At 33.2% G+C, this 70990-nt stretch overlaps 7 protein-coding genes across 11 annotated transcripts in view; 6 read left to right on the forward strand and 1 right to left on the reverse strand.

Annotated features, from left to right (window-relative positions):
* The first annotated feature begins 8937 nt into the window (after positions 1-8937).
* On the forward strand, positions 8938-13656 carry LOC142626675 (protein NDL2-like). The gene is made up of 11 exons (XM_075800385.1): positions 8938-9129; positions 9369-9468; positions 9865-9962; positions 10074-10162; positions 10965-11025; positions 11113-11199; positions 11750-11827; positions 11909-11965; positions 12058-12113; positions 12554-12689; positions 13023-13656. Exons 1-11 carry the CDS (start codon positions 9070-9072, stop codon positions 13260-13262), a joined length of 1062 nt encoding a protein of 353 aa, XP_075656500.1. The 5' UTR covers positions 8938-9069; the 3' UTR covers positions 13263-13656.
* A 1525-nt stretch (positions 13657-15181) lies between these two features.
* Positions 15182-19597, reverse strand: LOC142628105 (large ribosomal subunit protein uL30z). The gene is made up of 5 exons (XM_075802095.1): positions 19321-19597; positions 17983-18080; positions 17755-17892; positions 15639-15741; positions 15182-15533 (listed from the first exon to the last, which is right to left on the reverse strand). The coding sequence occupies exons 1-5, from the start codon at positions 19504-19506 to the stop codon at positions 15318-15320; spliced, it is 741 nt and encodes a 246-aa protein (XP_075658210.1). The 5' UTR covers positions 19507-19597; the 3' UTR covers positions 15182-15317.
* A 2158-nt stretch (positions 19598-21755) lies between these two features.
* LOC142627163 (protein tesmin/TSO1-like CXC 2) lies at positions 21756-28981 on the forward strand. Its single transcript, XM_075800964.1, has 11 exons — positions 21756-21883; positions 22766-22929; positions 23020-23794; positions 25016-25497; positions 25595-25669; positions 26606-26786; positions 27348-27443; positions 27524-27590; positions 27858-27996; positions 28089-28205; positions 28291-28981. The coding sequence occupies exons 1-11, from the start codon at positions 21836-21838 to the stop codon at positions 28628-28630; spliced, it is 2484 nt and encodes an 827-aa protein (XP_075657079.1). The 5' UTR covers positions 21756-21835; the 3' UTR covers positions 28631-28981.
* Positions 28982-32813: 3832 nt separating this feature from the next.
* Positions 32814-35434, forward strand: LOC142628558 (TMV resistance protein N-like). Its single transcript, XM_075802630.1, has 5 exons — positions 32814-33292; positions 33837-33892; positions 34547-34698; positions 34945-35218; positions 35339-35434. Exons 1-5 carry the CDS (start codon positions 32814-32816, stop codon positions 35374-35376), a joined length of 999 nt encoding a protein of 332 aa, XP_075658745.1. The 3' UTR covers positions 35377-35434.
* A 5528-nt stretch (positions 35435-40962) lies between these two features.
* On the forward strand, positions 40963-43037 carry LOC142628559 (disease resistance protein RPV1-like). Its single transcript, XM_075802631.1, has 2 exons — positions 40963-41447; positions 41921-43037. Exons 1-2 carry the CDS (start codon positions 40963-40965, stop codon positions 43035-43037), a joined length of 1602 nt encoding a protein of 533 aa, XP_075658746.1.
* Positions 43038-43226: 189 nt separating this feature from the next.
* Positions 43227-53267, forward strand: LOC142629629 (disease resistance-like protein CSA1). Of its 5 annotated transcripts, XM_075803648.1 has the most exons (11): positions 43227-43463; positions 44031-44693; positions 44798-45645; positions 45737-45899; positions 45986-46200; positions 46509-46669; positions 49081-49135; positions 50778-50884; positions 51990-52132; positions 52246-52389; positions 52621-53267. In XM_075803648.1, the coding sequence occupies exons 1-4, from the start codon at positions 43254-43256 to the stop codon at positions 45849-45851; spliced, it is 1836 nt and encodes a 611-aa protein (XP_075659763.1). In that variant the 5' UTR covers positions 43227-43253; the 3' UTR covers positions 45852-45899; positions 45986-46200; positions 46509-46669; positions 49081-49135; positions 50778-50884; positions 51990-52132; positions 52246-52389; positions 52621-53267. The 5 variants fall into 5 exon arrangements, with proteins under 5 accessions (XP_075659763.1, XP_075659760.1, XP_075659761.1 ...); XM_075803645.1 differs by lacking the exon at positions 49081-49135 and having other exon boundaries at positions 51990-52389; XM_075803646.1 differs by lacking the exon at positions 49081-49135 and having other exon boundaries at positions 50782-50884; positions 51990-52389.
* A 14913-nt stretch (positions 53268-68180) lies between these two features.
* Positions 68181-70990, forward strand: part of LOC142628560 (GDSL esterase/lipase At4g10955-like) — a 6839-nt gene continuing 4029 nt past the window's right edge. Inside the window, exons 1-2 of the mRNA XM_075802632.1 lie at positions 68181-68324; positions 69292-69401. Of these exons, the coding sequence (XP_075658747.1) occupies positions 68181-68324; positions 69292-69401 (254 nt within the window). The remainder of the gene's footprint in view (positions 68325-69291; positions 69402-70990) is intronic.

A 70990-nucleotide genomic window follows, 5' to 3' on the forward strand; every position in this document is an offset into this window, starting at 1 on the left:
ACAAATTTTCGCCTGCAGAAAAGGTTATTGGGTTATAGCTGGGAAAAAGATTTTCATACCACAAGTTGCTGTAAGATAGTGAAGTTCTGGTAATGCGAAGGATTATTTATTGACGTTCTTAGCTTGCGGCTAGCTAGTATGTTACTTCATTTAGGTAGTAAGTGGAGACATAAATACGTAATAAGTTGAGTGTTCTAAACTAGCATTCTGATTTTACTGTCTCCTTCAAGGAGCTTTTAACAGCATTATGTGAAGGCCAATGTACGTGAAGAACATAAATATTTGTACATTATATCTGCATGCTTCTTAGTGCCACCTTTTATTATTTTATCTACTTCTAAAAGATCCTGCTATTGATATTATTGCCCGAAAGCATAGAACTGTTTCTTCACCAATTGGGTTGTTAGAATTTTAATTTTGACACTGATTTTTTTGATAATTTGATACTTATAATAGGGTGGAGGATTTGAACCATAAATGTCTCCATTGAAAACACTAAAAAATGTCAGTTGAGCTACAAGCTATTGACATTGTCCAGTTTAATGTTTATAACAGTTCAGCTTTTTGGATTAAGCTTCACAATGATCTATGATTAGGGCGATAAAATGAGCCAAGCTACTTGAACTTGGTTTGAGAACATTAGTAAAATGCTACTTGACTTAAAAAAGAATTAATGAAGCTTGAATGGTCTACTACTTGAGTTAATTCCATATTTTATCCTCAAATACCGAGCTATTGGAGTTAACTGAAGAGAAAATCAGGAAGTGCCAGTTTAAAATCATTCTTAAAATCAATTATCAAACTTACACAGCCTGTCATTAACTTGGAGTTGATTATCAGGTTGAATCGAAGTACAAGTACAACACACCTGTAATGGACCCAGAAGTTAAATAGGACTGTTATTCAGGCCTAACCAGGGTTAGGTTTTCATGGCTAGAATGGGCCTGCAGATAAACCATAATACTAGATCCAAACACACCATCTTAGCTGGCCTTGAGAGTGAAAGTACACAACCCACTTGTAAAATTTGGATAATATAATTCAATATGTGAATCAATTCACTTGTAGCTTAAATACAATAATGTCAATGTCAAATTTTACATAGTACCTAACTAATATAGTATGTAAAAATGAGAACATTATAATATGCAAATGAACAAAAAAACAAGGGTTTATGATTATAGCAATTATACATAACTCTTTTGGCATTTCTTTATGTATGTAAAGTCATTACAATAACACAAGCAAAGTCTAATCATTCTCCACCTGAAAAAAAGGGGATGAGATCCAAGAAAAACAATTTATTATTTTTGTTTGGATTCTATATAGATGAGGTCAAAATGCACAGCATTTATCTTGTGAAGGCTATGAATGATAGATAAAACATATCCCCTAAAATATAAAAAATAAAATAAAAAACAAAAAGCTAAGAAAAGATGCAGTTTTGGTGGGAATGCAAAATTGTGGTAAAAGGAATTATCCAAACTCCAAAGGCATGGAAGCATGTGCAGGAATAGGACCACCCGTGTCACCAAGGTGCATGACAAAGTCGCGTGACATCAACTTCCTCTGAACGCGCGCGCGTGTGTGTTTTGTTTTTCATGGGGTAATTGGGTGAACAATAGTTTAAGGTACATTCTTCTGTCGGTTCTGTCACTGACATTGCCGTTTATCACTCCCGTGAACTTTTAGATGCTTTTTTTTTTACCTAGCACTAGCAGCAGCATTCTTGTTTTATTTTACGAGTAATTATTATTTTAATTAGAATGCTAATGTTGTTAACTTATTAACTTACTATTATAAATTTTATCATTTAAATTCTCTAATTCCTTTTCATTTTTAGTTAGATCTTTTGATACGTGTTATTTATTTGATTTTGCTTAGGTCATGAAGATTTTAAGGTGCCAAGACCTATTGAGGTGTAGATGCCTAACAAGTGTTTGGCATGTATTTGCATCCCAATAAGTCCTATGCACAAGTGCATTGAACTCAAGTCGGTTTCGATTTTAAGACTATTGAATTTTTTAAATGCGACTATAGATAGAAGGGAATATGAATATAATTAGAATAAAGTTTCCTCCAACCCAATTTGGAGATGTTACAAGGTGACTACTAAAAACATCAACATGTATTATTTAAACTAGTCATTAACCCATACGATGCACCGAATAGTTAACAATTATTAAAAAGATGTCTTTGTTATGTTCAATGCTACAATTAGTATAAAATGAATGAAAATTAATATTTATAATACAAAACAAAAAAATAACCATATTTTATCTTTTTTATTAGATGAAATAAAGACACACTGCTTATATTTCTAGCATATTTAAACTTTTATGAAAGCTAGAACAAAAAAATATAACAACTTAACAACAAAAGAAAATTTTCTTAATTCTACGTTCCTCTTGGGGGGGGGGGGGGAAGTAAATAGAGTGATACAAAAATAATATTCTATGACACAACATTCATTCAAGAAAACTAAGTTGCATGAGAATAAAAAAAACAAATCAGGATACTTTGGTGCCATCCATTACCTCTAGCTTTCTTTTAGCATTTACTCCGGCTATAAAAAAAAATCTAGAATCAAACGTGGTGTCTAAAAGTAGGGATGGCAATGGGATGGGGCGATGTCGAAAGATGGAGTCTTTGTCCCGGCCCCGCATGGTTTTGTTTTGCCCAATCCCCACCCCGCTCTGCATGAAGGGAAAAACTTTCTTACTCCATCCCCATCCCTTGGGGCCCCGTGAAGCCCCATCCCACCTTGTAAAACTCTACTTTTTGTTAATTTGCCCTACAACTAGTACAATTTTTTTTATGAAACATATTTCATTAATAAAAATATACTCGAAATTACAACTAAACATATCTTATCAAATCAAATCAATTTTTAGAAAAAATTGAATAATATATCCAAGTGTTTAACGATCATACAAATTAAAAAAAAAAAAAAAACTCATAGCATAACACATAACAAAATAAAGGCAAAGAACCACATTGAGTAAAATAAAATAAGCTAATTTGATATATTTGTTTAAATAGTAGAGTTTTAAGGTATAAAAATTTACAATTATATCTCTTAGCAACGTGGGGCGGGGTGGGGACGGGAAGGGGCGGGGTAGGGTGGATCTAAAAAGTCTAAACCCATCCACGCTCCTCCTGGTGGTGTGGGGCTAAACTCTTGCCCCATCCTCGCCTCACTATCTTTGTGAGACGGGGGAAAACCCACGTGCGGTAAAGTAAGGAGGGGTGGGTTAAGCGAGACAAGGAAAAATTGTCATCCCTATCTAAAAGTTTGGTTTTTAAGCACAAACACACGGGCAATAGTAATTATGAAGAGAAAAGATACACAAACACAGAATATTAAAGGAAAAAAACAAGAAAAACAAAAGTAATTAAGAAGAAAAATTCATGTAGAAGATACTTTCAGGCTTGTAGACAAAGAGTTTGTAGAAATAAAAGAGAAAAAACAGTAGATAATGGATAAACCACATAGAGGGTTTTGGTGTGGTGCTCTGTATATATGGGAGTAAGTCGGTTTTGTTTAAAACTCTCCATATTGCTAAGTAGTAATTAATTTAAAACTTTTTAATTTGCTGAGTAGTAGTTGGTTTAAAATTATCATTTTGACATAATAAATAAATTAAGAAAAAAATTATGTGTAAAATTGTGGGACTACCAAAACTTAAGCGGCAAAATATTAGAATGTCAACTAATGGTCAAAGTACTTCGGCTTGGTTTAAAACTCTTCATGTTGCTGAAAAGTAGTTGGTTTAAAACTTTTCAGTTTGCTAAGTAATAGTCGGTTTAAAAATCTCATTTTAATATAATAAAAAAATGAAGTGTAAAATGGTAGAATTACCAAAGCTTAGGTGACAAAACATTTTAAGATCAACTAATAATCAAATGTCTTTGACTGTTATATATTATATATATATAGAAAAGTCACATGACTTATTAAATAGGCCATGTTGATAAAATACACGTATATGACGTTATCAATCACCACATAGTAGTTTGGTGGAATTTTTTTTCAAACATTTGAAATTAAATGTTTTCCATGTTACTTTTTTTTTTTGACAAATGTTTTTCATAAAACAGATGTCCTTCAAAAGAGCCAAAATCCAAATTATTTCACGTGTCCATTGCGACTGCTTGATATTCAGCTTCTAATGCTGATGTTGAGATTGTCCAAGAAACTAGTGATTAAAAGCTACTACAAATCGGTACTCATTTTCAACTAGCGGACCTACTAACTAAGGTTGTTACTTTTCATCAATTTACAGGTCGCATATAAGTATATAACGGATTGTAGCTTGAGTTTGTGCTCTTTATCCATGTCACAACTCACAATTAAGCATGTGATCCATTAATACACGTATATTAGTTTTTTCTTGTAACAAGTTTTTTTTTTCATTAGTTTGTGTTCTTTATCCATGTCACAAGCATGTAATCCATTAATTAAGTGTTTTAGTTAGTTTTTTTTTTTTTCCTTGTAACAAGTATTTTAAGGGAATTTAGGGTTACTGTACAAATCAACAAATTAAAAAAATAAAAAGAAGAAGGAAATTATTTATAGAATTATTTACTTTTTGCAATTGAACTAACTAGATCATTCTATTTAATTTATATAATTAATTAACTTTTGATAAAATTACAAAAATATTGACATGATTCTTATCATATCTTTTACATCTAAAAAGATGTCTCTCTATATTAATTAAGAGTTAATTAAGAGAGAATAAATCAACATGAACAAAAGGGAATACTGAATAGCACAATCTGAAAAATTAACAATTAACTTAACCAAACAATATGCTACTTGGTTAGCCTTTATGGGCAGGATAGTTCAAAAAAATTATCTCTGATATCTACTTGATGGAAGAAGTTACAAATTTCATACAATAGAAAAAGCTTGATTATTGTAGATTTGTGGCGCATATGCATTTTAAAATATTTAATGGCATTTATGTCACTAATTTGTTAGTAGTTTCCTCCAATATTTCAATAATTTTCTTACATAAGCTTGTAATATTTCATGTTCTATTTTATAGACAAAATAGAAAGATGATAAGACTAGTGTAATAATTTGATCATACCATATGTGATTGTGCAAATTTAAAAATTGCACGATATAATGATTGATATACATGCCTACTCAAGAATGCAAATATCGTTTTGTTAAAATAAAATTGCAAATATCCTTCAATTTTTTTTTTTTTTTACATTCATGGTTGTGTGTTATTAATTTTTCCCCCTTTTGTCAGTCTTTGTTTTAATTGTTGCAAAAGCAACTAAATTTGAGCAAGAATATCATACTTTAAATAAATTGTTTCTCATATAAATTTTTTTAAAATGACATCAAAATTTCATTACACATACATAATTAATGCACAACTTAAAATAATTAATATAACAAAATAAATGTGTGTGTGTGTGTGTGTGTATATATATATATATATCATTGGAAGAAGTTAGAAAATCTAAATGGTTAAGATTAAGATTCTCAACAAAAAAAAAAAAAGGCTAAGATTAAGTTTAGTGAATTTACAAATATTTAAATTTTTTATTGCTTTTATGTCAATTTTTGTCAATGTAGCTAAACATGAGGGAAAATGTCATATTCTAAATTTATTACTATTATTATTATTATTCCAAATAAAAAAAATTTATATAAAAATTATAAAATAATCATATATATTCCTTTAATATTAATAATTAATGCACAACTATAAATAATTAATATATGTAAATAATTCGTTGGCTAATTCAGTAAACAAATATTTTTATATAAATGCGAGCTTTGTTGAGGTGAAATTAAATAAGTCACTTAATAACATTTTCTATTTTTCTTTTTAAAATGGAAGACAATGGTAACTTACTTTTACAAAAATTAATAAATAAAAAGGTGAAATTGGTGTTTGTATCAAATTGAGATATATAAAAATAAATAAATAAAAACCTCCAAAAAGAAAAGGTTTAATTTCATTATTAGCTATAAGTATATTCTCATAAAATTGAAAAACAACCCACCAAATGAGATACTAGTTTTTTTTTTTGGGTAAACAAAGAGATATGAGTTATGACTGATGTTATATAGTTTTGGAGTCCAAAGTCCAAAGTCTTGGTTTGCTGCAGTCTAAGTTGTAGCATCCAATGAACTGGTACATAGATTTCCATTTCCTACTATAATTAAAAATGAACAAATATTATAATATGCTTTTATTATTAGACAAATGAGTGGGTAGAGTTAGCTCAATTAATAAAAAATTTATCAGTAAACAAGAGATCCAAGCGCTGAATCCATCTAAACCAAAGAACCATTGATATCTTAACTTGACAATTATCATAAAGCGAGTGTAATATGTTAAAATTTTATTATATTTATAATTTGTTTAAAGTATTAGACAAATGAAACTATTATTATTTAAATAAATATATAAAAACCAACACCAACAGGAACAAGTACTGCAACTTGATCAAACACACAGTAAGATGCTCATCATGGGCACCCTTTCCATTTATGAGGTCTCTCTTTATGCACCCTATATTTCAACATTTTAATCAAAAGACATAATTACAACATCATGAAGGAGACCTCTCAACGATTATTCAACAGGCATATAATATGTCCAAAAGATTCTCAATATTTGGTCATAGACTTGAAGGCATATGAATCAATTATAGTAAGGGAAGCAATAGCCAAAAGGGTCAACAAGAAAAAAAAAAAAACTTTTGTAGTAGGCCATCTTTTTATGGAGTTGTAATAAGTTTGTTCATCATAATTACTACCACAACCGGTCAAAACACAAGGCACGATGGGCCAAATTCAGCAAATTAATTAGAGCAAAATATTCTGCTTCATTATAACTATTATATATATATATATATATTTTTTAGAAAGTTTTAATCTATGACATCTGCTTATGATGATTACACCATTTATTACTAGAATAAAATACTAATTAGTTTTAGTATAGGCAACTGAATCTCAAATTTTTTATTTAACTATCAAAGACTTTACTAATTAAATTAATTAGAAGCTACCTTATAACTACTGTTACTTAAATCTTGATTGGAATTTTTCCTTAGATAAAATAATAAAAAAACAAATGCTGATTTGCAGTAGACATGTTTTTCTGGCATTGGCATTGGCATCGAGTAAAGTAGCCGTGATTGTCGTTGAAAACGCGTTAACAGATTCCCAAGCTCTCAAGCACTTTGTGAGAGTTTCTGCCCAATTACATGTGAGGATGTCTAATCGCCCCTAATTTTAGATAGTGACCGCTAATCAATAAAGGTTGGCATTGTAGCACTGCAGTCTGCATAACAATTGTATTGTTGGAAGATTATACCAACTAAAAAAAAAATAGTATTGTTGAAAAATCAGTTGTATTACTAAATTTAAGAAAAGTTTTGGAACTCATAAATTTTTGTTTCGTCTTTTTCACGTAAATGTTGGAGTTCTATATCTCTTTTGGAGTTTGAATGTATGACAGCATGAGTTTATAGTGATTAGAGAGTATGACCAAACTAAAATCATACTACAATAATTTATTGGATAAAAATCTATACTCAAAAATTTTGTATTCAATTGCAATGCTAAAGTTTTGGCTAAGCTTATACATAATTAATGGGTATACTTTTATAAAAAATATACTCAGTAGTCGTTCCATCTCTAATTATTAGACTTTTATTTTATTTTGGGATGGGCCAAAATGAACTGCCCTTTAAAAGTTAGTAAGTAAATTTCTTAACAAACTAATTCATTTAAAAGGTTATTATTTTTCCTTTGATAAAATTTTAAGTTTTAAATTAAGTAAGTAGTTTTTGTGATAAAAAAAAAAGGAGAGTAATTTTTGGAAATTTATACCTTTTTTTATATATTTTTTAAAAACAACATGAACGATATCCTCTTAAAAAAATTAGATTTTTATCCTCAGCTAACAATATATAAAGATGAAATAGAGAAGTGTTACATCCATAATATTTTTACAACAAATTATAGGTAATTAGTTATTATTGATTATAATTCGAATTTATCATTAAAATTACTTTTTTGCTTTACCGATAACAATCTATAACAGCCTGTTACTCAGTATTTCTTGAATGAAATGTTATTTAAAATTTATTGTCACTTTTTTTTTTTGAGAAATGAATTTATTGTCACTTTAATAATAGGAAATATCCATGACTCAATATACATCAAAAGTAACACTTTATCACCTAAAAAAACAAGAGTGACACTTATCCAATGTTACTTTCTGAATCGATCTGAGAAAACAATATAAACCAGATAAGATTAGAACCCCTCAACTCAAACACTCAATCCCAATCTCATCCCAAAAAGTCTCTTTCTTTTTATTTTTATTTTTTTGGGTATATCCCCAAAAAATATTAAATATTTTAGCATTAATGATTGAATAAAATAAAATAGAGGCAATTTGGGGGCTACAAGGCAAGGGCAAGGGCAGTGATGAGCTGGCGCACTTTGATAGATTTAACTCTGGAGCATTCCTTCTGGTGCTTCCAGGTGTCAAACAGCTGTATGATACCATCTCCTTGCAAAATTACCAAAATGCCCATCGTAAAATATTTCATTTCCTCACAACTCCACCTACCCTTTCCAACCCCCAAAACGCCACCGTTTTAATTCCTTCACGCTATCAGAATTTTTAAGTGACTGCCCCTATGTGTACGGACCCAACAGTAACTATCCCCAACTGACAGTTTTAGCCAATCCAACGGTCATTTGGATAACACAAAGCCAAGCTAAAAGACAGGGGAGTCAAAGCGTTGACTGAAGGGTAAACAGGTCATTGTGTACGGTTAAACTAAAGCTTAACTGTTGTAATTCCGTTATTTCGTCGAGGGTGTTTGTGTAATTCTCTATTTCTCCAAAGAAAACAAGTACAAGTAAAGAAGTAAAGAAGAAGAAGAGAAAGAAGCAAAGCGTTTGATGAGAAAGTTTTAAGCATTTTTGCCACTGATAAAACTCTGAAACTCTCAGTGAGTTTAGTGTTTGTGGGTGTCTTTTATTTTCTGTGGTTGGTGTAAAGAGGCTGAGTTATGGCCGAGTCAAGTGACTCGGTTTCCATTGACATTGATATGGTACCTTTAGGAGAGAAGGTAAAGCAACCCCCCCAACCCAACCAAAAAAAAAATTGAAGAACCCACCAAGAAAGTTTTATTTTTTATTTCTGTTTTTGTTTTATTCAAATGCAAGATTACATTTTTATTTTTTCTTTTTAATTGTAGTACTTGTTGTTTCTTTGCTGTATATTTGCTGAGTTTTTGGTTGTATTTGTGATTTTTTTTTGGTTATTTAATTGTGTTTTTTGTTTTGTTTGCTTAATGTGGTTTTGCAGGAATATGTGGTGAAGACAAGCAAAGGCTCAATCTCTGTGTTTGTGTGCGGGGATCAAGAAAAGCCTGCTTTGATAACATACCCAGATGTTGCTCTCAATTGTATGCTTCATTTCTTGTTACTCTTTTTAGTGGTTAATGCTATTTTTTTTTTCTGTTGCATTTCAATTTCAAATATGCTTAAGAGTGAATGAAAGAACTTAGAAATGGTGCTTAATGTTTATGTCTTGAAGTTATTTGTAAAGGGTCTTTTTGTTTTACTCCAGTTGTCATGGAAAATAGTTAGTTTTCAATCTCTATGTGTTATTTGCTTTCTGGGGTTTTTAATGCGTTCTTGTTGTGCAACCCAATTGGTATTTGTAGAAATGAAAGTGTATTTGACTTTATTTGCTTCTTGGGGTTTCTATTGGGTTCTTATTGTGCAACCCAATTGGTTTTTGTAGAAATGGAAGGGTTTTTTAGTTTCTGGGTGCTTACTGTTTTCTTGGGTTTACACAGACATGTCTTGCTTCCGAGGCCTCTTCTTTTGCCCGGATGCAGCTTCTTTGCTGCTTCATAACTTCTGTGTTTACCACATTGATGCCCCAGGCCATGAGGTCAGTATCAGCCATGCATTTATTTATGTATGTAAGTGTTGTAGTACAAATTTTTTCCTTTGCTGATATTAATAGAGTTCCTGCCTTCCATTTGCTTAAGAGTTCTTGCAGGTGGGAGCTGATGTAATTTCTTCAGATGCTCCATTGCTCAGTGTGGACGACCTTGCAGACCAGGTGGCTGAAGTGCTTGATTTCTTCGGGTATGCTACTGTTGTGTACTTTTACCAGTTTATCTTTTCTATTTTGTTTTGGCAGCAATGGATTCAAATGGGAACTTTGGGGCTTTAATTCTCATTAAATTGGCAACTCAATGACTTCATGAAGTGCCTATTAATTACATTGGGTTGTAGAACACATCTCTTTATCTTCTTTCCTTATTGGGTTTGTTGTTATTTGGTTGCTTTTATTCAATCTGCCAGCCCTTGATTTCAATTGGTTTGGGAGAGTGACATACTGATTCTTATCAGCTTGTCAATGTATACTATTATTTTCTTATGGTCAATATTGGCAAATACATTAGTTTTGTATGAAAGTTTGTGATATCATGAAGGATTTTGACAAGCTTCACGTCCTAGTAAGAGGAAAAATTAGAAATATGGATTGATACCTCAGAATCTAGAGATTTCCGTTATAATTTAGGTGGAACATAAGAAAAGGGCGGAAGACCCGTTTAATCAGGATATGTTGCATGACTTCATAGACATACTGGTTTGTGCTAGTGTCACAAATTTAGAACTAGTTATAGATAGTTTCATATCAAGGGATGTTCATAATAAGTATAACAAAAGGGAAAACAGATCCAGCCCCAATAATATCTAATTGCTTTGGTGCCTTTTTCTTCTTCTTCTTCTTCTTCTTCTTCTTCTTTTTTATTTTTATTTTTTTTTCAGTCAGTACTAAATGGGGGGTGCATTTTAGTTCAGCTATGTTGAATGGTATATATCTTACACTGTTGCCAGTTGCAGTTTTCTTAAGCATGTATTGATGATATTTCTACTTCAGGCTGAAAGAGGTTTTGTGCTTAGGCGTAACAGCTGGTGCTTACATCCTTACCCTTTTTGCAGTAAGCTGGCAAATTTCAGCTTCCCTTTTTCTTTTTTCTTTAATCATGATATTTTTTATTTTAAGTTGTGTTTTTCCCATGTGGCAGATGAAATATACACAGCGGGTGGTTGGGCTAATTCTTGTGTCCCCTATTTGTAAAGCACCCTCATGGAGTGAATGGCTCTACATTAAGGTAATTGGAATATGTGTAACTAATATAATGAAGGAACCATTAGGTGTCAATATCCAACATCAAGGCTGATTTGAGTGTCAATAGAACACTTTATATCAGTTTAATTTTTGTATGGTCCAAGTGTGTATCTATGATAGCAAAGGGCAGAAGGAGGGCTTCCTTATTGCAAAGTCCACCATTTGCCATTTGGTATTATTAAGAGCCACTTGGCTGCAATCAGTAGCCAGTATCCAAACATTCTCCAGCACTATGCCCTTCTTGGAGTTTCTATCAACAGAAGTGATTATGATTCATTGTCCAATCCCCCAAGTCATTGCTTTCTTCATGCAACAAGTAGAATATTAATAACAAACATGTTCATGATGTCAGTTCAATACTGCATTACACATGATGGATTGAGTGTGCACCTGCAGTGCAACATTTTGATATCAGATGAAGTTTATAAAAGAGAGGGAAAAAAACTGCATACACTTTTTTTTTGTGGGAATTAAAACTACATATTTATTGCTTGTGAGGATTGCATAAGATTTAATAAAATCTACTTTTGCAGGTATTGTTGAACTTGCTATACTTTTATGGTATGTGTGGTGTATTGAAGGAATGCCTCCTACAGCGTTACTTTAGTAAGGTACTCCATGTTACCTTGTTTTTTAGGAACTTTCTGGCTTTCTTCTCTTGGTATGTTATAATTCTCATTTATTAAATGCAGGAACTTAGGTGTGGCTTGCATGATGCAGAATCAGACATAATACACGTTTTCAAAAGGGTATGGAAAGCTTAGTTCAATAGTGTCAATAAAGTGATAAATTTATATCACTTGAACTGCTGTGACCCTCTTTTTTTCAACTGTGCTTACAGTTACTGGATGAAAGGCAAAGTTTGAATGTCATGCGTTTCCTTCAAGCAATTAATGAGTAAGATCGTATCTATTCTAAAAATGCGTGTTTTTTCTTTTCCCCACCGATCCTTCCATGAAACCTGTACTAAGTCAACCCATGAGGGCTTGAAATTGTTATGACAGTTCAAGTCTTCTTTTGGCGGCAGCATATGAATTTGATTATATGCTTACAAGTGGAAAACTTAACTGGTACTCAAGGGTTTTATATTAAAGAATTTTACCTGAAATTGGTATTTATTTCAAAACAAGTTGTGTTTATGACATACCACAGAACAGATTGTATTAGACAGTACTAATTCAGTTCAGTAAATTAATAAGACATAGCTGAAAAATTACAAAGTTTAATTTAGTTTACTTGTGCGGGTGGCTTTTGCTTGCTAGCTTTCTAAATGCGAGAACAATCACATATTCTGTAACACTACCTGCTGTTTTATTGATTAGAAAGACTATTTGCAGGAGGCACGACCTTACAGAGGGCTTGAAGAAGTTGAAGTGTAAGACGCTTATTTTTGTAGGTGAAAGTAGTGAATTCCATGCAGAATCTGTGTATATGAGTGCTAAAATGGGCAGAAAAAATTGCGCTCTTGTTGAGGTAGAGTGATCTTCACTTTTTCAATGTGTTTTCTTGATTTATCTTTCAATTATGGTAATTAAATGACATAAATTACATGCAAACATGAGATGGTCTATTATCTCATGCGCCTGTGGATCTCGAACCCACAACCTCCTCCCCCCTCTGTTGGTCCCTTTGTTAAGATTAGAATCAGTAATCCAAAGAAGAACTAGCTTTTATTTTCTATATCTTTGAACCGATGAATTGCTTTTGAATGATGTTGTAATTATAACTAGAGGACTCCATGAATATAGCACGTTATTATTTTACTATACAGTTATTGTATAATGGTCCCATTTGTGTGCTTGGTAGGTTCAAGCTTGTGGCTCACTGGTGACGGAAGAGCACCCATATGCTATGCTAATTCCTATTGAAATTTTCTTAATGGAGTTTGGTTACTACAGACAACGACATTTTACTTCTTCATCAAGTAATGGCTCAAACCCAACCAGCCCTTCAAGCCATTCATGCATAGCACCAGAACTTCTCTCTCCAGAGGGTTTAGGCATCAAGCTGAAGCCCATCAAAACCCGCGTAGATATTGAAATTTGATGAAAAAAAGGGAATGACTCTTTCAAGCATTAATTCTTTACTCAGGTCTCCTGTGAAGGATAAATGGGGGCAGTGGTATCTCAGCATCACATAAATTAGCCATGGTAGCTTTGTACTTCAGGATAGCATATTCTTTGATTTTGTTAGTTGGGTTAGGATATTGGTGATCAGGATTAGGTGCACGTATGTATTTTTCAGAACTTTATTGTAGATAAAATAGGGGGGATTTGATATGGATGGAAGGTACATTTGGGGAAGAGATTTTTTGTCTGTCAGCTTACAACATGCTGTACATGTTACTAGCTTGCAACTCTAGAAGCAGCTTTTGTGTTGAAACTTTCTTTAATGCCACTGTATCTAATTCATGGTCGTTAAGGATATATTTTGAATACCATCCTTCTTTGTTTGGTGGTTAGTTGTGTATGTGTGGCTCCACATCCATGAAGACTTTTCTGTGATACCTGGTAGTGATTTTAGTTTTTATTAATACTCTTTTATAATTTCTTTTAATGAGTTAATGAGAGTTTTACATCAATCAAACTGCTTTTTCGAGAACTAAAGTGATCTTTAAACTAAGAGGTAAAAATGAATTTCGAGAGGCATGCTTTAGCTTTGTATTGATGGATTTTGTTTACCAACAAGTGTCCTAAGAATTGGGTAGCCTTTGGTGTTAATTCTTCAATAACTATGTTTCACATCATTAAGGCATGAGCAAGGATATGAACTCTGTCAGACAACGACTTATTTCTGGCTTCCCTCTTCCTCAAGGTCTTAACCATTCCTTACCCTACCCATTGATGTGAAATACAGAGCAATGAATTATCCCTTATCCTACTATCTTCTTCTTTGAATCCCATTGGCCATTATTATATGCCTCTGATATTGTTCTCCCTCATTCTCACAGCTGTGTTTCCCAGCCTCCTTCTAATCCAATCGAGGCATAATTCAGTCAATCTGATTTCTTCACCTTCTATTTCACTTATTCAAGATATGATTATTTTATGAAGCATTGTTTGTTTTCATTTTCTATGATTCTCAACACTTTGAATTTAATATTAAATCTACATTCATTCCATCATGTTCATTTCTCATGGCAAAGCTTAGGGTATTTTATTTTCCTCACCCGATTTTTTCTTTAAAAAGTTCTCTTTTATTTATCTACTCAAATATCTTATCGGATTTTTTTGTAAGGGTGGGTAATAATCACTACCCCATTCCCTCTCTCTCTCTCAAAACTTGCTTTATTATTTTGGTGATGATGCAACCACCAAACTTTTTGTTACGTGCACGTGAAATGTTTGATAAATTAGTTAGATGTTTCGTTCTTTTTCCAAAATTAGAGATTTTGATAGGATGGTTTGATAAAAATTCTTCATCATGATACTTATCCCCAAAAAAAAGATCCCATCACCATGATTCATGATAGCTACTCCTTTCATCTTGATAGTGCCAACCCCTCAAATCTCATCCTCCAGACTCGGGGTGAGTAACAATTTATTCTCCTAATGCCCATTACAATTTCTTGAATTCCGATTCATAAAATTTATTCTCAAATGTCAAAAACAACCTCCAGGCTCATAATAATATCTTTATGATTTTCTTTGACAATTCCTTTATCTTGCTTCCATATTCCAATAATATCTCACTCACAAAAAGAGAAAATATTCGAGAAAAAAGAAAATTCTTGGTCAAGTTGGTATGAAAAGAAACTAGCACACAAGCGATTGGTTCTCTCTCTCACGCACAATCTGAGGTTTGAATGTAATATCCGACAGTGAGTACGGACACACTCCAGAACTCTTTCTGCAATGAATTCATTGACACTGATATACTTTAAGCTAAGAAAAACAGATATCATCAATCCAGGAACAACTTAAAAGTTAAAAGCAGCAAAACAAAGTAAATCGTGACACAGTAAATGTTAATTAGCAGACCCAAAATAACAATTACTTTCAAAATTGCGATACATGCCACTGCAAAGTCATTTTATGGGTAGTTGACATAGTAACAACACTCTAGATTTCTTCTTTATATGCAGTACATTTTCTCTTAATCCTAATTCATCTTACTGAGCAGTTCATTGATGTGATCCTCACGATTACCAGCGTCTCCCCCTCGCTTGAATACTATTTTTGTTCCTTGCAATTCTCCTTCTGGCTTGTTGAGTGAAAAGGGCCATAAAGCACTTGTAACCTCCTTAAAATGTGGACCAACAGTAGCAATCTCATGCACAATATCTTCTATGCATATAATATCATACTTTCCCAAGGCCTGCCAAAAGATAAAATTGTAAGGGGAGAGGGGGTGCATTAGAAAATTGTGTATAAAAAATGACATAAAACTCAGTCCAAAATTCAGCAAGATGATATCTAATACCTGTTCAATAATGTTATTGTCAGTCAGAGGGACTCGCTGCTTGTCTATTTTTAAAAGACCCTTCTTGTAAATCAGCTCCCTCACATTCTTCAGATTAGGATATCTTTACAAACAAGCAAAATCCAATAAGAACCATGTATCACTGATCATTAATTATAAATAAAATGATAAAGGGGCAAAGATGCAGATGAAAAGAATATCACTGTTCATTAATTTGTAATTATAATGATACAGGGGCAAAGATGCAAGTGAAAAGAATCGTTAGGATAATCTGAAGTTGAAACTGGAAATGCACGAAAACCCATATGTCAAATGGTAGTTCTTATAAGGATGAGTCACAGCTTAAGATTGAAAGTTCAGCCATATGCAATATACCTAGTGAAGACAAATGCCATAACTTTCCACGATTTTTGTAGTTAAGCATGTTTAGGGACAAGTTTCTCATCATTGTATTTTAAGAAATGCAACAAATTTCAAGATTACATGCAAGACAACGAGACATTTTGTGTGACATGTTAACAAAAACAAGGTTATCTTTGATAATTTGATATAGAGAATGAACTTTTTTTATGAGAACAGGGAGGGAAGATTCCAGTGACCTCTTGAACAAGCATTGGGCTTGTAACATCAGTGGAAAAAATAAACTAAATGCATCTAATCAATCACCTAATATCTCAATAATTTTTAATTTCAGCCCCAGCCAAGGACAATATGAGACTGTTATTTAAACATGCTCCGGTCACAAGCTATTAAAGTTAGGAACAATGGTTACTCTCTATATTCTAGCATAGATCTGACTCTGGCTAGAGCTAAATGATAAAAGGTTCATGCAACAAATGTCCACGCCAGGTTGTTAATAAGCTTATTCAAGGTCTATGGAAGCCTCAACAAGCCAAGTAAAAGCTTAAGTTGAAGACTATATAGAAGAAAACCTAAACAACTAGAGGCTCAACTCAATATTTTTTTAATATCTTGAACTGCCATCAAACTTGACACTTCAACAGACAATGGTCAGTGTGTGTAAAGCTTACAAGAATTACATGAAATTCTCAGAACATATCATAGTAGCTAATGAGGAATCCCCCTTTCAAGTCCACCAGAAATAAAAAGAGACTGTGGTGCCACACTCCCACTCCTACTAGTTATTTTTTAAACCAAAGAAATACTTCTTTTTTTTAATAAAATTTTAGGCTAAAGGAAGTAAGGCTCACCCTAAAGGGGCAAGCAGGTGGATCAAAACCAAGCTCATCCTTCTGGGGAGAGAAAGGGGAGAGGGGGGGGGGGAGGGAGGGAATCAGAGGAGCCACTAGACCAAAAACACAGAACTTATCTGCTTACATTCAAAGGCTTACTCAATCATGCCCTTGATGCTCTGGTGTCTATCTGATGCACACAAATTAACATTGAACAAGTACCAAGCATAAGACAAGTTTCAAGATTGATTTTGGTGCAATCTAAAGGTGCTTATCAAGCCCAAACAGCCTGGTAATAGGATTGTCCAGATTCATAACTATCCTTACTCCAAGAAGAGCGCAACACAAAGAGAATACATAAAACAGAAACCACCAAAACAATGCTCAATGAAAAGGTAAAAGCAAAAAAATGGTTGGTGCCATTTAAATGGATCATCTCAAAATAAAATAAAAATAAAAAGTTATTTCAGCAAGAGCATAGGACACTGACAGGTTTACACAGAAATCAAAAAAGGTTTAAATAAGTAAAAGAGCATGAAAGCTGGTTGCTTCTAGTCCTGATGGTAAGCTAGAGCTTTCATTTATCAAAAAAGGGTAAGCTAGAGCTCCGTTTCTTTTTTTTCCAGATAAATAGGTAAGCTAGAGCTTTTTGTATTGTTTTCCAACACTATGCTTTATATCATTAGTAGTAATGGAATAAAAACAATACATAGCTATCTAACTAATGAAGACAGTAAGAATTAGGCAACAGAGTTCATTCCAATTATGATACTAGTCAGTGGTCACAATTTCATTCGTAACCACTTCATATTGAAAATCATGAACTATTATGGGGGTGGCCCTATATTTCTATGCTTTTCTGTTTTCTCCAGCTTATTAAGCATATTTACTGCATAGCAATAAGAAAAGGTTTTGTCTCCTACCCATAGGTAACATAAGGCTCCACTTTTTCCAGCTTTTCAACTATAAATTTATTTGCTATAACAAAGACACCGTTGAAGACTTTCCTCAATCTCAAGTTGTATAAGAGCTTCCTAGTTCTCGGATGCATTTCCTTCTTTCTGGGAAACAAACAGAGACATCAGAGTGGGAAAAAAAAGAATTAGCTGTAGATAACATGAAGAAAATAATCACAAAAGCTGGTAACTAACCCATTTATGCGAACAACAAAAAGCAGTTTGGTATCGGTCACTGTCAAATCTGGTCTTTTCCTCTTTGTCCTCTGTTTCAATTTTATGAGGTCTAGTTCCTACCCCAAAAAGAAGAGGAAAGGATTATTTGACAACACCATTACGTTAATAAATATATCATGAAATTGCAGACAATGCAGGGCAGCTCTGGAAACATTTGTCCTGGACAAAAGTTAATCTAAAATTAAAGACACAGAGTACAAACATCTAAGTGTCTACCAAAGTTTTCAATCTTAACAAGCACATCACCTAGATTGATGAGCATACACATTTCAGCTACTATTGCATGCTTCTCATGGACAAATAGTCTGTGACCCAAGAAGAGCCCATTTCACCTAATACTAGGCAACTGCCCAAGAGGCAAATTTAACATGCAAAACAACAGAAGAAAAGACTAAGGAAAGGCACCAAAACAGCATTCAATCATGTCACACGCTAAACAAAAAAATTGAACATATCCAACATATCAAAACTGAATGAACCCAATCGAATGTCAAATAACCGAAGACCTCGGCTTTCTTCACTCCTCTAAAGAAGACTTCAAACTTCTCCATCCCAGCTTATTTCTAATCACATCAATCTTCTACAACAGATTATCCACACAAAACTAAGGTGTCCCGAAGTTCCAAATCTCTCAAAAAACCAGTCATAAATACATACATCTATTAACCTGTAAGCCATCAAAAAACACCCAAAATAATCCCCCAATTCTCGAACTCCTCCATGCTTGTACATACACATATGCATATGCATATAAAAAAAAAAAAATAATAATAATAAAACTAGAAAAATAAAACCTCCACCAACCCAACAGTAACTTCGAAATGAAGAATTTACCCAATTTCAGCCGCAATAAAAGGAAAAAAAAAACACTATATCAATGTTATAAGCATAAAATTGCACCAAGTAAAACCCACACACATATATGCATATATGTACAAGAAAAACTCCAGCAACCCAACATAAACTTCAAAAACCAAAATTTTCCCAATTCAAACCACAATAAAAGAAATCAGAAAAACACTACATCAAATTTATATGCATAATATTGCACCAAGTAAAAGCCACATACACATATGCATATACATACAAAAAAAAAAAAAACTCCAGCAACCCAACATAAACTTCAAAAACCAAAATTTACCCAGTTCAAACCACAACAAAAGAAATCAGAAAAAACATAATATCAATCTTATAAGCATAATACAGCTATAGCAACCCAACAAAAACCCACATGTGAAAAAGTAAAACAAACACATATAGATGAAAAAAAAAAAAAAGAGGTGAAAGAGTTGAAACCCTGGTGCGGTATTGTTTGATGAAATCTTCAGGCATTCTGATGAATTCTTGTTTGGCTTTCTTCTTGAGAGCAGATTGTCTGTCCTCATACTGAGCTTTCCTCTTCAGTGCCCACTCTTCGTTGCTCTTCCTTTTCTTCAGTATAACCTCAGGTATGTACGCCAACGGTGCCTCCTCTTCCGCCATTTTTATCTCTCTCTCTTTTGCTTTCTCTGTAACCAAAAAGAGAAAAAATACAGAGAGAACGATAGATTGAAAGAAACACAGAAAGAGGGTTTGAGTTGCGGCCGAGTAAAGACTAAAACCCTAATTTCCAACCCGATTGGGCTTCAAGCCCATTCAGCCCATCACTGGGCCCACAAAGAGTAAAAACGTTGTGATTTAAATTAAAGGCTGAATTCTAAATTGTTATGGGCTCTTCAATGGTCTAAACATTTTGGATTTTCAGTTTGAGTTTGTTTTGATTTAATTATTTGCAAATCAATTTACAAACTGACGGATTAGTGTCAAATATTATATGGAATGGTTTAATGTAAAATACCAAATATGCAATGACCTATTATTAAATTGAGTAAACTGACGGATTACATGGGTTAATCTTTTTAATCCATAGACAATTTAAAAAATATATACCAATTGTTCTGCATATAGAACATAAGCAACTAATATCACAACGATAACACCTAATTGATTTTAATCATTAGTTGTATTTAGAGATTTAAATGATTTTGTTATGCTTTTATGATTTGATGACTAAGCTAAAAATTTATTTTGAATTTTTATGAGATATGTTGTTTCAAGACTTTTGAACCATATAACTTGCTTATTGGATCGATTTATGTGAATGATGCATTTTTTTTTTTTTATACTCTCTAATTTTATGTCATATGATGTAATTTTTTATTGTTATAGTTTATTAATTTACCTAAATGGAGATTTTTTTTAGTTGCTTTTCAAAATTATAAAATATATGATTTAATTAATTAATAAACTTGCAATTTATCCAATGAATTAGTGAACTAATTCTTCAGCTGGGTCAACCTACAATCTAATTTTTATAACTATGGTTTTGGGGATTTAACGATAATAGAGGATGTCTACTTAATAGAAAACTGAATTGGGAAATTTTGAAACTTAGAGGCCTGAAATGAAAAACAGCGAAACTTAGAGGGCGAGTTTTGGAATTTAGCCTAAATTAAATCCTCAAAAAACCAAGTGGTATTCTAATGTTTTTTTTTTTAGTTAGAAATATAATGTCAATTTTTTTATATAGAAAATATAATTTCATTTCAAACCCTTTCTTTAAAAAAAAATAAAGTTAACAGGTTATGGGTTAAGGCTTAACAAGTTCGTATCATAATTTGGTTGACATGACTAACTCATTTAATAAACATATTTTGACTGTGTCTAACCCATGGAACCTGTTTGACTCATCTAGCTCGTTTAATTAAATGTCATTTTACCAATATATTCTTCAAAACCCTAAGTATATAAACTTATTAGTTGTTGTATTTATTTTGTTTGGTATATTGTGATTGATTATTTGTGAAATTAAGATTTTTTTTAACTTTGAATAATCTCTTTTACCTGTTGGCCAGCTTTAAGCAACCTTCGCATTTCTTGCTGAGATCCTAAATCTCCAAGTGGGCCCTCTTGTAATGAAATTACTTGTTAGTTATGAATTTTATATTAAAACAAATCTATTTGTTTTATCTTTTATAGTTTAGATCAATTGGGTTAGAACTAAAATTTGTATTTTTTTTGTTCACTTTGATAAAAATTTGATAAATGAGTTGACAAAATTAGCCTATTTAATAAACATATCATATTAGGGTTGAGGAATTCTAACCCGTTTAATAAATGTATCGGGTTAATATTGACCAATATAATTGAATACTGTACTTACTAAAACTCACCATTTTGAAACTCTTTTAAAATTTCAATTATTCATTTTAATAATCTTTACGATGATAAAAATTTTTCTTAAAAGCTCTACTTTTGTCACAAAACTTAAATAAACCGTTCCTTGTTTTTTTTTTAATAAGAAAAATAAACTATTCCTTTCACTATTTTTTTTTTAAACAATTTATTATATTATTGTAATATTATATCTAATTTGTATATATAACAATAATAAATTTTTTATTGTTTTGGACATTACAAAATTACACTAACATAAGACAATGCGAATAATTTACGTTAATTATGCAATTTAACAAAGCTAAATTATAGATAGAGATAGAGAATTCTAAAAAAAAAAAAAAAATTATAGATATAGATATACTAATAGTAATTAAGAATGAAGAAAAAAGTCAAAGAAAAATGGTCCCCACGTTGGAAAAAAACCAAAAAGGCCAAAAAAAATCATCCTTTCCCGCCTTCCGCCCCTCTCATTGAATTTCATATTTCGTTCTCTCTCCTCCTCTCTCTCACATCACACTCACACACCCACAGAGAGAGAGAGAGAGAGAGAGAGAGAGAGAATGTGGAGGAGCTCTTGGGGCTACTCTGAAAAATGGACACTCCAGTGAAGAACCAACTTGCCACCACTTCTAAGTTTGAGGTCTTTCCTATAAACCCGACTCTCTCTATCTTATTTTTGTTTGTCTTACTCATTATCATTGTGCTTTTATTTATTTATTTTTTTTGCAAAATAAAATTATTCTGTTTGGTTACCGAGAAATTGAACTAGAGAAAAACAATACCCATGTCTTCAATTTCACTATCTCATCCATTTTACTCACCAAAATAAGAAAAACCCATTTCCCATTACTTAAAAAGTAGTTTGTGTTCAAGGGTCAAAAATTCAATTTGGGGGTTTTAGTTCTCTTTGGTTCCTGATGCTGTAAAGCCTAAGGTTTTACCATAAATTCAATATCCCTATTTTCTGAGGGGGAAAAATGGGTGTTTTGTAATGCTGTATTAAGATGTTGAGTAGTGGGGCTAAATTTGTTGTTTTGGGTTCTTTAGGGATTGGATTTTTAGAACCTGGGGTTGCTATGATATTGTATTTTGAGGGATTTTGTTGTGTTTGTATGTTCAAGTTTTGTGAATTGCCTTTTGTTTTTAAGTGTGAATGGGGTTTTACTATTGTTTAACAAGTGCATATTTACATGTGGATGTTTTATAAGGTGTTTTTATAAATTTGGAGAGTAAAGGTGTACTTTGGTCAAAATGAGGTCCACCGTCCACACACATGGGGGAAGGGACTAGGAGATTTGGCCAGATGCTTCTATGGACTTTATAGTTGCAATTTTTTTTAATAATTTTTTTTCCTCCCAAGGAAATCCTTTATATCTGTAAGCAGTTACTGATTTTGGCAAGATGTTATTGCTTTTTTGCTTGGTGACAATCTAATTTGTTTGCTATTGTTCTGGATTGGTTAATACTTGTATTTATTTTTGAGGCTATGTGCTGGGAAATAATCCTTGTTTATACTATGCAGGATTCTCCTGTATTTAATTACATCAGCAATCTTTCTCCTATTGAGCCAGTCAAGTCCATACCCACTGATCATGCATATACTTCACTAACTTTTGCATCCCCTTCATCAGTATTTCCTTCACCACAGATTGGTATCCACAAAGAATCTAGATTTTCAATTAGAAGGTAAATTTAATTTACTTTTTCTTGCGTCATTCAATCATATAACAAAAATTGTGCTGTTGTTATTCACAATTCAAGTTACACTGTTATCAGGCATCAGTTCTCGGACTCTTCAAAAAATGAGTCCTCTCAGATTGGAAACAAAAACAATACAAGTGAAGGGGTTTCAGTTGCTGTTCAACCATCTGATTCATGTACTGAAAATTTTGAATGTTGTACTTCTGCCAGTTCAGCAAGAGAGATTACTACTGAGCCAACTGATGAGCCCTCGGAACTAGTCATTGAGTTGCCAAATACCTTGAAATATGATTGTGGTAGCCCTGATAGTGATATGGTACCTCCCGATGCTATTAAGACAGATACTGCACCACGCATTGCAGGCACATTGGAATCATTCGATGAATTTCTTATGGATGACTCAAAAGGGAAGCTCCATTCATTTGAAAGTGAAAAAAATTTGCGCAACATCTGTTCAATTGAGCAAAATATAGAAGCATGTGACTGGGTGTCATTTGTTTCCGGTGCTGCAGATCTGTTGAACTTGGATTCATCCATGATGGAAGAGCATTTTGATGGGCAAAATCATAAATCAGTTGATCCTGGGACAATTTCTTTTCTCTCAACTGTCCTACAGCTCCCACAAGACAATGCAAATGATGTAGAGAAGACAGAAGCCATTAGTATTATCAGTTGCAAACAGCGTGAAATAGGAGAAACAGTAACTCAATCCAGAGCAATTGGGAATCTAAAAAAAACAGATCAAACTTCAGCAATCCTTTCTAGCACTCTGCTGGATAAGCTAGCTGTTAGTGATTTGAGTGATAAAGTGGATGACAAGGGGAAAAAGTGCATGGATTCCAGCAGCAAGGTATGGCATTTTTTGGCCTATGTTGTTATACAGATTGCTGAAGTAAAACGTATTATATATATTTATGCAATGTATGCCTTCTTCTGGATAATTAAAATGCTGTCCGATAGTTAGAAACTAAAGTTTTGTGGAGTTTATAGTACATACATTGTGAGAGTCTCTCCAAGCTTTAACTTATACATGGTGTCTGTAATATATTGTAGAATTACATAACCACAGTCAGATTTCTCACAGTATATTAACCTTATAATACTCATAGCTTAAATTCACTTCTCTAAATTAGATATTCCTATGGTGTGTCTCCATCATTGATCTGCTTCTGATGCAGAACAAATCAAGAACACAAGAACAAAAATAATAAAATAAACATAGGATTCAGCACCTAGGGTTACTTGGAATCAGCACCAAATGAGATAGAAAGCTTAAGAATCAGCACCTAGTGTTGATTGGACTCAACACCAAGCCATTGGAAAAACTCCAACCAAAATTTTAGTAATCATTAACTTGTCTCCATTGGAGTACAATGCTATGCTTATACAAACTATTAAAACTAAACTCTACTTTTAGACAACGAGAGTCAATGCTCAATTATTGAATTACAAAAACAACCTTGACTACAGGAAATTAAATAACATATTAGTAACCTAATTTGCTGATAAGAGTTAGAATAAAATCCAATGGGGGTAATAGTAAATATACAATTGACTTCTAAAACTAAACAAAACTTAATTACAACAAAATTGTTGTCATGTTCATTGCATCAATTGTTTTAGGACTTTGTCATGTAATTAAATAAGCACTGTGGGTAGAGTATTGCTGAAGCTGAATTCAGAGTAGACGTATAAAAAATATGCCAAGTGTTTAGATTTTTATGAGAATAATAAATTGTAGATACTACATATCCATTGACATTAATGCTTTACCTAATGTTTGAAATCTCATCTTTATCTCTAATGCAATTTTTGAATGTTTGAAATCACAAAAATGTCATGTAAGCAATGAATTGCATCAATGAACAGTGTTGTGATTTCAGGTTCATTGCATCAATTTTTTGAGTGTCTATGCATGATACTGTCCCTCCCCCACAAACCTGCTCCCCCTTTGTCCCTTTTTTATTTATTTTTTTATTTTTAAAATTTTTATGCTTTATTTGTTCTCTATTCTTTTAAAATCTCATGTGTAAATTCTAATTTCATCAATAATATTTTGGACCTTGTTCAGCCTGGTTCTCACAGGCTTTGTAGTATACGACGGCGCTGTCTGGTTTTTGAAACGTCAGGAGCTCATAAAAATAAGCCAATATGTGATTCTAATAGTAGTTCTCCGGCAATACCATCTGATTGTGAAGTTTTTCCTAATGAAAAGCAAGCTCAAATCAATACTGCAAGTGGTTATTCATCAACCATGTTACCTGGTATTGGTTTGCACTTGAATGCTCTTGCAACTGCTCCGACTGATAATAAAGTTGCCAAGCTTGAGAGTCCAGCTTTCAGAAGCAAACAAATAATTATGCTAAACTCAATGGTCTCTTGCAATCCTTTAACACCTGGCCAGAATCCTCTTGATAAATCCCTGACTCTTAAAACTTTGGAAGGTGAATTGGCTCCACATTATAATGAAGCTCAGGTTACAGAAAATGCTCCTCAAACATCTACAAGTGCTGTTAGTGAAGAGTTTGACCAGAGTAGTCCTAGAAGAAAGAGGCATGTATAGACAATACTATTGTTTGATCGTTGACATGTACTTTTTAATTAAGTGCTTAATATTGCCATTTCTGTTATAATGTTTGATAATTTTCAGATTCAAGTTGGAACATGTTGAAGAAAGCAACGCCTGCAAGCGCTGTAATTGTAAGAGGTCAAAGTGCTTGAAGCTGTAAGTTCATTTTTATTGATTTAAAATTAAGTTCATGGTTTGTGTGCATTATCTTCATCTCTCAGACAAAATGTGTTTGTAAAATCAGTTGTTAATGTCTTGACTGATTTTATGGTGGATTGGCTCTAAAAGTTTAGCCAAACTCACTATTCCTTGTTTAAATGGTATAACATAGGAGGTTCAAGGGATACTCCAATGGTTTCAGCACCTCTCATGGTGCCTGGGCACTGAGGTTTCTAACCCCATCACTAACAGCCCTCCCCTCCTCCCACTTCCCTAGCAAAAAAAAGAGAGTATAAATAGCTATGGAGTATGGTTGATTATCATCAATCTATTTTTGTGCCTTAGTTCTTGACGTATATTACTTGCCATTTCAGTTATGAAATCATGAGGGGAGGCACTAGGAGTATACAATTTAGAACCTCCTCATGCATGAAATGCCTGCCATTAAGCTACAGCATGAGCATCATTAATTCACTGTTTCTAAATATAATAACTCATGTTGAGAAATTTGAAAAATGTTCGCAACCGATCATGTATGCATGTACATCTACTCTAATGAAAAAACCAATTGACAATGGTGGCGATATATAAATTTCTCCTGCTTACATGTCTAGTATTATATCCTCAACTAGTGCTTAGGCATCCCAAATTTTGAGCTGAGAATATCTTTTTGGCTGGCAGCCAAAGTAAAATGAGTTTTTTGAAGGTTGTCTTGACAACAGAAGGATCAACTGTATCAGGTTCTGGAGATTAGCTAAAATAACAACTACTGTTTCTACCAAATTAAATTTTCAGTATGTGCATTTGACAGTACTTATATTATTATTATGCAATGGTGGAATGCTATGTATTTTATAAATGTTCCTTTGACATCAACAACACTGCAGATTTAATAGACCCTTGTAGTCTTACTGGTCATGTTCTTCAATACAGTTACTGTGAATGCTTTGCTGCTGGCCTCTACTGTGTTGAGCCTTGTTCATGCCAAGATTGCTTTAACAAACCTATTCATGAAAGCACTGTTCTGGAGACTCGGAGAAACATTGAATCTCGCAATCCACTTGCATTTGCTCCCAAAGTGATCAGAGACGCAGATGTTGTTCCTGAATTTGGGGTTAGAAATCACCTCTTAGATTAGATACTTCCTTACATCAGATTCAAGAGGCATCACAGTCATTCTGCTCAAACTCCATTAATTTAATGGATGGAGCCTGACCTCATTTGTGAAGTGGGACTGATAAAATTTATTGTTGGTCATTTTAATAAGAAGTATTTGAGGAGAGGGAATTTGATTTCAGGTTTTAGTTTTAATGGCTTGAATAAAGTACAATTTTTTCTATTGATGAAGTTATTGGTGGATTTAAGCCTTGTCAATTTGTGGATATGTAATGATTAAGTACAACATGTTCTTTCAAATTCATAAGATCTGAGTTTTTTTTGGAGCAAATTCTCATAGCCAAAACCCATCACTTGTTATTAAAAATCATTTCAAGTGGTTTGTGCTAGTAATTATTCTTTAAATCCTTTGATTTTAAAATTTATAATTCCAATGCAACTTGCTAGGATTCATAGTGAGGGTTGAGCAATGATGTCTGTGGTGCTAATTTGTTTTCAATAATAGCTTCTTCCTTTGGCCCAATGCCCTTAAACATTCTTCATTTTTTTTCCTATGCAGGATGAATCTAACAAAACTCCAGCCTCAGCCAGGCATAAAAGAGGATGCAACTGTAAAAAATCAAGTTGCTTAAAGAAATACTGTGAATGCTTTCAGGTTTTTTCTGATACCCCTTTGTGTATGTGCCTTATGATAATTGAAATCTAATGTGGACCTTTTGTTTTGTGTATAAAAAGGGTGGGGTTGGATGCTCTATCAACTGCAGATGTAAAGGATGTAAGAACGCATTTGGTCAGAAGGATGGTAAGTTTTTTATTTGGTTTAATTGCACTAATCTTTATCCTGAAACTGAATTGAACTGTGACACTTCTATAAGTTGTTAACAGATCTTATGACCAACTGAGGTGCTTTTTTAAGTTGAATGCTAATATGCAGTAAATATACTTAAATTTTGTCCTCTTCCCACCCTGGTGCCCTTTACTTGGACCGTAGATTTCTAAGCATCACACTAAGTAGAGCATGCAATAATTCTAGTTGTTTTACAACTTCCTTTTTCTTTTAATGTAACAGGAGCTGAAGAAACTGATATCGAAGGGGAAGAATTAGAAGCTTGTAAAGTGAATGCATTGGATGCAAGTTTACACACAGTCAAGGAGGATGATAAGGAACATCTTGAATTCCCAATTACAGTATTATCAGAGAATAGCAGGTTATCAATTCTACTCATTTTAAAATTTATAAAATATTTTCCTTTTTTTTTCTTTTATTTGTTTGGAATGTTTAAATTTACTTTTCTTTCAGATCTCTGAGTCAAGAATCAGAAGGCTGTAAGAATGCATTGGAGATAAGTTTACAGGAAGTAAATGAGAGTGAAAAAGAACATCCAGATCTCTCAATAACACCTTCTGAAATAAGCAGGTTCTTGATTCTATTCATTGTGAGTTTTGAACATTGTTTATCTGTACTATATCTGTTTTTAATGTCACCAATATTTCATTTTCAGACCTTCAATCCGTTTGCCATTTTCCTTTAGTGGGAAGCTTCCTTTATCTTCTCTGCTTTCTGTTGGATCATCAGCTCAGTTTTGCACCAGCCAAAAACCCAGAACGAAATATTCTTTCTCCTCTCGGCTCAAATTTGAGACACATCTTCAGATGATTCCTGAAGATGAAACTCCCGAGGCTTTGAATAGTACTAGTGATGTGAAGTCAACCTCTCCAAACTCCAAGAGGGTTTCACCTCCTAAACAAGAGTTTGGTTCAACTGCTCGAAGGATGGGTAGAAAGTTGATTTTGAGATCTATTCCACCATTCCCATCTCTCAGTTCAACAGGAGAGCAGTGATTTTCATGATGCTGAGAAATGTTGTTTGGTTGTACTATTTCAAGCAAATTTAATGTATCCTTCCGGCATAGTAGCATGCTTCAGCTAGTGGCATTGTCAATATGTACAAATAAATTTTACAGTTAGCCTTTCTCATTTAAGTGGTTCTTTTCTGTTAGCCTTTTCATTTTTAAATGTTCCAACCCCCATCCTTATTCCTTAATATGCTCTCAAATTCTATTATAGCTTGTACCTTTCAGCTCTAATTTGGGCAATGTTCTGTTGTATGATTAGACTAAGTTGACGGAATGTGTAATGTTACTGTATTTGTTTCCAATAATTGTAGACTACTACTAGTACTGCCTTTACAAATCTTTACCAATTGTATCACAAATCCTTTGTACTCCATGTCTGTTGTGACTTGTGACTTCCACAGCTAAATACCAACAATGAGAATTCTCTGTTTCATTCTTTTAAGGCTTTCGCAACCCACTGGAATAAAGATTGGACGGTGCATAGATCCAAACATTTGTGCAAAGCTCAGTGGCGCAATTTGTCTCAGGGCTAACCTTAGTTCATCCCAAAAGAACCATTAGAATTATATATCAAAAAGGAACCCACCCAAAGTGTTTCGCAACAGGGACAAAAGGGAAGCGAGAAAGCAGGTGGGTGTTTGACATTGTTTGGGTTTATGATTGATGAAATGCCCAAGAGGCCAAATTTTGTTGTAAACCCATATTGGGTTAATCTTAAGTTCTAGCCTTTATATAAACCTTATTAAGGGTTTATTGAAATAGATGACTTGAGTATATAGTAAAGATGTAGCTATTAGGGCATTATGCTGTGGCTGTGGGCTGAATAATGTAATCCCATGTTTTATGTTATTAATATGCATATCAAATTTCATACTAACCAAATGTTATTTATTATTTGATTCTTAAAAATATTTTTTATTTATAATTTTAGTTATAAAAATTTGAAATTTAAATATTTAGTTAATGATATAGTTATTAATTTTTGATTTTCTAAGAAAGATATATAAAAAAAAAATGTAATTCAATGGTGGTTTTGTTAAAATTCATATGCAATAGAAAGATATTAAGGAGAGCTGTATGTAATCATTGGCTACAAGCAAGTTTGCCACTAAATTTTGTCGGCAAAAATCACCTTACTTTTTGGAAATAAAAATAAAGATATTAAACATCTTTTTTAATAATGATTGATTCTTATTTCAATATTTTCATATAAATTGAATTGCGCTTGAATTATTATATCAATGTAAGAGGGAAGATATCAAAAAAATTCTCAAAAAGGGCAAGAAAATAATTATTTCCAATATTTAAAAAAAAAAAATTGTTTTGGTTAAAAGCCTGGTCTCTCCTCATCGATCTATCCAATAATCGGTTAGAGTCACTTATTTATTTATTTATTTATTTTTTTGAAAATAATAATATTAAAGTCGGTTAGCGGAAAACATTGTTCTTAATTTCGATTTTTTTTTTTAAATTTTTTTTTAGGAACTGAATTTCGAATTTTGAATAGGTAGTCTTAGTCCCATTCGAACAAGGAAAACAAAACCTTAGAGAATTCGGATTAAAATACAAAAGTCGGTTACATTGTAATATTTAAGGAAACCCAAAGTATTGTAAACGTATCATATCTTACACGAACTCTTTACTCTGAAAATCTCAGAATCCAAACCCCCTGTGCTGTGCTTTAATTGCTTCTTTGATTTTCAATACCCATTTTATTCTAACGATGAGGATCAGCTTGATGATGAAACCCCATGATGGGGATGCATGGATCAAGAGAGTTCTTGATGTGCCCACCAAACCAAGAACAACAAGAAGACCTCCTTTGTCTGAGAAAGATAGGAAGTGGTCTCATGTTGTTGGCAAGTTTTCTTTGGCTGCTGTCATCAAACACTGAGAACTCCGTAAGCTTACTCCTCAACAACTAGAGAAGAGGGAGAGATTGATAGAGGAGAAGAGAATAAAGCTTCAGTTTACAAGGGATTACTCTTTCTTATTCACTGAGGAAGAGAATGCTGAGAGAGCTAAGATTAAAACTCAGACTCAGAGAACTAAATGTTATTTTCGTTGGGATAACACTACCAGAATGCTTGGATCGGGTTCTCAAGATTTGAAACATAATGGTGACAGATGTGACAAAGTTCAAGATTTTAAGGCTAATACTCAAAAGGGTTCTCAGCAATCTGTTCATCATGTCAATCGGAGCCGATTTCATAACCGTAATGGTGACAGCGGGAAAGTTCAAGATTTGAAACGGAACTGTACCTATAAACCTTTTACTTCTCAAGAAACTGCATATCATATCAATCAAACCCATAACCATTATGGTGACCGCAAGAAAGTTCAAGATTGGAACCATAGGTGCAAGGTTGATGGTCGAAGGGGTTCTCAAGAATATATTCATCCAGTCAAGCAAAGCTATAACAATTATGGTGAGAACAAGAAAGTTCAAGATTGGGACCGTAACTACAAGGCTGACACTCAAAGGGTTTTAAAAGAACATGGTCACCATCGAATTCACAGAATGCCTTATGGAACGTCCTTTAATTATCGACAGGATTTGGGTTATACTAGAAACGCGTTTCGATACTATCCGGAGGATTCTGCTGGTATGGCTAGGATCAATAGAAAGGAAACAAGGAATCGCTGGGAATCAGAGAACAGACAAAGAAAAAGAAAAAGAGAGGTTCAAGAGTCTCTGCATAAGCCAAGGCTTACCCATTGCTATTGATCACTATCATTTGTAACTTTTATTTTGGGTAAACTACATATTTAGTCCCTAACCTTTACACCATATTTCAATTTGGTCCTTAACCTTTTAATTGTGTCAATTTGGTCCCTAACCTTTTAATGTTATGTCAATTTAGTCCTTGCCATTATATATTAGATGAAAATTGCTTACATGACAAACGGCCAAAATTAAATTTTAGTTTATTGTCATATTAACGGAAACTAATTTTTTAATTTGGCCATTAGACACGTCATCAATTTTTATCCAAAAGATAACTATAGGGACTAAATTGACACAGTACTAAAATGTTAGGGACTAAATTGACACAATTGAAAGGTTGGGGATCAAATTGAAATATAGTGTATAGGATAGGGACCAAATTCGTAGTTTACCCAAAAAAAAAAACTATGGAAACTACCAAAAATAAAAATACACCATCACCACATTCACAATAATGTGGAGGAAAAGAAAAATAAATTAATTTAAACCATGAAATTATATATGATTAAACAAAAGATACCCATAACATGCATGAAGGTACGGTGGATGGTTCACCATAAATAATGTGAAAATTTTGCACATTATTGCCCAATTCTTTTAATAATACCTACCCATAAAAAAATAAAAAAATCCAAGCTTAATCCTATTATATATGTTGCAGTTTTTATAAAACGTGATGATCGAAGACAAATGAATTTGAAGTAATGACTCAATCCATGAGAACTTAATATCATTTAATTGGCGAGAACTCTTAAGGGTTTTGTAATGAACTGATAACAGAAAACTTTTTAATGATGACTTAGAAGCTGTTAATAACGAGTCAAGCATGGCTAAGGACAAGTAAACCACTGTGTTTGGTTTAGAGAATGAAAAACTTGGAACTCATGTGTAAGTTCACTATTTGATTCTTCCTCTGGTCTAATTTCCAAAATTGCATCCTCTTCCACACTGCTCCAATTCTTCAAATGAGGCATTAACAAAAATTTTATGAATTGGAATGTATAGCATGATTAACAAGCAGAGGAAATAATGGTGCAAACGTGGTCTACCTTCTTCTACAACGTGCCATCATGATCCAATCCCAAATGGGCCCATGGGTTCTCTTCCGTGCCACTGCCACATACACTTCTCATCAGAAATAAAAATCAAAACCCCAGTAACGAATCACAGCCGTCCATAGCCCTTACGAAATCAACGTCCACGATCGTCCACCTCTCGATCCCAAAATTTCAATTTCAATCCCCAGGTATAAATCAAATCCATTCCCGTTCCCTCCAAATCATGAGAGTGGGGCAGTAAAAAGCACAGAAGAAAAGACTAAAGACGATGGAGAGAGAATGGAAAAAAAAGTGTATCAGCAATTTGCTTGACTTTACCATTCCCATTTCCACTTTCCTTTGTCTAATTTCTATCACATATTTTTCTCTCTTCTCTTATCACTATGGCTTCTCTGAGAGGCTCTTCTTCCTCCTTCACCCAACGCTGCAAATATGACGTGTTCTTGTGTTTCAGAGGAGAAGATACTCGCAGTGGTTTTGTTAGCAATTTGGATGGATTTTTGTGTGGTAGAGGAGTTAACACTTTTATGGATGAAAAGCTTCCAATTGGAGAAGAAATTCCTGCAGAACTTCTAGAAGCCATTGAAAGTTCAAGGATTTCTATAGTTGTATTTTCCAAAAACTATGCATCTTCTACTTGGTGTTTGGATGAGCTTGTCAAAATCCTTGAGTGTAGGAAGAAGGGTCAGTTTGTTTTACCAATTTTTTATGAGATAAATCCATCAGTAGTGCGTAAGCAAAAGAGAAAGTTTGGTAAAGCATTGTTAAAGCATGAACAAAAATCCAACATGATCAAGGTGCAAATATGGAGGGTAGCTCTAAAAGAAGCTGGCAATTTATGCGGTAGGCATTACAAAAAAGGGTATGTATTTAATGACTACTTTGTTATCTCCATTTAATTTTACAGTTAAGCAACAACTCCCAAGAGCTTTATTTGTTTTTTTTTTTTTGTTGAAATTATCAAACTTTTGTACTTTGATCATATCTGTTATGAGGGAGCTAGTTAGGCTATAAGGGGTCAACATTAGAAAGAGAAGAATTTATGATCAATAATCTAATCAATTACTTAGAAGTTCCTCCCACATAATCTTTATAAAATTTTACCCCAATTTCTTAATAGATTCATTTAAGCTAGTATTTAGAAGTGGATATTCAATAGGTCTGTTTCCTTACCTAAGTAGATTTTCTATATGTCTTTGTGTTAAAAGCCCAAAATTAATTTCCTAGTTGGACCAAAAAAAAAAGGGCTTCAAAGTAATAGTTCTTAGATATATGACTATGAGTTACATACCATTTACTTTTATTAACAATATATATCAGTCATAGTACACAAGCTAAACAATTTAAATTTAGTTCATGTTCATATTTTATTTTCTAACATGTTTTTAATGATTTGTAATTGGCAGCAACCCTCAATATCAATTTATCGAAGAAATTTTTGAAGCTATATCTCCATTTGTTGGTAAGACAACAATCGCCAAAACTAATTTTGTCTTAATTACATATTGTTTTGAATGAAATAGTTTTCTAGTAGACGTTAGAGTAAAATCAAGAACAAATTGAAAAAAATGCTACCTAACACGTTAGGTATATATTTAGATCCCACATACCCAATTTTATGGCTTATTCACTTATAGCCTAAACTAACAATTACTGTCCAATATAAGTTTTTAGCCAATTTCACATTGCATGCATATTGAAGTAGCAACTAAAACAAGTAAAGCAATATGAAAAACGGAATAAAGAGAAGCAAACCACATGAAAACACCAAATGTGTGAAGTGAAAAACCAAAGTCTTTGTCGTAAAAAATCTCCACGACACCACTGTCGGACCTCCACTAATGAATAGTTGCAGTACAAGTTTGCATTAGACCCTTCAAGCCTAAGCAGCTAAGCTACCATAATACTCAAGCCCTTCAAGCTCTAACTCATTGCGTTAGCAAATGATACTTGCCCTATATATTAAGCACTTACACATTGGGTTTCATTTGCATCAAACACAATTAATTTTTTATGTCTCTTAATCAGTATTAGTATCAAACTCCCTTCCCTTTTCAATCTAGTTTTCTATTTACTTTGACATAGTTTATTAAATCAGCCTAAACCATCAATATAGGTAAGATGAAAGGCGATTATGGCTTACTTCATGAGCTCAATGGTAACAAAGAGAATTGGAAGATTAAGGCTCGAGTCACACGACTATGGGATGTCTACAATCTAAAGAACAAAGATTTTATGAGCTTGGATATGGTCTTGCTAGATGAACAGGTCAGATGCACATACAACCATACATCAGCTCTAAACTAGACAACTTTTTGTTTTTCTACAATTTCAAGAGCAAAGATTTTTGAGCCTGGATATGGTCTTGCTCAATGAACAGGTCAAATGCTCATACAACCATCCGTCAATTATAAACTAGACAACTTAAAAAAAAAAAAAAATTTATGTTAATGATATTGCTTTTAAAAAAAAAATAGTAATAATGATTGATTGTTTAATTCATGATTGTATAAGGGCAATCACATACATGCAAGGATCAAGGATGCATTTGTTCATCAATTCAGGGAATCATTACAAGTAGGCAACATCTATTACATAAAGAATTTCGGTGTTATTCCTTACCAGAACGATTACAAAATAGTCACCAATGAACATATGATCAAGTTCTATGCAACAACAATAGTTGAACCAGCAGGATTAGACCATCCTTCAATTCCAAAATATAAATTTGAATTTGTTCCATTCGAACATTTGAGTGGTCGGTGTGACAAAAATGTCCACTTAACAGGTATTGATGCTTATTAATTTTGTTATATTAACTCTATATTCATATAATTTGAAAGGTTTGACTAAAGGAAAAAAATCAAGTTGTATGTCCTTGATATATTTGATCATGTAAATTATGTAGATGTTATTGGAAGAGTGTCAACCATTTCCCGTTTATGAGAATGACAAAAATGGAAAGCCATCGAAGAGAAGGATCGTTGAAATTGAAGGCCAAAGGTTCGTTTGACTCAAATTATTTTTTAATACTAATAATAGGAAATTTATCAAATAATGAAAATAAGGCTTAAAATAACCAAAAATGCAGGAAACGTAAAATTCAGATTAAATTGTGGGGAGACCTTGCAGAAACTGGTATGCTTTGTAAAGATTAAGCAAATGCCTGGGGAAACAGATTAATTATATATTGTATAGAAAGTCAGAAATGACTTAAGGCTTTAAAATTATATATCAATGAAGACAAGGAATCTTTGGAGATTAAGAGGCCCTTCTGTGTTTTCATTTGCATCACAGTTTGAGGAACTCAATTGTAAATTTCTCCATGTACAAGGAAATTGAAGGAATTATCATTTTGAGAAATGGGTTGAGGTTCTCTTATTATTACGCCATTTACTTTGAACATTAGGAACCACAACATACAGGCCCTCGACAACTTTTCTGGTTTCTTGAGTAATAGCCGGCAAAACACTATATATGTATCTATTCTCTCTCATATAGGTTGATCAAATGGCTCAACATTTCAACATTTGATTTGAATTTATAATTTTAAACATTATCATTGGGACCAACTTTTATTTTTTCTAGGTCAAAGTAGATGACAAGGTTTTATCCTTGATACCCTCTCTCTCTCTCTCTTTGTGGTCCTAGGTTCATTTATTTTCTTGGCAAGTGCAATGTGAAGTTCTATTTGGAAGAAAATATCAAATTTGTAAAGATCTTTAGTCTTATATGGTCTAATTAATTATTGACTAAGACAAGTATATCTTCATAAGTAAAGTAATCACAGTCAATTTTCTTGGCATGTGTTTGTGAATTTCTATTAGGAAGAAAACATCAATTATGTAATGATGTATAATCTCCTAAGTAATTATTGGCTAGAGTAGGTATAAATTCCTAAGCAAGCACAACTTTTCTACGCCATGAATGCTATGCCACTGCCTTATTTCTTCTACTTTCTTCCTTGAATGTAATGTCACTGCCTAATTTCTTCTGCCTTCTTCAAAGACCTTGACTCTCTCTCTCTATTATATGTATACATACACATGTATGTATGTATGTAACTATTTATATATAGACATGCTGGTGTGTGTGCTTGTGTGGGTGGAGTAAGCCTTTATTAGATAAGGTTTGTGGATTGGACTGGAAAGAAAAGCAACATAACGTTTGATGTTTCTAAATTGTATGGTTGTTGGGGATTGCCAAACCAGCTTTTGTTTGGAAGCTCCATTTAGCTAAACTCCATAAGATCTTTATGGATTCTCACTGTAAGCCATGTAGCTGAAACGTCACCATTTCTCACAATATCTCTTCTTCATTTGTCTTAATCTTCCAAAGGGGAACAATGGTTGGTGGGTTGCTTGCTGGAGTTTGTTACATGCCATTAATGGGAGTTTCCATTGAAGTGAAGCAAACCTATAAAGTAAAAAGTAAAAACCATTACAATGTGTTGGCGTTATATACGTTAGTCTTAGGCGGTGTCTAACCTAAAATGTGTCCAAGTTATGACACTTTGTACTCTAGTACATAGTTTGGAAACAAGACGGCAAGGTCATTTTTATGATTTTGGGAGAACAATGATCTTAAATGAAAAACATTCAGGAGGCATTTTTAAAAATTATTCTCAAGAGATTGATTCAGCCAAGGCTGACTTTTTTCGTCTTCTAAGCATATTACATGGACTGATTGATTGGTGTAACCAAATCTTAATTTCAAAGTTTTAGGTTTAATTTATTTTTAGGCAGCTTCAAGTTCTTAAGGACATAATAACATTTAGGCTTCTTTTCTTCTGGGGTAGTTTCTATATGATCTTAATATGCTAGCTAGTTCCAGTCTCATCAATTTTGCCTCTTGCAAAGTATAACCCCAATAACTCGCTTTCATAAGATTACTATTAAGGCCATGGATATGATTAAGGGATAATGTCATGCTCATAAAATGATTACATATTTTGAAACAAAGGAAACTAAATTCCTTGAAACCTATTATCTTTACACTTTCTTGATTCTTTTTGTTTTCTTAAAGCATTGTATTTTAGTTTAGAGACTTTTATTTGATGAAATCCGAGGATAATTATACATCCACAAGGTATCAATATATACAGGAAGCATATTTGTGGAGTATGAAAACGAATGACAACTAAAGTCTTAAAATTAATTTTAATGCTTTAACGCGTTAGACAATGCTTAACAGTTAATTTATTCAATCACCAACTACTTGCAACCTAACTCTATGGAAATGCTAATTTAGTGAGTGTTTATATCCCCCAGTGATTAATCTCACAACCCTCTGGATTGTTTTAATATTTTCTTTTTCAATTTGATCCCTAAATTGATTTCGCTCCTAGGTCAGTCATTGATTTCAAAAAATCGTTTTTATTTTGGTCTTTCCCGTCAATCCAGTAACAGAAAAAACTGAGATGGCAAATAGAGTGCATAGATGGCATGTTAGATGCTAATGTGGCAAATAAAATAATATTAAAAAAATTTATTTTGCTTTTAAAAATGACAAGTCAACATTTTAATTAATAAAAAATTAAACTGAAAATATTCAAATTTTTTTTTTTTCCAATTTTAAATATTGAGAAAACAATTTGTAGCAACTATTTCAAGCTTGGTGCGTATTTGTGTTTGTATCTTTCTTTTTCTTCTTTCTTTGTTCAAGCTTTCGATCCCTCTCTCTCTCTTTTAATCTCTAACTTTTTCTCTCTCTCTAAACCCGACTCTCTAATCTTTAGGTTTTTCTAGTTTTTCGTTGGGTGGTCGGTAATGGAGGTGGATTGGTGGTTGGGGTGGAGATCATCTCTGGGTTTTTCTAGTTTTCCTTTGGGTGGTCGGTAATGGAGGTGGGTTAGTGGTCGGGGTGGTCTTGCATTATGGGTTTGGTTGGAGATGGCTGGGTTTTTCTGGGTTTCAGTGGGGGTGGGTTGTGGCCGTGGAGATTAGTGTGGCCGTGGAGATTGGTGTGGGTCTTGGATTTGTGTTTACAGGTTTGGTTGTAGGTGGGGTTTTCTAGGTTTTTGTAGGGGTGGGTGGTTGGTAGTGGAGGTGGAGATTGGTGTGGCCGTGGAGATCGGTGTGGTTGTGTTTGTGTTTCAGAGATGGAGATGTTTCGGTGAGTTTGGTTTCGTGTTTGTGGTTTTTTTTTTTTTTTGATGTGTATTTGTATGTTTATTTATTGGATTTATTGGGTTTGATTTACTGGATGTTTATGGGTTTGATTTCTTGGATTTATTGGGTTTGATTTACTGGATGTTTATGGGTTTGATTTCTTGGATTTATTAGGTGGTTTATGAGTTTGATTTCTTGGATTTATTGGGTTTGATTTACTAGATGTTTATGGGTTTGATTTCTTGGATTTATTGGGTTTGATTTGGAGAAGAACATGAAGCATGAAGTTCATGTCCTGGGGAAGAAGAAGAAGAACAATGTTCTTCTGAAAAATAATGAAATGGAAAAAAAAAAATTTAAGGTGTTTTTAAAAAATTTATTTCGTTATTTGTTTTTTAATTTTCTGAGATGTCTTTTTTATTTATTAAAATGCTGACATGGATGCTGACATGGTATTTATTAATGTTATTTTATTAGCCACATCAGTATCTAACAGAGAACTTATACAGTTCGTTTGCTACCTCAGATTTTTCTGTTATTAGGTTGACGACAAGGACCAAAATAAAAACGATTTTTTAAAATTAAGGACTGATCTAAGAGCGAAATCAATTTAGGAACCAAAAGTGCATTTACACCTTAAAAAAAATCACAAGAGTACAATTCCAAAGGGCAAAAAAGTACAATTTTTTTTTTTTGAAAAAAAAAAAGAATTGTATAAATAGTGACATAGTCTAATCCAACATGTGATTAATGAATAGATGAATAAATAATTTTAAACACAAAATTGAATTTGTTTTCTTGAAATACTCAAAAAATACACTAACAAAATAAGAAAGTTGAGGAGTAATATAAAATGATCTCAAATATGTAAAACAATTATTCAAGTATATCTAGGAACATCATAAATATATATATATATATATATATATATATATATATATATATATAGTTATAACCCTAAAATTTTTGCCTCACCTCTCCCTCACAATCTCTTCAGCCGCCTCACACACAATCTCTTCAGCTTACCACTCTCGCTCACTCACTCACCTCACCGTCACCGTAGCTCACTACCGGTCCCTCTCGCCGCCGTCCCAAGCTCACTCATTCACAAGTTCACTCGCTCACAATCTCACTCACTCACAATCTCACCGCCGGCCCAACTGCCTAACCTCTCACAGTCGCCGTAGCTCTCACCGTCGGTCCCTCTCGTCGCCGTCCCAAGCTCTCGCCACCAGTCTCTGTTCTATTTGTTCTCTAATTCTCTTCAAATTTTTTTTTTTTTTGATATTGATGTACTCAGTCTGTTCTGTTCTGTAGCTAAATCAAAAATCTGTGTATATATATAAATGATAAAAGAAGAGTTGAATGTGGTTGTGGTTGTAGTGGATTTGTGTTTTTGTGGTTGTTTTGAATGGTGGGTGTGATTTGTGTTTTTGTTCAAGTTTGTTCCTTTTTGGATTAGCTGGTTTAGCTTAGGAGCTGGAGAGCTCAGTGAAAGAAATGGAATATGTACATTTTGAAGCTCAAGGTTTTCCCATTTTATTTACTCCAGAGTTTTAGTAAATGGATCCGCTTTGTACGTGAGGTTCACAGTTTTGAAATTTGGATTTCGTTGTTCTTGTTACAGTCTCAAGCCGAAGTATCTAAGAGGGGTTTTGTGAATCTCTTTGCATTCCAATTCAATTTTTTTTTTTCAGTTGGGCCATGATCTGGGCCGCGGATTGGGCCAAAATCTGGCTGGGCTAAACGGGCCCGTGGAGCCCAGCGGGGCAGGTCTGGACCTGAATGAAAACCGTTTAATAAACGGATTGGGTCTGGGCATGCGGGGCGGGTCCGGGTATGAAAAAGTGGGGGTGAAAAGAAAAGTAGGTGCAGACAATGACGGGAGGGTTGATACTTGAGACTCGAAAAGGTGTGCGTGAGTGAGGATAAGAGAGCCAAGAAGGTGATGTGGAATCAGAATCCCTCACTACACTCCAAAAGTAAAGCGAAAAACGCGAACGCAATAAGTTTCTTTGTCTTTTCCTGATGGTGGTGGGTGAGTGTGAAAGTTTGAAAGTGGATTAGAATGGTAAGCAAAATGACACTCCAAAAAGTATTTTTAACATTGGGCTGCTAATTTTCTAATTTTATATTACATTACGCGTTTGGGCCACCAACTACGAAAGTAGTAGTACGCTACTACTATAATTTCACATTTGACTCTCTCAGTCTTCTTCGCCTCACAACAATTATTTAAATCTAACATTCATTTCCTTTGCTCTGCCATTCCCATTCTCTCTCAAACTCATTTGAGAAATATCTTTTCTTCATAATTTTCATTCTCTTTGCTTTCTTAATCTCTTAAGACATTTCCAATTTCGTCACCTCTCTCTTTCTCCTCTTTCCTTTAGATCTTCTCAATCTATATATCCAAATCACAATGGCTCTTTCAACGAACAAACGAGTCTTATCTTCATCTTCCACCCAACATGATGTGTTCTTGAGTTTCAGGGGAGAAGATACCCGCAATAATTTTATTAGCTATTTGAATGGTTTTTTGCATGAGAAAGATATTAACACCTTCATGGATGACGAGCTCCAAAGAGGAGAGAAAATTTCCACTGAACTTTTGGAAGCTATTGAAAGTTCCAAGATTTTGATAATTGTATTCTCTAAAAACTATGCAACTTCCACTTGGTGTTTGGATGAACTTATCAAAATTCTTGAGTGTGAAAAGAAAGACCAAGTGGTATTTCCGGTCTTTTATGATGTGGATCCATCCGAAGTACGTAACCAGAAGGGAAAGTTTGGAGAAGTGTTGGCTAAACATGAAGAAAGTTTCAAGCATGACACGGACAAGGTGCAAAGATGGAGGGCCGCTCTAAATAAAGCTGGCAATTTATCTGGTTGGCATTACAAAAATGAGTATGTATTTAATCACTACTCTATTATCACCACAAAATTTTACTATTAAAAAATAGCTCCCAGAAGCTATATTGTTTCTTTGTTTTTATTTTTTATGAAACTATTATATTTTGATCATATCTTTCATTACAGAGCTAGTTAAACTATAATAGTTAATGATAGCAAGAGAAGAATATATGATTGATACTTATCAATTATTTAGAAGCTTCTCTTACAAAATCTTTAGAAAATCTTCTTTTCCAAAGAAGATTTTCCATGCATCTTTGTGCAAAAAGACTAATATTGATATCCTAGCTGAACAATAAAAAAAAAATATTTGTATTGACAGTTTAGATCTATGAATAATGTGCCATTTAATTTAATTAACAAAATTTCAGTTGTAGTTCAAAAGCTAAACAAAATTAACAATTTTGAATTCAATTTAGGATCATATTTCTATTTCTAACATTTTTTCGATGCTTTGTGATTGGCAGCCTCCCTCTATTTCCGTTTATCCAAAAAATTTATGAAGAGGTAAGTGCTAAATTAAAATTTTCGCAACTATTTGTTGCTAAATACCTAGTTGGACTAGACTCTCGCGTAGAGGAAATAAGTGGGTGCTTAGATATTGAGTCAAACGATGTTCGCATGTTAGTGATCCATGGTCTTCCTGGAATAGGTAAGACAACAATTGCAAAAGCTACTTTTAACTTCATTGCACGTCATTTTGAAGGAAGAAGCTTTCTAGAAAATGTTAGAGAAAACTCAAAAACAAATGATGGTGTACTCAAACTACAAGAGGAACTTTATTATGAGATCTCAAGGGGTAGAAATTTGAAAGTGCATGGTGTATCTAAAAGAATCAATGAGATAATGGAAAGGCTTCACCACAAAAAAATTCTTTTAATTCTAGATGATGTGGACAAAGTAGTCCAAGTAGAAAATTTGCTTGGAAAATGCAATTGGTTTGCTTCTGGAAGTAGAATTATTATCACAACAAGAGAGAAACAGTTGCTATCTACTTTACGAGAAGATTGTCATTTATTTTACTATAAGGTTAAGGAATTAGATGAACGTGAATCTTGCGAACTCTTTTGTAAATATGCATTCAAAAGAAACAAGGCTATAGAAGATTATTCAGAGCTCGTACACCAATTTATTGGTTATGCCAAAGGACTTCCATTAGTTCTAAAAATAATAGGTGCTGATTTATATGACAAAGATGTACAATATTGGAAAAGTGCATTAGATAAGTCCAAAAGAATTCCTCATTTGGATATTCAAGAAGTACTTAAAATAAGCTACGATGGATTGGACCAAATTCAACAGAATATTTTCCTTGATATTGCATTTTTTCTTAAAGGATTCCACAAGAATTTGGTTGTAGATATATTACAAAGTAGCAATTCTCATAACCCATATTGTGATTTTGAAAAACTTATCAATAAATCTCTCATAGATGTTGCAAAAGATGGCCATTTATTGATGCATGACTTGATACAACAAATGGGTTTTGAAATTAATCGACAAGAAGCAGAAGTGTCAAACAAACGTAGAAGGCTATCGTGTTATGAGGATGCTCTCGACGTACTAAATGGAGATACGGTATAAGTCCTTTTGATTTACCTTTTCCCTTTTCTCACAATGCAAAATGTAATTAATTTTTTCCCATTATGTTTGATTTATCATTTTAATGTTGAAGATGATTTTGTTTTAAATTTAATAATCATATGTTCTGTTATATAATGTGATTCATGTGATTTTTTGTCTAATTAGGGATTAGATGAAATTCGAGGCATAAGATTGTCCTTACCACAACCAAGAAAGATGCAATTGAATCTTGAAAAGATGAGAAGTCTCAAATATTTGATTATTTGTAATGTAATTTGTGAAGACCTTAAATCTTTTCCCAATGGGTTAAGGTTATTTGATTGGAAACAATTTCCTTTATCGTCCTTGCCATCCACCTTTGAACCTACAAAACTCGTTGTACTTAACATGCAATGGAGCCACATTAAATTGGACGAGCATTTCGAGGTACAATCATAGCATTTATAAATTCTTGTTAGTTTTTTTTTTTTTTTTTTTGGGTTAAAGAGTACTTGTAGAGAATATGCTAAGGAGCATTTTTTTTTTTGTTGCTAAAACCAAACCATGCATTTATTAATATATAAAATAAAATTTCTATAAATTTTTTAATAAATAAAATCAAATTGTGCACAAATATATATTATTTTTTAAACTGTGCATAAATATAAAAAAATGTACACATAACCATAAATAATTTATGGTAAAAATCAATGAACTATTGACAAATGTTTTTTTATTTACAAAAAAGAGTAGTACTATAGATATTACAAATTTGACCATATTGAACATACAAATTGATGTATCACAAATTATAAAGAGACAGTTGAAATATTTATTTATGTGGTGGTTGAAGCTTACTAATCATGTTTATTGTTACGTTAATTTGTAAGCTCTATATTTATTAAATTGTACCGTACCTTTAGCATTTTTATTTTAAAAGTGCGTATTATAATCCTAGGTTTTTTTTGCTTTATTTTTACTAATAAATTTCAAAAAAAAATTCTTCTTTTGCAGAAGTGTCGATTCGAAACATTGAAATATATGGATTTCACAGGTTGTAAAAATATTACAAAACTACCTGACTTATCAGTGATTGCCCCAAGCATAGAGAAGTTGCAGCTTTATAAATGCATAAATTTAGTTGAGGTTCATCAGTCCGTTGGACTTCTTGAAAAGCTTGAATACTGGGATCTCGATGAATGCCGAAATCTTAGAATTTTACCAACAAAGCTCCAGTTGAAATCTCTTAAAAGCTTTTTTCTCTTTGGCTCTGAAAGTCTTGAGCAAGGAACGGAAAGATTAGCGTTGCTTTCATCAATAGGATATCTCACTGGCCTTCGTGACTTATCAATAAGTTTTAAAAACGGGAAAGATGTTCCAAGTAACATCTCTGATTTACAAAATCTTAGGAGGCTCTGTATGTATGATTGTGATGAATTTCCAAAAGCCATGGATACCCCTGGTTGCTTCCCCAATTTAGAAAGTCTATGTATCATATACAGCAACTTTACTACCCTCCCTGAAATTGCTATCATATTTCCCCAATTAAAGAGTCTAGGGTTTCACTGTTGCTGGAACCTTCCGAAAATTCCAAGACTTCCACATTGTATACAAGATGTATATGCAACAGGGTGTAATTCGTTGAATTCACAATCAAGAAGAAGATTATTGAATCAGGTCTCTCTTTCTTTCTCTCAAAGTTATAGATTTTTTTTTGTTAATTGAAGATTATTACTAAATTTGCTAAACTGAAGTTTCTTAATTTTGCTAATGGCAAGCAGTTTGGAGAATTTATAGGGCTTCAACAAAATATTGTATGTGCAAGGGGAATACGGCATCAGGATTCTGATTCTGAAACAAACTTTGAATCAGAATCAGAATCAGAATTTGATTTCGATGAAGCTACATCTGAAACGGGCTCTGCATTTGAAACCAACTCTAATCCTGAAGCGGACAATGAATCTGTATCAGAATTTGAACTCGATGAAGCTACATCTGAAACGGACTCGACATGGATACTTTATGATGAGTATTCACTTGTGCTTCCAGGAAGTAAGATTCCAAAGTGGTGGTTCAACCATCAAAGTGTTGGAAGTTCCATATCATTCATGGTCGGTCGGAAACTTCCATCAATCGCTTTCTGTGTTGCACTAAAACTGGAACTGAAGGATGTGACATATAGATTTGATAAGTTTAATTGTTCTATCTACATGAACACCATTGGTTTTGAAAGATTGCTCGGGTCTCTTGATAAGACAATAGATTCAGCATCTTTTATGTGGTTCTACTATATAAGAGATAGCTCTTTGGAAGGCATAATTCTGGGGGATTGGAATGACATTGAGATTCGATTTAAATGTTCAGAATATGATCCTAAAATAGCAAAAATTACAATAGAAAGGTGCGGAGTCCATGTATCATGCATTTGTCCTCCTTGCAACTTGGCAGCAAATGAGGATGCTGACTTCAACGCATGTCCACCATTGAAGAAAATGAGAAACCATCGACCAACCTATGCCAGACGTCCCCAAAAACACTACCTGTCCCACTTCGGATGGCTTCGAATCCGATTCCGACTCTGGAAACGGAGCTCTCGCCCAACCCTTCCAAGTGCAACGCTCATGTCCAGGTACTTTCTGCTTTTTTATTATTCACTCTCTCTGTTTGGAAAACCAAAGAAAAGGAAACAAACAAGTTTTTTTTTTTTTTGGAAACTCAAGGGCTCTGAGGGAAATGGAAGAGATAGATCCCAGGGATTTCAACAATGGAGCAGAAGATTCAGGGCTTCCAATCGCCCACACTTATGTCAATGATGATTCCAACTCCAAGTTATAAACCCCATCAAAGAAGGCAAGAAAATCTTTATCGAACTTAGATGCCAAGGTATGCCTCCTTCTTTAGTTGCATTTTTGGATTCACATCTTAATTAAAGGCTCAATTATAGAATTTATTGCAAACACTTGAATCAGTAATGATGACTGAGCCACGACTTCAGCATTGTTGGGTTGATTTCTGTAGCTGTTGATGAAAGCAATTCCTCATACATATGAGTTTTGTGCCCAAAAATGATCATTCTGTTCCCTAGGATCCTCTGTTCTGGTATTTTGATGACTTCATACTTGATGGAATTGGGTTGACGTCAGCATCCTCTGTTCTTGATTGAACTTCAAACAAATATGCCAAGGTACCATCATTACTCTGAATTCGGTTTTTTTTTTTTTTTAATCCCAAGTGAGTTACAAGCAGAGTCACCAAATATGAGTTCACACTATATGCATTTGTGGTGATGAAAATTCTTTTGGAGGCACGAGAGGAAGCACATCAAGTATTTGATAAAATGTTACTTTGGGCTGAATGAATGAACTCACTCTCTTACATTACAAAAGAGGAGGTTCAATATATATATATATATAATGGTAAATTGCTGTAAAGATTACACTATTGTATTTCTATTGTTAGCTGGTTTTTGAGGATTTATCTTTTGGATTTCAGCAAACATCATCAACTCATTGCAAGTCCAGCTTGCAAGCTCAGCTGGGAATGGAAAAGCAAAGGGTATTTTTGCAGATTCTCATTCAATTTAATGGCCTATTCATTCAGGGGCCAGCTAATCTGATATGTCATGTTAGCTGCTGGCAGCTTGAGCATGAAAGGTAACAGGTTTATGCATTTAGTTTTTGGGTACATGATGATTTATCTTGGTGCTAGTACTTCACTGTTTTATGTGTAATAAATTTGGTCATTCAGCTTCTCAAAGCGTAGATAGAAGTAGGATCCAGCAATTTAATAGCTGACATATAAGGTTTAGATTTCTTAATTTTGTTTGAATAAATTAAAAACAAGTTATTTAAGCCATCAAGTCTTCTAGGCTAAGATTTGTAGGCACTAACATTAACCTTGAGTATCAACACGAACATAATGTCTAACAAGGTAATTTTGAAAAATTAAGACGTCATGGTGCAGTCATATAAAAAGGAGGTCTTTAACTATCATGAGCAAGGAATTTTCTTGTAGATGTCTAACAGTGTATATAAGAAATATGCTAGTGTTATAAGCCTATTCATATCTTTACTAAAACATTACATCAATAATCTGGAAAGCCTAGGCTGTGACAAAGATAGAGGCAAATGTATTAGCGATAATAGCTACCAAACCAGGGGAAATATTGATAAAGCACATGACAGTGGATAATCAAACTTGCCGTTTTTTTTTCATCTTAAACAGAAAATTCTTTGGGTATGGAGACCATTTTGCTTCTTTATATATGCAAAGCCTTTCATTTTAGTATATTATTCTCTCTCCAAAGCTTTTTTCTTTTAAAGAGCTTTCATCTAGTGTTTCATGACTCATTAGACTGCTTTAACCAAAAAAAATTTCCGAAGACATTTCATTAAGCTTGTTCAGTGTCTTCCCCTAATGCATTGTGCAAGGCTTATTTTCTTACATGTAACCATATCATAAATTTTTTTCTTACATGTAGTTTGGTCAAGCTTTTTTACATCATTAATAGGTACTATGTGTTGTTTTAAGTCTTTTTTATGTGACAAATAATTATTTTATTGATTATTCATTTTGTACAATTTGAATAGATTTGCATCTTAGAGTTCCCTTATTTTTTTCTGCGTTATCTCAAATGCTGGCTCTTGTATGTTCTACTTTCTCCTTTATTATGTGATTCTCATATTTCCAAGCCTTTTTTTAAAAAAATAATTTATGGCAAATCTAAATTAGATCCCTATGTTTTTTTTTGATAAATAACGTAAGAATATTATTAATAATAATAAAGAAATTGTCAAGTCGAGTACATTGGGGATATACTATGGGTGTAAAAATCAAGAATCAAAAGAACAACGGTCAAGAAAAATAGAAAAGGAAGAACAAGAAAAATGAGAAAAAACCACACTCCATTCAAAGAGAGTGTGTAAGAAAAAAGACTTAATCTCCAGCAAAGATCATTCGCAGCCCTCAAAACTTCTAGCATTCCTTTCTCGCCAAATGCACCAAATCAAGCAGTGAGGTACTAATCTCCAAACATCAATGTGACGATGTCGCGCAAACTTTCCTTGCCAAGCCTTAAACACCTCAAGAACAGTACGAGGCATAACCCACTGAATACCAAACAAACAGAAAACCAAAGACCACAACTCCCAAGCTATGGTGCAATGAAGTAGAAGATGATCCACCGACTCCCCACACCTCTTACACATAAAGCACCAGTCAAGAACTATCACTCGTCTTTTACGAAGGTTGTTTGTGGTTAAGATCTTACCTAAGGAAGCAGACCAAGAAAAGAAGGCTACCCTTGGAGGAGCCTTCGATTGCCATATCATTTTCCATGGAAAGGAAACAAGATTATGAGGGTAGAAGGAACTGTAATAACCTCTAACCTCAAATCTTGTATTCCTTGCAGACTTCCAACAAACCTTATCTAGACCAAACCCTCTCACTGACGAGGAATAGACTAGCCCCATAAACCGGTCAAAGGCTTCCTCTTCCCAATCTTGTGGTGGACGACATTAATAGTTACTATGTGTTGTTTTAAGCCTTTTTTATGTGATAAATAATTATTTTATTGATTGTTCATTTTGTACAATTTGAATAGATTTGCATCTTAGAGTTCCCTTATTTTTTCTGCATTATCTCAAATGCTGGTTCTTGTATGTTCTACTTTCTCCTTTTTTATGTGATTCTCATATTTCCAAGCCTTTTATTAAATTTTTTTTATGGCAAATCTAATTTAGACCCCTATGTTGTTGTTGTATTGTCCAAAAAAAATTCATTTCAAGAGCTTTTATATAGTGCTTCATGACTCATTAGAGATTAGACTAATTCAATAAATTTTTTTTTTGAAGACATTTCAATAGGCTTCTTCAGTGTTTTCCCTAATGCATTGTGTGAAAGATTATTTTTTTATGTGCAAGTGTAACCATATAATAAATATTTTCCTTATGTGCAGTTTGGTAAGCTTTTTTACATCATTAATAAGTACTCTCTGTTGTTTTAAGTCTTTTTCATGTGACAAATAATTATTTTATTGATTGTTCATTTTGTGCAATTTGAATAGGTTCGCATCGAAGAGTTCTCATATTTTTTCTACATTATCTCAAATGCTGGTTCTGGTGTGTTCTACTTTTTCCTTTATCAAGTGATTTATTTCTAAGCATTTTTTCAATTGCTTTATGACAAATCTGATTTGTACCCCTATGTTGTTCTAGTAGTATTGTCTCTCCAAAATCTGATTCAGGAGGTCTAGGTTTGTGCTTATGGCCTTAGTGGAATCTTCATTGGCTAGGGTTTTAGAATTAAAATCTTCTAGTGTTGAGATATCCTCGTTTACCACATCTAGATATAATTCCAGATCGTTGGTAGTAAAGGTATCAATAACTTGCGTAACATCATGCTTACCCAACTCTATTGTCAACTCTAACATGACATTTTTGTATGTACAAGTATAAACCTTGGATTAACTAAAATGGCATCTCTAGCTTTATTGAATCATTAACTAGCAAACAATGATGGAGGTGAAATGTTCAGATAACCAAATAATTTGTTTTCCCAATAGATTTACTCACATGTAGCAACAATTTCAACAAATTAAGTATACTTGGTGGAGATATGTAATTGAGGATAGTATAAGGACTGTTGCAACTTAAATTCTCCAACTCCTCTACTAAATGCTCCACGCAAACTTTGACACAATCTATATGCCTTGTGATGAGTTATTGTCTAAAAGCATAACACTTTGCATTGCAATTATATTATCATTCCTTTTGCCACAGATATATTTGTTATACTATCTATTTGAGATTGCTATATTTATTTTAAGTTGTGGACTGAACTGCCACTAGTAATATTGATAACTTTCATTTATGTAATCCACTAGGTAGAGTTGCATCCTTTAGGCACAGACAATATGTACTAATCATATGACAAAAATAGGGTTGCAATGGTATTTTAACCGACCCCATCTGTAAGTGTACTGGGTAATTGTGTAAGATGTTAACTGTTTGAATTATAGTTCCAAATACTCAGATTCTGGATAAATAGGATTTTCTAGTGAGCTATGCTTGGCATATTGTCAAAGGATTATTGATGTCATTAAGGGGTTAATGCAAATGTTTTTATCAATGTGTCTCAATCCACACTATATCCTACTTCTTGCTAACTTAAAGGACAAAGCGTTTGACTTTTGGATTCTATACCATCAATGGTACATCAGGCTGGGACGTAGTTGGCACATATTATTACTACACTAGACACACCTACACCCATAGAACATGCACTAATGCATGCCATATATGCTCTATAGTAGTCATACAGATAAAGTATGCAACAAGTAATTTATGGTTAAGTCATGATGTTCACTACTTTCCCATGTTTGTATGAGGTTCAACACACTTGATGATACCATATTTTGATAAACTACTTTTTCCTTCTCCTTTTCGTTTGTTTATCGAGTTTTACAATTCAAAACCTTATTAAGAGCAGTCAACTTTCCATATTTCAAATATAGACATGGAAGATCAAATTTCTATTTGAACTTACCTCCATAAACCTAGGCAACAAGAAAAGTTTGAGTGTTATATGTAGGCTATTGTACTCTGTTTTTCCAAGTAGCAGCTACATGCACAATGAGGTAAAGAGTTGATACAAATGAATCCTACATTTTCTAGTTGGCTTTTGTAAAATCTAGAATGTGTCAATATTAACGTTGACAGTGTAGATGTGCATATATACTAATACAAGTTTGGGCATGTACAGGAAGTCATTGATATTGGTTTGCATGAAACATTTGGAACATGAAGATGCCAAGAATTGGAAGCTCATATCCATGGATACAATTCCAATACAAGATAAATGCATTTAAGGTGCATAACCTGCTTAATTCACTTACATTTATGTATTATTTATTTGGGCCTAGGTGATTGTGGTATATTTATGATAATATATATTTTGTTTCTCTTATTATTTGCAACATTGTTGTGCCCTTCCAAACTGAAATTAATCTAAATCTCCAATGTTGTGTAAATTTCATTTGGGTTTAGTTAGATCTGAATCTAATTTTAATACACCATAGGTGCTTGCAACTTTTACATGTTTTGATCTCTTTATGTTATTGGAACTTGACACTACGGTTGATGTTAATACTTCCCCACTTTGTTCAAATTTATTTTTGATTTAAATTCCTTCTTTTTTATTTTTTATTTTTTTTAAAAAAACTGTATCTATTTCTTTGATGATTGGAATTTAGTTTTAAAAACATGCTATAAAATTTGTGATTTCTCTTTTGTTGAATGCTTTTATGATATATGGGTTTTATTCTTTAGGTGGAGAACTATATTTCAAATCTGAATTAAGGGTTAATTTTTTTTCATCATGATGTGAAATTTGACTTGTTTATCTACAAAGTTGTAGTTTGAGATATGGGTTTTTATCCTATTGGATTAGTTTAAGGAACATTGGGAAAGATTTGAGAAAGACCCAAGTTGAATATGTGACTACAAAATTTTTCAATAATATGCAAAATTTCTGTAGTTTAAAATGAGACAAAGATGTAAATTTTGAAAATGAGATATAGATTGAAGATAGTTCTCTTTTCTAGTGGTCATTTCTTACCCAAAATGGGTTGGGTAAAACAGGTTATCTGAATAAGTCATTTTACTATCAACCTAGGTGGTCATTTCTTAGGTTATTAGAAGCTTGCATGCATTAAGAAACTTACTTGATTTTAAGAAATAAGAAAGTATTTTTGGGGTATGAACATAGGCTATTTGATCTCTCTCTCTCTCTCATGAGTCAATAACATTTCTTGGATGGCTTTTTCTTTTTCTTGGCCATTTAATATCATGTTGGCCTAGTGGTTGGCTTCTTTGACCTATTTGATATACCATCTCCTGGCCTTTCCACTTTAACATCTAGTCCGGGTTTAACTTTAATTAAATGATTTAATAATATGGTGTCTGATATGGCCAGAGTGGCAGGATGTTCTGCAGAGGGCTCATTAACCATGGAGACCATGATTCAATAGTCAAATATGAGCAGTTGGGTTAAACGGATTAATTCTGATCCACCTTCAACCATATTGCACCTGGTGGGTGCAATGTTGGGAACTTGAGGTAACCCTTCTTTCTACACTTTCCTTCAAGTGGAAAGCTGGAGGTCTTCTCAACAAGATAGTGAGAGCTTCTTTAATGCATGATCATGTGATGTAGCTTAGTTCAGTTACTAGAAGAAGAATAAAATTTGAAGTTGACTTGGAATAAATGCCCACATCGCCATCATCATGTAGTTCTTCTGTGATCAGCTTGTTGTGAGCAATCCTCTAATCAAGGGCAGGATTAGGTGCAATGCAGCGGTTTGTTCTCAAGATCATGTAATACTTTAGTTATAATTTTTAAATAATAATTTCCTCAAAAAATATAGGATTTATCTTTGCTTAAATTTAATGATTAAATGTGATTATTGAAGAAAAAAGAATGGTGGGGATATTAGACAGTTGGGTTTAGGATTTTCCATACTATGTAGAGTGGGGACGTAGTTGGATTTATATCAGATGATCAGCTTCTTATTTTGAAATTATTTATGGTCTAAATCTACTTGGCAGGGGTAGCCTGGCTTTGGCAGACAAACTCTGCTATGTCAAGATTGGTAGGTTCCTATCCTGGTTGAAGGGTGTGGCAATTAAAAATCTACTTGGCATGGCACTTGTTTTATTTGTAAATTGAGAGATTGGTACAAGGTTCCTGCTGGTTGTTAGAATTGGCTTACTACTACTGCCATTATTCTTTCCATTAAGGAGGCCTTTTTCAAATCTGGTGCAAAGAGGGTGCTGGTGATTTTGGTCTTGACAAGTAGCACAACTGTATCAAAATTAATGCTCAGTAAGGAATGTAACGGTTGGAATCAAAAAACGTTCATTAGAAGCAGTAGGAAAAGTTTTTGCATCAAACAGGAGGATAGGAAGTTGTCTCTCGAGTGGCAGTGACACAAAGATGAAAGCTTGATTGCTTGTTTTTTTCCCCCCTGGTTTTGGATGTATGGATGTATAGATGCTAACTTAGATTTTTCCATGACGTAGTTTTTGTTTGATGTACCCAAAAAAAAGAAGCATTATTTTACTTCTTTGATATACTGACTGTAGATTTGCTTCTTTAGTGCTTGGTTGGCTCTAAAGATGTTTATAGTCTTTGGTGTATTGCCCGTTTCTTTTCATAATACCTACTCCAAAGAAATCCAAGTTTTATCTTCTTATATCTGTGTTGCAATTAGGATAATTTGTGGTGATTGAAGTCAAATGAATTTGAAGTAATGACTCAACCATGTGTACATTGAACTTTTCGATTGGCGAGAATTCTTAAGTGTTTTGTAATGATAAGAGAAAGACTATGCAATGAGCTGACTTGGGAGTTGGGATTTTACAAGGAAACCAATGAGCAAAACAAGGAAAGTGATTGCACTAGGCCACATGATCCAGGGGCAAAGCTTAATTTTGCCTTAGTGGCAATATGTCGCGCAATAAAGAGCCCACAACCAGTCAAAATAGACCCAAAAAAAGCCTCACAAAAATGGGCTTTGTTCTCTTCTTTCCTTCCCAAAAAAGAAGAGAGAGGAAACAAAACACAATTGGTGAGCTAAAGAAGTAATACTATCCTAGGCCTCAATTGGGCTTTGTAACTTTTTGAAGATTCAGTTGAGCGTTATAATTATATAGCTTATGGTGCTCTCTAACTCATAAATATGTTTCTTCCGCATTGTGATCTTCTCTGTAGATTATTTCCCTCTTTTCTCATCTTTGTAGAAGACCTCAATTGGCAGGGAATTCAAATTCCAGATTGTTGGATGCAAGGGTATCAATAACTTGTCAGCTCTAATATTGCATATTTTGTATAAACAAGTACAAACCTTGTATTATTGTAATAACTTCATGGGCATCTTAAGCCTTATTGAATCATTAACCTGTAAACAATGATGAGGTGAATTGTTCAATAACAAAATAAATGTACCCACATATGCAACAATTTCAATAGATTAAGTATACAGGGCAGACATATGTAATTGAGGTTAGTATTAGGACCATTAAGACTAAAAATTCCTAATTTATGTTAACAATGAATCAACCACTGTACATTCATACCTCATCTCTACTAAATGCTTTTTGCACTATGAATTTGACTTGTAGTATTTCAATAGATTGGATTTATTGTTGGCATCTCTTCTGTATTGAAACTGTTAGAACATGATTTGTTACTATCATGAACCATTTAGGCAATATCAGAATTCATAAGCATCCATATTTTCTGTTTCTAATCCCTAGGTCACATCCTTCTTGTATCTGCCTCTGCCCATAGTTTTGTAAGTACAGAAAGATAAATTAAGAAAATAAATATGGATACTGTCTAAAGCTTTCTACTCATCCATTATGATTCATATTTGATCTTTCCCTCACTGATTTAGTTTTTTGACAATTTCAATCTATTATTTCAAAATGACCTACAAAGTGGATGACTGATGGAAATTGTTAAACACCAATAATTACGAGAGAAAAACATACTAAGGTGATATATCTAACTTTAATAAGCAAAATGTAAATAGTTTTGATTTTTATCCAACAAGCTTTCATTTTACATTTTTTTTACCATTAGCTTTCATTTTACATTTTTTTTATCATTAGCTTTCATTTTGTAATTCGTCCATAAAAAAAGAACAAAGGAAATGTTGTGGCTTTTTCACAGTTTATTACATTCCCTATGCAGCTTGTTGAATTATTGGCTGGCCAGAATGTACAATGTTAAAGGCTGCCCCAGGGGCTGTTTCGTATTTTGCTATATTATGGGTTATCTGGAATGAGAATGATCATTTCATTGTCCCCTGAATCCATTACTGCTTACTTGTATGTTTTTATTGTAAATATCTAATTTTGTATACAAAGTTGTTACCACGTTTTAGCAACTTAAATGCCATTAATTCTAGGAAGACAATGACAGATGGAAAAGATGAACCCATGGTTCCTTTGAATTTTTGACAAGCTGGTGTAAGAAAGAAAAAAAAATAAAAAATTAGACAAATTGATTGAAATGCAACACCAGAGAGGATTTGGACACAAACCATGCCACATTGTGTTAGTTATGGTCTTCATTTTTCATTTTTTTTCTAAACTTGATGTACATACTGTTGGCTCAATTCATTATAGTTTAACTCAGAAACTAATTTGTAATTTGATATTAGAGTGAAAATGTTTGTAACTATAAGATCTTAGATTTTGAGACGTTGATAGATTTAAATATATAATCCCATGTCAAGATAAAGTTTTGACTGAACAGCAATAGTAGCCAAGGTGTCAAAGAAAATGATGAAAGCATTGTTACTTTTCCTAGGACTCAAATGGGAGGTGGTTAACATTAAGAAATAGAAATGTTCCCCAATTCGTCCATGACCAAAACACTGTGTTCTTTACAACCTTGACATCGCTATCGTCCCTCAACATATCTTTACCCTCTTGCCCTATTACCACTGCCACCACTACCTGTTAACAGTATCTTGATGTAGAACAAAAATGTGAACATCAGCACTCGATTTTATCAGATTTATTCTAATGCATCTCAAAATATATTGGATCCATGCAGTACCTTTGTTTCAAAATCTCTATTTCCCCCCTTTCCCTGAGACTATATATGCTTAAGAAGATTAGATAACTAGAATACCTGTGGCTTTCAAATGTCAACATGACAAATCAAAATCTGTCAAGGAATGTGCCCATTGTTCACGAGTAAAACATTTTTAGGCTTGAAATCCCTGTGAAATACCCTTGCAAGGAAATCAGTTCTAGATTCAGTAAAAGCATGAAGAAGTAAGTCTGTATTATTGCACTTTTTACATTACAGATGCTTGTGCAACCAAACATTGAAATTGAATCTAAAATATGCTCGAAAATTTTAAGCAGCAGAAATTGCAGTATTTAGAATATTTTGGCTATCTGAGGAATGATTATGCAAGTACAAGGACCACTCTTCCAAAGGTGTGATAGAAAAGTTCACACATCGATCAGTGACAACAAGTTGACACAGTCTCATCTGGAGAAGCAAAATACTGTGGCATAATGGGATTTGTAAACTATTAGATAAAGTACTATATTAGTCAATTTGTCTAAGAGAAAGTTCCTTCAACAAATCAATTATTAACTTAGAATATGTTTTGAATTCTCACTTATGAAATTCATGACTTTAGACATCATCAAGATTAGATTACCTTGACAGTGAAGGTACTCCAATGCAATCCTTACCTCTGTAGGATAAATTTCAAAATCATCAATGACTTCTGGTCGGTTGGAAATTTGAAATAAAACTTAGCAACAATTCACAGGGAAAATAAGACCGTGATAGATTGAAAAAAAAAAAATGTCAGCAATATATTGTATCTATTTGCTTGCACAAAAAATTCTTTTTAAGTGTTCTGACATATGTACAAGGAATTTATCAAAACAATTAATTGCAACCTATAAGACAGTACTAATAAAAATCTTCTTGAATAATTTTTAGGCTCAATTTAAATCATGATCAGGCTCAGAACATGACTATGTACTTTGCCTATCAAGATTACCACAAGCAATAATTTTCTGCAGAGATTTTTGAAGAAAGAGTGATTACAGGCAAGCATTTTTGTTTTTCTGCAAGTAGCAGGTGCCTTTTGGAACTTACTGGCACCAAAAAAATCTGTGTATAAGAGCAGCCCCATTACCACTAATAATTCCCTTTATGTTGGTTTCAAGAACCACAGCCACCGCTTTTACTCCTCCAGACTGATGTAAAGCCTCAAAGTTCTTATTCCTCACCATGTCAATTGAGCCGTTTCAGATCAACACTGAGAATGTAAACATGTTTTTCATTCAAGGAACGCTCATTGACAGGCTGCACGATAATGGAATTGGTCAATTGGTGCTGTATAAATGCAAGGGCAGTTGTAAAGCAGTAGACCATCTTTGGTTCATTGTTTTGTAGACCATAATTATTGGTCCTTTGTTTTGTTGCTTTTGGGGTACATTGGCTGATGTCAAGAAGGTGAAAGATGTCCATTCTTGCTTGAAGGCACACATATAACACATAAATATCATAATTTGGCGGGTAGTTCCTCACTATCCTATGTGGACAATCTGGTGGGACTGGAATGCTTGAACATATATATATGTTGTACTATGATTTTTTTGGGGGTTATTTACATTTATGATTGTAATTCTTTATGAGGCTCTACATTTTAACGCTACTCTTCTTTACCAAACTCATTTTATACTAGCAACAATGTCTTCAGCCTTGGCTGCAAAAGGATCTCCGTCAAAAATATATGGTCATTGGCCACGCGATCACAGTGACCATTGCTGAACCTCATCACCACCATAAGTCTCCTAAACTATTTCTTCTAGTGACGCGCTGCCGAATTTCTAACAGAGGACACCATCTCAGGTTCCATCACTAGACCAAGCCTTGCCGCTGTTCCAAACCTTGGATCCTATGTTATTGATCTTTGCCTTGTTGGTCCTAGTGCTCTCCATTGGGTGGGTCTAGTCTCTTTGTTGTTGCTTGATGTATTGCGTTGACTTGGTTGTTGCTGATGGTTTCATTTCAATACTTCCTTTGAGTTTTCTGAGTAGGAAGGGATTTGATAGAGTGGTTGGTGTTTTTGGTTATATTTGTTGTTTGGGCATTTCTTTGGTGAGGAGGAAGGGAATTTTCGGTGTTTTGGTGTTTGCTTGTAGGAGGTTGATGGTGACTGGTGAGTTTCCTTCTTGAGAATTCTTCTCTGTATTTGTTGAGAACTTCTAGTTGTTTCTTTGGGTTTTTGTTTTGGGTATTAACGGAGGGTAGTTTTCTAGTTGTGGGGGATGTAAGTGTGTCTTTGATGAGTGGGTCTTTGATAAGGTTGATGGTGGGCCTCAGAGTTACATTGTTTAGGAAGAGTCAACAAGATGCTTGGTGTGGGCCTTTATACTTCTCCTATCCTTGATCCTGTTATAAAAATAGGCTATTAGGAATGTTGGATAATCATTTACTTGTAAAATTTGATGAAAAATAGAGAGGGTCAGGGTATAGATAAAGTTAATGAACTTTAGTTTGACCCTTTTTCAATATTTTGCTGGGAATATTTGGGCTTCATAAAACAATATTTTTTTTACTTTGCTGTTCTTTGCTTTGAGTCATCCAAATACTTACACTATAATAAAACTTGATCTGAAATAAAATTGGGTCATAAAATTACTATAATCTTCTTGAAGTTCAAAAGTGAAGAAGGAAATGCAGAATCTGATTTTGGTAATCTTACAACTTCTTAATGATGGGTATTGATTTTTTTGAAGAGATATGAAATTTCAAATCAGTGAGGAAATTTGACAGTACTAATTTAACTCCTAACAACTTGTTTGTCCAAGTGAGTCCACATTAGTTGGACTTTTTAATGTGGACCTGATTTCAAGATTATTGATGGACCTACGCATCAAGCTTGTTTGAAATTGAATTCATCAAGCTTGGTCCACTTGGTCTTAAGAGTAATTTCATCCCTGTTTGTTGGGCTGCGTTGAGCTAGGTTTGGACACAACTGCTGTATTGCCTCTGGGTTTCTTTCTTAGCCCAATATTGGACCAATCGGTCAATCACGTCCACTAAGTCCGAACACCACCCTTGTTGCATAGTGTTTTTCTTTTTTGGGAGATGAATAGTGGTTTTTAGGCTGGTTTGTTTAGTCCTTCAATAACAATAAATAAAAAGTGAAACAAGATAAAGAAGATTGAAAAAAAGGATTAAAAAGATACAGATAAAATTTAGAAAAAAAAAAAAAAAAAGTAGATTAAGTGTAGGTGTTTTTTGGAAGACTGCACGAAAGGAATACAACTAGAAATGTTTTAGTTTGGGATTTATGTCCCACGATATGTTCAAATAAAAATAAAATAAAGAACAAATAAAAGATTAGAGCATCAGTGGAGCTAAAACTTAGTTATTTGGCACCATAAAAAGTTATTTTATCTATTTTATCTACTCACTTTACAAAACATCCAATAATAGTGGATCTATTTAAGCTTTCAACACAATAAATAATATATCCACTATAATAAAATAACAATCACAACCGCTACCGCTGCCACTACCGCCGCCACCAACTCTTCCACTGTCGCTGCCGCCACCACCCCCATCCCCACCACCACATGATAACAAATAATCGTCTAGTGTTAACAAATAATTTTTTTAACTCCAAATTGGACTTATACATTTTTTTTTTTACTAAAACAATATCTTAATCATCATGATAGCAAATAATCATTTTGTGTAACAATAATATTTTGTTTTAACCCCAAATTATATATATACAAATTTACCTTTTGACTAAAAAAAATTTCTCAATTGTCATGATAACCTATTATAATCTAGTATAATAACAACAATATTTTTTTTTAAACCAAATTATATATATACAAATTTATATTTGACTAAAACAATCGTCTCAATTGTCTGGAAGCAATCTTGGAACAATATGAACTATGAAATAGAAGAACTTTATAAGAAAACATATAAAATAGAACACATATTACTGCTGGAACAATGTAGTCCATAGATTACTCATACATAACTCAAACCAAATTATACGAGGACGTCATTTCTTCTTTCATTCTCTCTTGATTTGAACACATTTTCCTGATCAAGAAATTGGACCAACTTTCAGAATTCATTTTTTAAAGTTCTGGCCTTTCAACCAGATGGAGTTTCCTTATCCTTACTGTTTGTACATATTTGACTGGTAACAAAATGCATCAAAGATATAAAAAAGAGTTTAATAGTCTGTAAAATCAGTCAACAAAATTGAACTATTTGTGTTAATTTACAATAGACCCCTAAGCACAACATGGGGGGATGGATCCTAAAGATGGAAAATGTAGTCTTTCTTCTCTCTAATGAATCAATATTTCTATCAAGCCTGTGAGTTTCAAAAGCTTAAAATTAATTATGAAAATGAGTAAAAGATAGGGGAATTTTCCCACAAATTTCCTATTATCTAAAGCTCCATATATCATCAAATTGCAGGTTAGAGTTTAGACCCCATCATATTTTGTTCTTGTTTTGTCATGTGAGTGGCATTCTTCCATGCCCTTTCTCTTGTTGATGCTGGGCTCTGATTCCTTGTCTCTTCCCTTCAACAAATGGGGTTTGAGCTTATTCACATCAGATCATTGAACTGGTTTCAAAAAGAACTCTTCTGCTCCTTCTTCCAAGCATCTGATCAAACCAATTAGACCATGTTAGATTAAAAACTGGATCGAACAATTCTTTTTTTTTTTTTTTTTAAATTTAAAACTAAATGCATTTTTCAGTAACTAAATTAAAACAAAAATGTATGTTATTCCCTTTACCTATTGATCCTTGATGGCATGTTCTCTGAGGACATGATCACTACCGGTGATCTTTAAGAGATTTAGATTCCTGCAAATCAAATAAAATCGCAAAAAGATTTTAGTTTTCTTCCAAGAAATTTGATTAAACTATGCCAAAAGTGATGACTAAGACATCAAATTTGAATTGATCAACCATAATGTATAGGCCATATTTGATGCACTAAATTCTCAGAAAAGGAAGAAATAAAATAAAATTCTTTAAATTCCATATCTGTAGGTGGAGAATAAGTCAGCCCCACAGCTACAATATGAAAATCAATTAGAGGTCTGCTAAGTCATTGGGGGATGCATATTTGGCTTGGAAATTTTCAAATCGAATCTCAAATCCAATACAACACACCAAAGTGTGTGTACTACACAATAGAACATGATTATGATTCTTTTGGTTGGCAGGAAATCACTTTCAATGCATCAAGTGCACAGAAATACGAAATGTGAAATCTGAAATCAGCCACCATCAAATCAACAGATAAATGAAAATTTTAAAACAACTCAAAACTCCTGATAGTTGTAAAGCCCTTACTACACTCTCAGTTTTCCTATTTATATGCAAGAACTATGGAATTTCATGATATTGAATAAGAGAAAGTTTGGTCCAAAGAGGGGCTAACTTAATTACAGCAACGTATGATAATGTTAGGGGAAGAGTTTCATTGAGATTTGTTTACTTTAAAACATTACTTTAAGTCATACACTTGCTTGCATTAATCCTGACCCTTACCAACTACCCTGACCCTTTGCAATCAAAAGACATTCCTTAAAATTGAGTATATAACCATAAAACTTTAAACTGAGTGCCTATATTTCCCCTTTACCAGCATTTTCTCAGCAGCCAACCAAAATGTTTAAACTAACTAAACATTTTGATAAAACCCCAGCCAAAAAAGTTCAAACACCGAATTTCCCCCAACATACCCATTTGATTCACATGCAATTAAGTGACTTAAAGCCTCGCAAACTACATAAACGAAGAGAACACAACCAAATCACAAGGATCCCATCACAAAACAGAGTGATACCAAAACAGAGTGAACAAACAAACCACACCGTTTTAATCACGAATTTAAAAATACTCATATCACTTCTCAAAATCTCAGATACCACAAACCACATATCTTAACTCATAAGTCTTAACCACAAATCATATCGCAAAAATCATTATAAAAAAAATTTAAAAAAAAAGAAAAAGAAAGAATAGAGTGATACCTGAGATCGGAGGAAAACCAAAGCAATGGGCTGAGGAAGGCAGCGGCGGCTTCGACGATGAAACCCAGAGCTTGGATCGACGATGAAACCCAGGTTGTCGGCGTTGGGAGAGCGGAGAGATGGAGGACTGGGGGGAGGCGTGGATCATCGAGATCGCACCGAAAGCTCTTGTTCTTGATCGCCGAGATCGTTCTCGTTCTCATTCTTGACCCAAAGCTCATCGGCGCCGCCGATCTCGTCGTCTCAATCTCATCGCCCATGACCGATCTCGTCGCCTATGACCCATGACCGATCTTTCTCTTTCCCTCCATTTTCGATCACAGTCTCTTCCTCCCTCTCTTAGTTTGACCAAATTTTTTAGTCTAATGAATTGTTTTGAGCAGATTTTTGTTTCTGTAATTGTATATATTTAAATTTTTCCTAATAAAATTTGTTTGGATGCTAAAAAAATAGTTGAAAAAAAGTGAAAAATTAGTAAAAAAATAACATTTTTAGAATATTACCAAACACTGAAAATTATTTTTCGAACTATTTTCTATTACACAACCAAACACCAGATTTTATTTCCCTTGCAGGAATTCATTTTTCCCTGCATTCATTTTACGCGCGAAATTCAATTTACATTAAACCAAACGCAGTCTAAAACCCAAGTCAAGGTAAAGTTCAGACTAAAATCCTGCTCTAATGAGTTAAAAGTAGCCTAATCAAATGAAAGCCTAATTTCTCGTTACACAAGCAGGCCAAAACACTGTCCATTACTCCCTTGACATCAGCATTGTACCCTAACATTCAACATGTCATTTGCAGGGAGGAGCTATATATTGACCAGGGGCAATGGCCACCTAATTTTTTTTTAATTATTTTATTAATAAGTACTAATTTTAGTAATTTTATTAAATAAAATTACATTTTACCCTTCTTAACAATACCATCAATTCTTTTAAGAATAATGTTATAACCACAAAGTTTTTTACAACATTTTTACAAACTATTAAGGTAGCAAATTCTTATTGATTCGCACACTTGTATTACTTTTTACTTACCAATAAACACTTACTATATTAGCAATTTGTAAAAATTTTGTAATTTTAGCATTTTTCACATTTTAAAGGACATAAAAAATTAAAAAAAATAAATCTAAAACAAAATATATAGGCTCAACAAAATTCACTCAACAACAAAAATTACCAATAATAATACTAGAAAAAATTAAGCCCAATCAACATATTTTATCCAAAACAAACAATTTAATCATTTAAAAAATTTTAAACAAAAATCCTTAGTGGTAAAACAGTAAAGTCAAAGGCCGGAGTTACCGCACATAGCGTGCAGCAAGCTATCCCTAACTCCAAGTTCTAACTCCATACTGATCATTTGTCCTCATTCCCTGTTACAGTTCTGTAAATTACCATTGTACCCCAATGTCACAGTATCTTAATATCATAATATGCAAGCACTCAACAGCAAATACCTTTAATCTAATTCAATTGGGCCAAATCAATCATCGTAACTGTATATATATAGCATAATGACAATATGACATCACCAACCAATATAGACTCAAAGTTTAGTTTTTGATCGAAAGACTCGACTATTTCAACCTCACCGACGTTACTGTATCTGTAAATAATAATAATCAAAAAACGTAAATACACTTTTAATCCAAATATTTTAAGTCAATTCACGCTGTGGTTTCAAAATAAATTTCACTACTAATATTGTCCTTAAAAATTGAAAATCGTTTTTAATTTGGTTGTTGCCATCAACACTAAACAGAAAAATCCCACATGGCTGAGAGAGTGTATAAGTGTCGTGTAAGATGCTGACGTGGTTAATAATTTAATAATAAAATTTTTTATTTAATTTTCAAAAATAACACCTCAACCCCATGTAAGTTTCTAAATAAATAAATAATTTATCTGTTTTTTTTTTTATATCATAATTTATCAGTTTTAATCAAATAAAAAAGAGAAAAAACAAAATTAAAAATAAAATCAATTAAGATCTATGTTCATATTGATCATGAACACATAAGAATAACAACCCAGAATATTCAAACAAAAGAACAGCCACTACTTGAGGTTTCGCCGTTAGAAACAATTTGGGCTTCGCCGTGAGGACCGATCTGGGCTTTGCATCTGAGGCTTTGCCATGGGGACCATCACAACAACATAGCCAGCACAACACTGATCCTTTGCAACCACCACCACCACCACCACCGGTCTGGGGTTTCACCGCAACACAACACACCCACAAATCCATAACCCACAAATCCAAACCAACCCACCACCCCAAACCGATCCTTCGCAACCACCACCACCACCGGTCTTGGGTTGCACTGCAGCATAACACACCCATAAATCCACAACCCACGAATCCAAATCGACCCACCACCCCAAACCGATCCTTCGCCTCCACTGATCCATAAAACTCCATGGTCGAGCTTGAGAACTTAATCCACAAAACCCCATTTCAAAACATTCAATCAGCTGGGAAAGTTTAAAAAGAAAAAAAAAATTTGGCTGGGGGAGAAAGATCAAAGAGAGGGAGAATGTGAATCAGCAGACAGAGAGAGAAGAATGAAAATAACTTTTTTTAATTTAATAATTTTATTTTATTAGCTTTGAGATTTTAATAATTTAATAACTTTTAACAATTCAAATATTTTTTTTTAATTGTTCTTTTTAATATTTTAATTAGATTAATTGTTTATTTTTATTAATTTAAATGCTGAAATGAATGCTAACGTGATATTTTTATTATTAAATTATTAGCCAGGTTAGCATCTAGCATATCACTTGTGCACTCCGTCAGATACGTAATTTTTCTATTAGGGTGTTGATGGCAAGGACTAAATTAAAAAGGATTTCCATTTTTTAGGGATGATATTAGTAGTGAAATCAATTTTGGGACCAAAGTCGAAATTAGCTCAAAAGGTAAGGACCCAAAGTGTGCCTAATTAAAATAAAAAATTTCCCTATCAAAAAAAAATCTAGAGGGTACTTGTAGATGATTTGAGCCCACAGCCTCACGAAATGGGCCGAAAAAGAAAAAAGAAAGAGATACTATCCTGGCCCATTAAACGAGAGTGGAGAGAACCACTAATGGATATGGGGTTTTTTTACTTTTTACTGCCTCAGCCCAAAGATGCTTACTTTAATCTATATCTGCTACATTATGGAAGAATTTTTTTTATTTATTAGTTAACTCACAGACGTGGAGGGATTTTTGAAAGAACAAAGTTTTGAATTAGTTCGGAAAGAAATCCTTTAAAATCTCTTTATATATATATTTTTTATTGAATGTGAATTTTGATAATCTAATAATGGATTGCACTTTATTATTTTTTTATTATATATTTATACTTGCAAAATTTCAAGAAAACAAAGAATCAATAGCTATATCATATATTAAATGTTATTTCAAGTTTTTACACCTTTAAATTATGCATAAAAAAATATGTTTATGTAAACATGGCAAAATGGGCTAGAATTTGCTGACCCAACCCGAATCCAAATTTTTTCCGAAGAAAAAATGAATTCACCCGTGACTTGACCATTTTTTGCAAGTCAACTTGACCCAACTCGGCTAACTCGTGACATGACTTTTTTTTAAAAAAATTGTAAAAAAGGAAATTAAGACATGGTTGGTTTTTTTTTTTTGTTTGTTTGATGTGGGCTTTACAATGCAAAACACAAACTCAATTGACAAATATAATGTACATGATTATTATATTTTTATAAAACAAAATCAACTTTTTACATTTTTTGGATAACTTCATTCAAATACAATGGTCTCATGAAAACAATTAAGATATTTATCTAGTTGCATGTAAATGAATTGAAAAATGAATGATTGATGCATTATTCTCGCTTGAATAACACAATAAGTAAAGGCTTTTAGATATCAAATAACAAAGTACATGCTAAAATAATTTAGTTGCAATAAAGTTAAAAAATATATTTAAAATTATAAACGTCTATGAGAAACATTCATAAGTGTGAAAAGAATGAAGTCTAAGTATATCAATGAAATTAGCATCAATTATGAGTGCTTGAACCTACTTTTTAAAAGTCCATAACCAAAACAAACCACTTTTCAAAATAAAAGAAAATGTTTTCTTACGTGTCGGTTGCTAAATAATGACATAATATTCACAAAAGAGACAATGTATAAATTAGTAAGCAATCAAACTTTGATGTATATTTCCAAATTGATACATAGTGTCAATCATAGTGAATCTAAAATCAAATACAACTATAGATTATTTTCTATGATATTAGATTATGAAATTGGTTTTTTAAGATTGTAAATTTGAACAATTTTTTTAAAATTTTTTTATCAAATTAGCTATCCAATATCCAATAAAAAAAAATTAGCTATCTAAAAAGGCATTTGTAATTTTGTTTTATGTTTTGGGGTGTTGATATTTTGTAGAATTGAAACTTGTGTGTTTATTTTAATTCGATTTTCAAAAGGTAGACCAGATTCCTTTGTGTTTGTGCTATTTTGTTTTGATTAACAATGTTGAGATTTGTATAATTTATAATTATTGAACAAATGTGAATTTGTTGAGCTGAGCTCTTTTTCTTGATATGACCAGTGAATTTAAAGTAATGCATTTTACATCAAGTAATTTGCTGCGTAACAAATCCATGTTAAAAAAAATCATATAAAAAAATACGGGTCAACTCGATCCAACTTGACTTAATTTGCAACTTGATTGATCGACCCATTTTTAACTTGCTTAAAATGACCTGTTTTTTATACAAATCAATTGACTTAACTCAAACTCAACTTGACTCGCCCATTTTGTCTTGTGCTTATAGATTGAAAAGTAATTAACTTTCTATTTAAATGAACTTTGACATGTATGTTAACAACATAAAGAACATTTAATTCAATAATTAGATTTTTAAAATATATAATGAGGTTAATTTTGTCGTGGGAGTTGACTTTTTGATGCAGTACACATTTAAAAGGGCCTATTTTATGGAAGATTCTAGATACAAATTCAAAGAAATATGCCTTTTTTTTTTTTGGTAAACTACATATTTAGTCCCTAACCTTTACACCATATTTCAATTTGGTCCTTAACCTTTTAATTGTGTCAATTTGGTCCCTAACCTTTTAATGTTATGTCAATTTAGTCCTTGCCATTATATATTAGATGAAAATTGATTACATGACAAACGACCAAAATAAAATTTTAGTTTATTGTCATATTAACGGAAACTAATTTTTTAATTTGGCCATTAGATACGTTATCAATTTTCATCCAAAAGATAACTATAGGGACTAAATTGACACAATACTAAAAGGTTAGGGACTAAATTGACACAATTGAAAAGTTGGGGATCAAATTGAAATATGGTGTATAGGATAAGGGTCAAATTCGTAGTTTACCCTTTTATTTTTGTTTACATCTTCTGTATATGGGTTTTCTGAGAGTTACCAATTTGCTCCCTCGAGTCATTTGTTAGGAAATCAGCAATCTTGTCTGGTACAGTTTTTTCTTTAATCTCTTTGTAATATAGTTTGAACTTTGAACTGAAGTGTCACTGTTAGATATGAAATATGCAAATTTTTAGATGATATGAACTTGGTACCTTATTGTTTTTAGGTTCATTTTTTGTTCTTGTTAATGCTATGATGTTTTGATTAGGGGAAATATCTTCACTTTTTATCGAGTAATGGCTAGTAAATCTTAGGCCCGTACGTTTGGAGAGAAAATAGAAAGGATAGAAAACAAAGGGAGGAAAATAGGCATTTTTCTCTGTTCGTTTGGAGAGAAAATAAAGGAAAGATGAAAAACCGGGAGGAAAATTTTCCACCCGGGTCCACAAATATTTTCCTCCTAAATTGGAAGGAAAACTGTGGGGAGAAAACTGGTCCTCTGATGGGGACCAGTCCTGACCATTTTATTTTACAAAAAAGCCCCTCCCACCAACCATTCTTCTTCTTTTTTTTTTTTTTTTCAACGTTCAGACCTGAACGTTGTTCTTTTTTTTTCAACGTGCAAGACTTGAACGTTGTTCTTTTTTTTTCTTTTTTCTTTTTTTGACCTGAACGTTTTTTTTTTCAACGAATGTGCTTTTTTTTTTTTTTTAATGTAACTTAATCTAATTTTTTAATGAGTACAAATAAATCTATTTCTTACATATTATGTAACAAGAGTATAATAGTCAATTTATATAAATTATATTTTCCATCCTCCTACTTTTCTCTCTAACTGAATAAAAGAGTTTTTCACCCTCTCACTTTTCCACCCCTCCAACTGAACACATAAGAAGGAAAACTAAAATATTTTCCATCCTTCCACTTTCCCACTCCTCCAACCAAACAGACCCTTAGAGTCTTCTGCTCCAGTAAGAGTTGTGATAAATTTTGATTTATATATGCTACTGAGTGATGGCATTACTTTGGCAAAAATCAATAAAGCCAACAAAACAACTTCCACAGATACACTGTACGTTCAAATAATAGAAACGACTTTGCTTGATGCACTAATCAGCATCATAATACTTCAAATGTATAACGATCTCCATAGAACACAGGAAGCTGCTACAGAAAATATAATAGAAATTGCACATCTATTTAATGAAAGCACAAAGCAAGAAGCAAAATTTGAATTCTTTGCAGCACAAGCACTTCCTCATGGTTCTGAGAAGCTCGTATGTGTTTCCTCATGAGTTATTTGTAACCAAATCAGCATTTTTCATCCATTTGTATTTTGGTTTGAACTGGCATATTTTATATGAAATACTACAAATTTTTAGATGATAAGAAATTGGTAACTACTTTTTATCAGGTTCAAGTTTTGTTCTTTGTAACATTTCATTCAAGGGTAGTTATCTTCATACTTTCTTATAGAGTAACTGTGATGCTTGAGTCTTGTGCAGCTTTGTACTTTTACATGTTACGCGTACAAATGTGTGGAAGTATTGGGATATTGGTTTTCATTTTTCTTGACTTAATCATGTACTAATAATTTAAGCCCTTAAAAAATCAAAGTAAGAGTTGATATGATAAAATATGGTTTGAGAAAATTACTTTTGTTGATTACTTTTTTTTTACTAGAAGGGAAAGAATATTGAACAAACAGTAGCTAACTACAATCGATAGAAAGGACCACAGCCACTTTCTGTGGAACAAAACGTAGAAACAAAATATTTGAAGAATTTATATTTCATGCACACTGACCTAGATCATGTGTTCAGTTAGCGGAAGCTTTGACACTAGATTGTTGAACAAAAAACTGAAAAATGAGTTTTTATCTAAAACTTGACTCTTTGAATTACAACACTTTACAGGCACTAATGCTTGACTCCCATACACTAACACTAGTGCACTGCAAACACGACACTTATTCACCAAATACACTTGCACACACCTCACTTCTAGACACCTACACACACTAGCTCTTGACTCTATTTCACTCTACACACTTGCTACCTATGGCACACACTTCACCACCTCATAAAGCTTCACACATCTCTCACTTGGTGCTTTATGACATTCTTCACTTCACACCATTCCATCTATTTATACTAGATGTATGTCGGTTAGGAAACTAGCTTGAAGCTTCTAGCTTCTTCCTTTTTATTGGCATTAAATTAATGCCTTTCTTCAACCTTTTAGACACCTTATAAATTTGTGGCTGAAATTCACTACTGCAAGGAAGCTTCTAGAGAAAATATGAAAACTATCTTGGAGAGAATTCCGGAAAGAGAGCAAGAGAGAAATGTCCGGTATTAGAGAAACTTCTAGAAAGAGAGAGATTATGTGAGAAGTTCTAGAAGTTTCTAGAGAAAGAGAGAGAGGCAGTGCTTGATATTTAACATCATGAGCAGTCAAATTTACTTCTCAGAAGCACCAGTGAAATCTGCATAATTTCAATCTTGGCCAGAGCTGCAATGTCTTCATTGAGTAGAAGTATCTTCCAGTCAGGCTTAGGAGCCACCCAGTGGCATTGTCTGCTAACTTTAGAGTCACTCTCTTCCACTACCCTCTTCAGATTCTCCTTTGCAGCCTCTGCCTGCCTCTTCTACCAGGAATAGAGGATGCCAATTTTTTCACATCCAACAACTTCAAAACTCTCTGCTAGTGATGGACATTGCCAATGTCTCACACCTTATAGCTAGGATTGAATCCTTCTGTCTAATAGCTTCGTCGCAGTTTAATTTCCAAATGTTTAGATGGTGGAAGGCTCCATTTAGTAACCTCTCTTTGGGCTTTCTCTTTCTCCCTCCTCTCCCAGACCGAGGAATGCTCATGGAATAATAAGTATACCTTCCTGAAAAATTCTTTTACTTCATTATGACCCCCGTTTCACAGCACATCATTTTTTCCCCATATAGATTCCACAACAAGTGCAGAAAATAAAATGAATCTACTAGCTTGTATTTGATCACTAAACACACTCTAAGGGGGATTGTTAAGAGCTGACACAATTTGGACAGCAGAATTCTCTTGGATGCTATCCACTTTGAAAGCCCATGTCTATCAAGCTAGATAATTGTAGCAAAAATCATATTTGGAATGGATGTAGGTTGGTTTAAACTTCCATTTTTTCTTGGGCAAGAAGATTTTCTGAGGGTACTTCCCACATTTTTCAGCTTCCAAATTTGTCTCAAAACTGGCTCAGAGAATGAGATGCATTCCTGATGGTCCAGTCTCCTGAATTCATTGATAGCTCCCACCATCTTTAGTTTTTGTCCAAATTAATCTGTCTTCACAAGATGCCTGTCTTAATGTTATTTTCTTCAAGGCAAGAGTCTTCAGTTAAGGTACTCTATGAGAGCTGCTCACTCCATGACTTAGAATTTGGATCATTGAGATTAACCACCACCTGAAAATCTGAGTTGCCTCCTTCTTGTATAGGCTGCAGTCTGAAACTAGGTAGCCATACTTGCTAATTAGCCATCAGTGAATAGTAATTTTTTAGGTTTCGATTCAAAATATGGGAAGCAATTTTAAGATTTTTGTTAGTTTTCTTCTTCTTCTGTTAGAATTTCTTAAAATGGAAGATATTCCTTGTATTTTCATTGCTTATTTCTGATTAGAATTGCTTATGTCCGAGTTGGTTTGAATTATATGTTCTATCAATGCATGTACACCCTTCCTCTCCATAAAAACAAACACTGCACTATTGTCAATGAGTGCTAACTCAAACGACTCCTCCTTATCCACTTAAAAAGTTGGAGGATATTCAAAACCTACTGGTAAATTGGTAAGTAAACTTCCCAAGAACAAAAAGATAAGTAAAACTGCACTACACCTTAATATAGACACAACTTATAAATCAAAACGAATACGCCCAGTTAAAAAGGATCATAGG

Source organism: Castanea sativa, chromosome 3 (assembly GCF_040712315.1).
Source record: "Castanea sativa cultivar Marrone di Chiusa Pesio chromosome 3, ASM4071231v1".
In the NCBI taxonomy this organism is placed as follows: domain Eukaryota; kingdom Viridiplantae; phylum Streptophyta; class Magnoliopsida; order Fagales; family Fagaceae; genus Castanea; species Castanea sativa.

Bases quoted from the DNA above. Each gene is read 5' to 3' on its own strand.
- LOC142626675 (XM_075800385.1), top strand. From the start codon at position 9,070: ATGGCCGAGTCAAGTGACTCGGTTTCCATTGACATTGATATGGTACCT. The intron at 10,163-10,964 runs GTATGCTACTGT...TTTCTACTTCAG, and splicing joins GAAGTGCTTGATTTCTTCGG to GCTGAAAGAGGTTTTGTGCT. The intron at 11,966-12,057 runs GTATGGAAAGCT...CTGTGCTTACAG, and splicing joins TAATACACGTTTTCAAAAGG to TTACTGGATGAAAGGCAAAG.
- LOC142628105 (XM_075802095.1), bottom strand. From the start codon at position 19,506: ATGGCGGAAGAGGAGGCACCGTTGGCGTACATACCTGAGGTTATACTG. The intron at 17,893-17,982 runs GTTAGTTACCAG...TTTGTTTCCCAG, and splicing joins TTTGTTGTTCGCATAAATGG to AAAGAAGGAAATGCATCCGA. The intron at 15,742-17,754 runs GTAGGAGACAAA...TTGTTTGTAAAG, and splicing joins GAGCCTTATGTTACCTATGG to ATATCCTAATCTGAAGAATG.
- LOC142627163 (XM_075800964.1), top strand. From the start codon at position 21,836: ATGGACACTCCAGTGAAGAACCAACTTGCCACCACTTCTAAGTTTGAG. The intron at 25,498-25,594 runs GCATGTATAGAC...GATAATTTTCAG, and splicing joins AGTAGTCCTAGAAGAAAGAG to ATTCAAGTTGGAACATGTTG. The intron at 25,670-26,605 runs GTAAGTTCATTT...TCTTCAATACAG, and splicing joins AGGTCAAAGTGCTTGAAGCT to TTACTGTGAATGCTTTGCTG.
- LOC142628558 (XM_075802630.1), top strand. From the start codon at position 32,814: ATGGCTTCTCTGAGAGGCTCTTCTTCCTCCTTCACCCAACGCTGCAAA. The intron at 33,893-34,546 runs GTAAGACAACAA...CCATCAATATAG, and splicing joins AGCTATATCTCCATTTGTTG to GTAAGATGAAAGGCGATTAT. The intron at 34,699-34,944 runs GTCAGATGCACA...TGATTGTATAAG, and splicing joins TGGTCTTGCTAGATGAACAG to GGCAATCACATACATGCAAG.
- LOC142628559 (XM_075802631.1), top strand. From the start codon at position 40,963: ATGGCTCTTTCAACGAACAAACGAGTCTTATCTTCATCTTCCACCCAA. The intron at 41,448-41,920 runs GTATGTATTTAA...TGTGATTGGCAG, and splicing joins GGTTGGCATTACAAAAATGA to CCTCCCTCTATTTCCGTTTA.
- LOC142629629 (XM_075803648.1), top strand. From the start codon at position 43,254: ATGCAATTGAATCTTGAAAAGATGAGAAGTCTCAAATATTTGATTATT. The intron at 43,464-44,030 runs GTACAATCATAG...CTTCTTTTGCAG, and splicing joins AATTGGACGAGCATTTCGAG to AAGTGTCGATTCGAAACATT. The intron at 44,694-44,797 runs GTCTCTCTTTCT...AATGGCAAGCAG, and splicing joins GAAGAAGATTATTGAATCAG to TTTGGAGAATTTATAGGGCT.